The following is a 72,089-nucleotide window of genomic DNA, read 5'->3' as shown; positions in this document are numbered from 1 at the left end:
AGGACACCCCGCGTAAAAACCGATTTCGGATCCAATATCGGATCTGTTGTGGTGACCCGGAGAATAAATGCAGTAACCAAGAGATTTTACTTTAATTTTTAACTGTGGGCGTTCTTGTCCGATTCGAAATCCGATCACTTTGGGGAAGCAGCTGTGCTCTGAGGAAAGAAAATCCAAAATTGTGGAAATAGACAAAGACAACATTACGAATATATCTTAAATTTCCAGAGTGACAGTGAAACATTTAAGACTGACAATAACAAATTACACATCCCTAATGTGAACCACAAAGGAAATGAATAATAGATTAAAAATAAAATAACTTTATTTACATAGCAAATTCAAGATAGATTTGAAAGTGCTTTTCAAACCAATTTGACCAAATAAAAAAAAACCCACAACTGCCTAAAAAATATTGCAAGTTCTTATTTATTAATTTAACCTTTTTATTTATTGCTTACTGCGTTATTCTCAGCAATTACTGTTTTATGTAAATTAGAAACTTAAAAAAAAATTACGGAAAGAGAAATGTCTAAAAGAGAAATATTAAAAACTTAAAGTCTATGTAGGTGTTGGTGTTGCTTTTTTTTTTTTTTTTTTTTGTGACTTCCAAATTGTTCTGTGGACTCTGCTGGAACTTTCAAGGAGCTTAAGACCCATTTTTACGGGCTTGTTTTGGACTACATTTATGTTGTTGTTTTTAGTTTCTGTGTTTCTATTTCTGTGGTTCTCAAATTACTGTAAAGCACTTTGTGATTTTGTCTTGAAAAGTGCTATACAAATAAACTTTACTTATTTTACTCACTTTTTATTCATGCTAAAGGTTACGTATTTTAATTCGACTTAAATTTACTGATTTCCTGCTCACGCCTTAAATTAATCGGATTTGACAGATTTTTTTTATTTTTTTTTATTTAATTTTTGCTGCATTCCAGTATCTCATTTTTTGAATCAATCTTTTGCTAATTCAGGCAGTCAATTATACCGCTGGGGTGGGGGGAGGGGGGACTGCACAACGCAACAAACTACGTAAATTCCGTGCGTAAAACCTCTCCAAAATAAAACAGACAGTTATAAACAAACAACACCTGGGTGTGCTGAAGAAATTCACTTTTTCACATCTCAACATATTCAACTATCTCCGCGCGCAAGATGTGCCGTGGGTGTCGCGCACTCGTATATGGCACCATGGCGCACGTTCGACTCCCCTCCCATCACGGGTGCTTTCCTCTATTGGCTGCCTCCTTTCCACGCTGACATCCAAATCTTATAAACCTGGGGGCCTCACACCTTCACCGGGGTCAAATTTCTCCAGCAGCCTCCACGGGAAAACAGAGGAAACACGAGTGGAGTTCTGCGCATCGCTGGAATTACAGCGTGTTTCGCGGCCTTTACTCCCGCGGCTCCCGTCGCCTTCACAACGACGATGTAACAGTTTTGGCTGCGCTTGGCTGCCGGACTTCAGGGGACGCAGATCCAGCGGTGAATGAGTCGTTTTGGCTGCACAGAGCGTTTAGCGGCTCCAGAGACGCGCGGAGGTCGCCTGCGTTTGTTCTCCCGCTGAACATGAACATCATCGGGAGTTACCAGCATCACCACCACCTGATGCACGAGAGCTTCCCGTTCGTGCAGCGGTGTCACCAGGACGCGCCGTACTTCCAGAGCTGGGTAGTGAACCACGGAGAGGTGCCCGCGGACTTCCAGATCCAGGCGCCCTACCCGGCCGCGGAGCTCGGCGCGCCCGGAGCGGCGCACGACGCGCGGCTGGAGGGACTCCACGGGGGAATGGGGAAGAGGAGAGCGTCCGGGCCGAAGAAGGAGCGCCGGAGGACGGAGAGCATCAACACCGCTTTCGCCGAGCTCAGGGAGTGCATCCCCAACGTCCCGGCGGACACGAAACTGTCCAAAATTAAAACGTTACGCCTGGCGACCAGTTACATCGCGTATCTGATGGACGTGCTGGCCAAAGACTCCGGGGAGGCGGAGGGCTTCAAGGCCGAAATTAAAAAATATGAAAACCGGGACTTGAAGAGGAAACGGGAGCTGGTAAGTTTTGGTTGGAGGAACCGCAAATATTTATTTCATAATTAATTCATCATTATTTATTTTTGTTTAAAGACAAAAAAAATGGGCGGATATGTGGGGCTTTATGGTCTTCATCATACAATTTTTTGAAGAGTTTGGATGGACGGGATTGAATTATATTAAAGTGTTTAGTGGAATATTCATGACTGATTGTAATAAGGAACTAAATGACTATTTGTGTTCAGAACATATACAACATGTTTTCCATATATATGAAAATCATATATTAATATTCACTTTTTTAAGTGATAAGTAATGTGATGTTTTCTCTGGTCTTTGATTGGAAGGTTTTACTTGAAGAATAAGATTTTTTTTTTACTACTACTTAAGGAATAATAGCAACACTTTACTGTATATATATATATATATATATATATATATATATATATATATATATATATATATATATATATATATATATATATATATATATAAAAAATTGCGTATTTCCCATTTAAACAACTGTTTTGTAGGACATGAAAATTCACTAAGGTATATCTTATATATTATATTCCAATTCTAAGGTGGAACTATGCTAGTATACTAAGGTATGTTTAAATATCTAAAAAGGAAGAGTAAAATAGAAGAGTAGATTGACTGTAGACATGATTACGTAAATATAGCACTTCATTTCTTAGTGTATATATATATATATATATATATATATATATATATATATATATATATATATATAGCCAATTTGCTTCGTTTTATGTGGAGTGCTATTTTGCATTCGTTTTATTCTATTACTCTACACTCTAGATGAAATAAAGGGAAATACGCATGTACACATCGAGTTCACACTCGGTCACATTTGTAATGAATCTAAAATTTTATACTTAAAGTCATGAATGCTCACAAATCACCTTAATTAACCTAAACTTAAATGAAATATGAAAACAATGTGAAGTTAACCAAAAACAGTGATCTCATTTATTTTACGCAATTGTTAATTTATTGCGTAATTTGTACTTTTCTCGTTCATCTCGTGCCATTTTCTTGGTATTTGTTGATTCCTTTGTTTGTCCGTCCATAAAAACACAGCTGATGGTTTTATGTCCCTCCCCCTCTCTGAGGTTATTTATTGGTGAGAGTCGCTGGAGTTTGCGCACGCAGGTGAAGTGACCTGGCGCGCACAGATGTGTACTGATCGTGTGGTTTGATGCTGATGTTCTGGTCCCTCCTCCCACAGACTGAGGGCCTGCACGAGTCTTTAGGAGCCGAGAAGAAAGTGAAGGGACGGACCGGGTGGCCGCAGCAGGTCTGGGCTCTGGAGCTCAACCAATAACCTTCATCCAAAACAAACAAACAAACTGTCCCGCGCGTAAAAAACACTGACTGACCGAACTCAGCACTGTGCGCGCGCAAAAAGACAAATGTACACGGCGGAGGACAACTCGTGCTCTTATTTTGGCCTCTGGAAACTTGACTATCAGTGTATGAGGGATTTTTTTTTCTTCTCCTCCTCCATCCTCTGTTCCTGCTGACCAGATGCTCCCAAGGCGCCAAGAAACATTGTCCCCCCCCCCTTTTTTGGAAGCTTTTATCTGGCGCACGTTTCCAACTTGGAATTTACAGAACCAGTTCCAGCAAAGACGTGCAGAGAAGGTCTGAGATCAAACGGAAAATAATTCGCAGAAATGCCATTTTGTATTATTTAGATGTGAATACTTTGTTTTTATTTCACCAAAGTCAGTTTGTACAGCAGCTGTTTATAATTTGGTGTTGGTGGTATTGATTGGTGAGGTGATTGTCCAATCAGCGTGCGTCATCATGATCAAGTCTTAACTGTCATGAACTTGAAAAAAACTTGTTTTTCGTCTTGTGTGTGCCCCGGTGTGACGTCATTTGTTGCGTAAAGCCTTATTTTGAAAAAAAAGTTGTGTCCCGTGTCAACTTTTCTGTATTGAACAAAAAATAAATAAATAAATAAATAAACCACACGCGTGAATAAAAAATAAAAATTGTATTAATAAGTGATCAGTGAGATTAAATAACTGGGTATATAGATAACTGATAACTGGGTACCACCACAAACCAGATGTGTTTAGGTTTTTATAAAGTGATGATAAAATAAATAATAAATAGCCTTCATGATCAGTAATGGCGCGTATGAGGCAGTGCCACAAAATACAGTTTTATTATTTTAATGCATGTCTCAAATAGGCACAGACTGTTTAAATATTTAAGACATTTCATTATTATACTGTAATTTTATAGAAAATGACTGAATATACAGTTAAAACAATAGTTTGGGCTCACCTGGGTGATGAAATATATTTTAAATTTATATGACATCAAATCAAAATAAAATTCATGCGTCATTATTTAAAATATGATCTTCAACCTGTGAATAAGTCTCCACTGTCACTGAAGTTAAATTAAAAATATTTTGCAATTTGTTATTATTTTTTAAATAAATGTTCTTGTTCAATCCCTTAGAAATTTTAAAGAAATTGTTTAATCTCTTTAAAGGCAACCGGCTGTAAAAGTGATAACTGAGCTGTTACCTTCAGTGTACTTTTGCAATATTTTATTCCATTTTAAATTTACAACACATGAAAGACCTTTTTTTTTTTTTTTTTTTGATGCCTGAACTTTTGATGCCTGAATTTCCTGAATTCAGTTTTGATTTATTGTCAAAAATTAAAATATGTCACTTTTCCAAGTAAAGCCCAAACATTTGCAAATAACTGTCCTGAATCTACCTCAGATTTATGGTCACTGTCAGTCTGAGAAGAAGCATATTCAGACCAGAAATGTTCAGTTAATGCAAAGCTTAGCTTTCCGACATGTAACCAAAAAAATAAAAATAACTATTATTGTGCCAAATGTTGCTGGAAATGTACATTAGATGAAAAGTTATGTATAATTCCTTAAATAAATGAATTACTTTAACAATCCAACTGCAGTCAAATTGTTTGCTTTGCTCAAACATTTATTTATTGATCTCTTATTTAGTTTTTTTTTTTTATTACTTTGGGAGGTTAGTGTAATACGATGGTTCAGAGGTCAATTCTGAGATTTTTTTTAAATATATTTTTTAAAAATAAACTTTATTTTAACTAACAGTTTTAACCAAACCTCAAATATTTAAAGAGTTTGTCTCATACGCATGTTTTCGTTTCATCTGCTGATCACATACCTAAATACAAAGACGAGTCCTTTCAATCAAAACAAATATTCTACAGTGTCCTAAAAGATTTAGAACTTAGTTTATACAAATACAAATAACCTAAATAAGACAAATGTTATCTGATTTTGTAAAACTGAAGATGTTTTTCATACTGAACATGGGGTCACAAGCGGTCAAACAGATATTTAGTTAACAGAAGAAAACAATATTTATCATTTTAGTTTCACATCTGATATGAAATTAAAGGAATTGATCAAAGTAGTCATTTCTGACTTGGACAAAGGTTTTGCAGTCTGGATGCCTTTGGTTTCGACAGCAACTGGGCTGGCTTGCCCCCTGGTGGCCGTGTACATTTGGACTACTGATTACGCCTTTGAATCATTTTATTACAAAAAATGATTCATCTATTTTTCCAAAGAGGTTTCCTTTCAGCCAACATTCTCAATATCAATTAAATTTTATTAATTTCTATAGAACCTTCTCATGACAGAGTCGCCTCAAGGCACCTCACACAACACAAATTCACAACAGAACAAAAGGAATTAAAAAAGAGGCACAATCAAAAGTAAAAACATAAAATAATAAAAAGAAAATATAAGCCAGACATAAAAACAATATATTAAAGATAAGACAATCTAAAAAAAGTGTGTCTTTCATCTTGATTTAAAAGTCTCAAGAGAGTCCAGCTGCGAATCTTCGCTATATTTCGCAGATGGAAGAAAGCAGTCCCCATAATGTCTCTAATATGGCGGTCAAAGGACAATCTAGGATCAAAAATCACCCCAAGGTTCCTCACTTTGTCCGTATGATGTATAACACATGAACCTAAGCTCAGCGATAGCTGGTCAAATTGATGGCGATGTCTCACTGGACCAAGAACCATCATTTCAGTCTTATCAGAGTTGAAAAGTAGGAAGTTACTAGACAACCAGCTTCTCACTGATGCAAGGCAATCTTCTAAGGATTTTATGTGGTTAAGACTACCAGCAGTTATCGCTATGTACAATTGAGTATCATCAGCATAGCAATGAAAGGCAATCCCAAAATGCCTCGAAATATGCCCAAGGGGCACTATATAAAAGAGAGAAAATCAAGGGGCCTAGGACGGACCCCTGTGGGACCCCAAATTTCATGTCACCAAGGTTAGAGGTAGTGTTATTGTACACAACAATGAGAGTGACTGGTCAGGTATGACATCAACCAAGCAAGGGCACTTCCAGTAATTCCAAAATAGTTCTCACTAATTCTGATCACTAATTTTTATTTATTTATCAATTTCTTTCTTTTTGTTGGCGGGGGTTATCATATTGGCTTTAAATGTGAAACTGTAACAATTTTTTTCAGGGCTAGTAGGTACATAAGACTCCTACACACATGCTGAATTGGCTCCCTTTGCAACATGTTATTTTTAAAAATCACTCTTCAAATTTGATCTAAAATTACACCTAAAAACATTATCTAAAATTAACTACAAATTTAAAACTCAAAACACTAGTTTGTATAAATACACATTAATTATACTATAAACTCTGTCTTCCAGCAAACAGGCTTTAAACAGTTTAGAAGGTGGATACATGAAAAGTTTGAAGGCACTGAATATTTGATTTCAATAAATCCAGTTAAGAAATGGACACATTATAGAACATTTTTCTTTTATTAAAAAGCATAACATAGTATTTACTCCAAGAAATCATTTATTATTATTTGAAGGTTTTGTTTGACACCTGTGAATAACTGCAATGTGACAAGGAATCAAAAATAAACTAAATCAAAAGAAGAACACTTTTTAAAAAACGTAATTTACTTCTACAAATTTAGCTAGATTAGATTAGAAAGAACTTTAGCGATCCCTTGGGAAGACTCCCGCAGGGTTGTATAGCAGCACACAGGGTAAGAAGCACACAGAGTATCAAAAGTAAAAGTAAAAAAAAACCCCAAAAAGAAACAAACAAAACAAATGTTTGCAAATATAAATACCACGCATGATCAATACTGGTTTACTGGCTACTATTGTTCCTCTCCTTCCTGTCCTCTGTCTTCCTGTTACTCCTCCTGCCCCTGGGTGAGGAGTTGTACAGTCTGATGGCCTGAGGGACAAAGGAGTTTTTCAGTCTGTTGGTCCTGCACTTGGGAAGGAGCAGTCTGTGGCTGAAGAGGCTCCTCTGGTTGCTGATGATGGTGTGGAGAGGGTGACTGGCACCGTCCATAAGGTCCAGCAGTTTATCCGGTTGTGTTAGTTAATGGAGTAAACACTTTCAAAGAGGGGCTTAGTCCTTTTTACTTTCCTCAGACAACCCCAAAACACAACCAGGATGTTCCTTAAAATAATAATAATAAAAATAAAAAAAAGCCTCCAGATATATGTCAAGATGTCAACTTGCTGCCATTTTTTTTTATTAAAATGCATTCATCATATAAAGGGCTTAATTTTTAATGATATTCTGAGAAAATAAGTCACATTACATATATTTGTTCCCAGATTAAATTCATTCATGAGTTTTAAATTTAAAAAAGGCCACCAAGCAATTTTTCATCAAACTGTATCTTAGACAAACAATAAAATTATTATTAATAATAAAAACATATTTTGGTGGTCATTTTAGACACCATCCAGAATATCTATGTTGAAGCCAGTTTTTAATTATCCTGATTGTTTTTGGGGTGATGCGGCTGACAGGAGGGTTTATGGTGACATCTGGTGGTTACTGTTTGTAAGTGAACTGAACAGAACTGCATACCAACATGGACAAATCCTGTCAAATACCCCCCCGCCCCTCCCTCCACCATTTTATATTCAGTTGTATCAATCTTGTACTTTTTTGCACGTGAATTGTACAAAAAAGTATTGTAAAAGTGTCAAAACCATAAAGTTTTGTCAACAACAAACCAAAATGATGGAAAATATAAATAAATAAATCCTTCTTGAAGTGTTAAAAAAAAAATCTGACCTTCAGTCCATCGTAGCAGACCACCTTTATCTAAAAAAAGTATTTTACAAACTGATCTGATCAGTTTGTAAAATGTGTGCAATGACAGAAAAATCTGGCCATATTTAAGATTAACATTCAAAATTTGTTACCATGGAATTACCCATCTGGAGTAAAGTACACCTAAACACTCACCTTTGACCCTGATTGCTGACTTTTGATCCTAATCACCCACCTTTGTTTCAGTTACTTACCTTGAATTCTGATCCTGATTTTTGAGTGATCATCCTTTCATCCTGATTGTGATCTTTACTTGTGTTCACCGACCTTTGATCATTATCACAAAGCTTTAATTCTGATGCACTTCTCTTTTAATCATGATCTTTGAGCTTGATTGCAGATTGCTTTGATTCCTTAATGGATGTGATCTATTCTTGAAATCTGTCTGTCTTTCTTGCTTTGATCCAGTTATCAGAATCAAAAGAATTAAGATCAAGGAGCAGATCCTGACTTTTGATCCCGTAAGCAGCACCAGGATTTAGGATTTCACAAATGAATCTGGATCATAGATCAAAGGAGCAAGAATCAATGACAACATCCATTCCTTGATTAGAATCTGCAGAACAATAACTTCTTTGACCCACAGCTGGAGTCTCTGCCATAGTTCATTCAAATCTGTCCATGGCTTTTCCAGATATACTGCTCACAATAAAGACACAAATAGCAACAAAAATATCACCTCCTTAATAAAAGGAAAATTATATTATATATGCAGATCTTGTTTATCTGCACTGGCCAATACGTTTTGGGTTCCCTGATGAAGGCTTGAAGCAAAAATGCAGAGGCTGCATTAAGGTCTTGTATGGTGCATCCGTAAAGTATTCACAGTGCTTCACTTTTTTTCACATTTTGTTATGTTACAGCCTTATTACAAAATGGAGTAAATTCAATCTTTCTCCCAAAATTCTGCTCACAACACCCCATAATGACAACATGAGAAAAGTTTTTTTTGCAAATTGCTTAAAAATAAAAAACTAAGAAATTACATGTATACATACGTATATTCACACCCTTTTCTCAATACTTCGGTGCACCTTTTGCAGCAATTACAGCCTCAAGTCTTCTTGAATATGATGCCACAAACTTGGCACACCTATGTTTTGGTGGTATTGCCCATTCCTCTTTGCAGCACCTCTCAAGCTCTGTCAGGTTGGATGGGGAGCATCGGTGCACAGCCATTTTCAGATCTCTCCAGAGATGTTCAACCCGATTTAGGTCTGGGTCACTCAAGGACATTCACAGAGTTGTTCTGAAGCCACTCCTTTGATATCTTGGCTGTGTGTTTAGCTTCATTGTATTGATGAAAGATGAACCGTCGCCCCAGTCTGAGGTCAAGAGCGCTCTGGATCAGGTTTTCATCAGGATGTCTCTGTACATAACAAAATTTGGAAAAAGTGAAGCACTGTGAGTACTCTCCGGATGCACCGCATGACAATGCTGAGGCTTTTTTTGTTGGTTTGTTTGCTTTCGTCTTGTCGCGGTTAGTCAAGGTTGCCACAGCAGATTCAGGAAAGATCCGCATTTTTTTTTTTTTGCCAGATGGCCTTTTTGACAATTCCAGTTCTACATGCAGAAACACACATGGATCTCCTGATGTTCCTAAGTGTTCTACCAGCCAGGCATTCAGGAGGACCTAATCTACTTCACTTCAAAGATCTGAGTGGATCAGGTGAACGCAGAGTAGAATGGCCGTGACATCAAAAGTGTTTTAAAAGAGAGTACTTTGGGGATTTTTGTGAGCACCTGCACCACTTTCCATTAAGCACCTAAAACAAACCTAATCTGAGTCTAGCAAATGCTCCAGTCCCAAAACTTTTTTTTTTTTTTTTGACATTTTGGGCTGCATTTGAAAGTCCTCCTTTGTTCCCTCCTTCACTACTTTGTTAGCCCAAATGTGCACTTTACGGCATGTAATTGAGGATTGTGAGAAAAATGTAACGTGCCTGATACGTACAGTATACAAATAATGAATGACTGAGTTCAATGGTACAAATATTTCATGAGGTGAAAGGTGGAAAATTCCATTGAAAAACATTATTTGTTTTATCATTGCTAAAATAGATCCTTGTCATTTGATATTTTCTTAATTTATAAAGAACAGAAAAGGGACTTACATTTGGTGTCAATGGTGCTTTGACGTTACCAGTCCAACAGAAACATTAAGTTGGAGTCCAAAATTGTTCCCAGTCAACTTGCAAAAAGAGTCAGATATTTCAAAAATAATTCTGATGATGTAGTTTCCATTGACGTGCACTGACTGGGTACTTACTCAGTCCAGTGAAAAATTGCATCAGAAATTTGTCCAGGTTTTCATCCTAACAGCTCTTCATGCCTCCAGACGGCAAACGGTGTAGTGGATTTTTCCTTTCTTTTTTTTGCGTTAGAAGAAATAACAGTCAATTAGCTCATTCAAATCCTCATCCTTCAGCAAAACAAACACCGCCATGTTTACTTAACGGCATCCCCACTAGTGTATACGTGCGCGGTGGTCGCAGCACGCAAAAGGTATGGAACCAAATTTGCATGGTAAATGCAACATAACACAAATTGGATGAATAATCTATGTCACATGACATACAAAGCACCAATCAAATGACAAGGATCTACTCAGCCGCTATATAATACAGGCATGTGAGCTCCATTGCACTCATACCTACCAACATTTGAAGTTATCAGTGTGGGGCAGCCACAGCATGGAGCATAACTCGGGGGGAGTCTGGGCGTGTGCAGGACACGGAGGTAAATCCTGATGAATGGAGAATGGTTGGCAGCTCTGTGCATTTTGGAAATTCTTAAGGTCACTACAACATAGGATACTCGGGCATGACTAAAATAACTCTGTGTCAAAGTTACTTAGGGAGAGTCCTGTATTAAAGATCCCAGCTTTCATTGACGTCCTGGACTGAGCTGAGTGTCTGCATATATTAAAAATGTCAAACTTGGGGAAGGTTTTACTAATCTAATGCCTCTTGGATCTCGGTGTCTGAGGTCAAGAGATGCCTTGGAAAGAGCCTATGGAGTCTGGACAGAGGTGTTTGGCAGTACCAGTACCTTTACAAAAGTACAAAGGTTCATGTCATTTGGACCCTGTTGCTTCCAGTCTTACAGTATGGTGGTGAGAGCTAGACACTAACCAGTGGCCTAAGGTAACAACTGGATATCTTTGGTACCAATTTTCACCAGAGGATTCCTGGGCACTGCTGGAATGTACAGAAGTCTCATAAGGAGGTGTAACGTGTCATGAGGGAATGACAGCATCAACAATGTGACTAACATGATTTTCTGTGTGTGATCCAGCATGCTGAAGACCACACCTCCTGGAAAAGGTCATAGGTACACCCACACATCATCTAGCTGTGGAAAATAGAAAGCTAAATTTGGGAGGTAGGGATGGATTGATTTTCCAGTGGTGTTCCATGGGTGTTCGCCAAGCAGGATCTAGAGTTTCTCCATAGTGTGTTGGGTGCAGCCACGTGCCTGGTCTGCTTCTTATGTGGTCTATCTAGCAAAATGTTCACAGTCGTGATGACCAAATGAAGCTTCATGAATTATTTGCTGTTTCGTCTGAATCCAAGTCATGTGTGAGAGCACACACTGGTGCTCTCACACATGCTGTGCTTTGTCACATCCGTGGCACCATTAAAATGCTTTGGGTCCTGGTCCATCTCCACATCTCCAAAATAATCATTATCGGACACAGCCAGGTGAAGCATGGGAATCTCCTTGGCCTTGACCAGGAATTGGGGTCCTCAACATTCAGACTCCTATGTGCGTGATCACACATAAGGAAATGCGCCACATGGCCAAAATGTTGAAACTGACGCTCCCGCACTTTGCAAGTGATGCTCTTCTTTAGTCTCCCCAAGTAACTTTTCGTTTGATATGAAGTCATTCCAACACTACACAAGGATCCATTGAAGAGACCTCGTTACTAGTCAGCATCCTAGTACTGTAACCTTACAGTAAGACAGGAAGCACCAGGACCCTAAAGACTTGGACAATTATTCTCTTGCTAAGGCATCAGAATGACTAAACAGCTCCGTTCAGAGACCTCATGACTCCATAAGCTCTTCCAAGGCGTCTTTTGATCTCAAACTTCAAGGACCTGGACAAGAGTTAAGTGAACAGCTCTACAATTCAATACTTTCACTGCACACAGGTACTCTGACATCTGAGTCCAGGAAGTAACTGACAAGCTGATTCAGGATGTTTCACCTGGATGCAGCAGACAAATGATTACTTTTGAGAAATGGGGATGGACCTGTTATGTGCCTGGGTGGTTACCCTGTGAAATGTTCAATCTTTCAGAATTGTTTTAAAAACATCACGCCGTTGAAAATAAACCTGAATGAATAAGGATGTCTGTTTTTCTGTCTGTACAATAAGTTTATTAAGAGCAATAGGCAGTCATAATTAAATATGTATTTTTCTATTACATGAGGAGGAGAATGTGGCATGGCCTACGTGTTAATATAGTCAGGTTGCATCAACGTGATACTAACCCAACCTACAAGCAAAATGATATTAAACACAGAAGGGGTGGGGGGGGGGGGACCCTGTCAGATACTCAGTGTTGTGGACAAAAGGAACATACAAGTAAAAAAAAAAAAAAAAAAAAAAGGGGGGGGGGGGGGGGAAACATGGTACAATTCATGTATTCACAAACTGGTGTTTAAAAAAAAGTATGTTGATTGGCTGGGTATTTCAGCAGTGCACTTAGAACTTAAAAAAAACAAAACACAAAAAACAACACCTGTAGGCTTGCAGGGTCCAAGAGCCCTGAAAGACCAAATCCAGTGTTGAAGTCAGTAACGGTTTGAAAACTGTCCGTATCTTTGTCAACTTCTCTGGTTTATAACATGAACTGAAAACTTATTTTTACTGGATTAAATGACATGTATTCACACCCTGGACTAGACTAGCAGTCTGTCCAGGGTGTACCACTCCTCTCACTCAATGACTGCTGGGATAGGCTCCTTAATTGTAATAAGCGGCTATAGAGAATGAATGCAAGTATTCACTTTGAGCAGTGAAAACTGCTTTTTTTTTTAAAACATTTAATCAATTAAACAAACTGGAGTAACTCTGATTAAATAAATTATTAGTTGTGACCTCCAATTCAAAAGATGGACTTCATTTCAACTTTCATGTTGCATACAAATCTTTTCAATAGTCCAGATTGTATTTACCTAATTAATTAAGTGAAGTTACATACCAACCAATCAAGATCACCTTATGCGGCTAAACATGGGGCTCAGATTGAAGTTTCTGTCACATACAAGAAAATAACAATATAAATAAGAAAATAGCAACTGTGTTCTTCATTTAATATTTAAAACATTCCCATTTGTTATCTCTTCTGCCACCAGCAGGTCCGATTGGTTTCAAACTGTCAACACGTAAGAGTCCAAACGGCAACAGGCGTGACTGTGGCTCAAAGCACTGTTTCTCTGCATGTGGTGCAAAGTGTTCCTTACAAAGAACGCATAAATCAGGTCAGATGAGATGAGTTCTTTGAGGTGGTGTTGTAATCTTTTTATGGGAGTAGAGTGCAGGGAGCTTTGTCTTCCTGTGTGTGATCAGGCAAAAACAAAGTTTCACATGAGCAACAACTCTTTACTGGCAGCAACAGTGACTGCAATAACCAGCGGTGCTGCTCGTCACAGTGAGGAGGGTCATGAATCACACTACCGCTTTAATCACAGTTTCTGATACATCAATGCAAAAACTAACCATGTTAGGTTGACAAAGTAAAAAAAAACAAAAAAAACTGAGAACATGAAGTACAGGTGCAGCTGTGGGAAGCCCTATGTGGAAATGGTGGTATTACATATTTATGGCTCTCGAGGAGGTTGTGGTCTAAAGTGCATAGAGCAAGTGCATCTGGGATGTGCCCAGCTCCACTTTGTGCTTCAACTCCACACCGCATAACTGACAAAAAGGGTTGTATTTAGTTCATTAGTAAAGGCCATGTTTTGGACCAAACAAAATAAACCAGGCAGCCAATCAAAATGTCATCTCACAACCCCTTTAAGTCACAAGTGTGCCATGTGCCGGCCAACTGCTATTTAGATGAGAAACTCAAATCTTTCATTTACAGAAGCAGCATCATCCAGCACAGCTTCCTAACAGGAAGCAAGTGAATGTCGCTCCCCATAATAACTCCTCCACGAGCCACCTGGTCTCCATATCCCACCATGTGCAGACACACCGGCACCAGTGGGTTAGTTTTGTTTCAGTTTTTTCATAGTAGTACAATGGGCAAAACAAATTCCCACTTGTGTACAAGTGGAGTGTACGCTTGTTGTAAACACACCTCTATAAGGCATACTGCACCACGTAAATAGCAGAAAAACTGCACTCAACTTTAGACCAGGTTTTCTGGTCTGTGTAAATTAGTAGGAAGCAGAAAGCAGTAGGACCAAACACTGCACCTGACCACACCTCATTTTAAGATCAACACACTCCTGAGCTCACAAGCGACTGCAACCATACTTCCTACATACATGTGATTGTTGGGCAAGAAAATGACAAGTTTGTCAGTTTTATATAGTGAACAACACTTACGCTGTGACATGCTTTGTCCCAGATGGATGACAAGGCCTATTATTATTATATGGTACGGGATTTTGCCAACTTCTGATTGGCCAATTCGCCACTTTCTGAGCTGTACCACATGCTGAGTAGACCATGCGTGCGAAATGAGTACACCTCACGTGCAGTGTAGCGCTAGCTAATCAAGCGACGCCTTCTATCGATAACAACCAATCAGATAACACGATATGCCTACTATGGCTGTCAGTTTGTTGACAAGATGGCAAAAGACAGGTTTGCATCTGTTAGCGACGCTGATTTAAAACGAATTTTACACGAAATGATGCGAAGAACACCCACAGAAATACATAGTCAGCAGCCAACCTGTTTCACAAGTACGTCACTGAAAAGGGACACACGCCCAACTTTGAAACTTATGACAGACGGATGCTTGACGAAGCACTCAGTTGATTTTACGAGGAAGCTTGACAGGCGAATGGTGAACTTTATAAGAAAACAAGCCTGATGACTCTGTCACAGATTTAACAGCCATCTCCAGTCGATCGATGGGATGTCAGTTGGTGCAGTATGACAGTAATAATGAAGAGTTGAAACTTGAGATTGATTTTTCAGTTTTAGTATGTTTGACAAACTCCTAATTTTCTTGTTTACCATATAATAAAGCAGTTATAGACTTTTGATGAGGTGTACCCGTGATTATGCGGGGTTCACCGAGGCCTTGGCCTCGTCACCTCATCAAAAGTCTACAATTGTATATAGCAGCAAAGCAGATAAGACAACTGTAACTACAATCAAGAAAAAATATGAATAACAAATCCCGCTGAGGACATTACAAAGGAGGAAAACAAAATGCCAATGTTTTGGACCAATCAAACCTCTCAGAAAGCTCACCAAGACAAACACAGCTGGATGAATTCAACTTATCGCTATCACAGTAGCGAACTGGCTGACCCAAGGGTTGTAAGCCCCCTTTGACAAACGCACTACAAACACTACCAAACAGTTAAATGATGAAAGTTACTCTCATCCAAACAACTTGAGTTTTTTGAGGAGAGGGAATGAAAGACTATTTTTGAGTTAAAGCTGAACTAACACTACAAAGAACTGAAGGACACCAGCTTGAAGAAAATCAAATAAAGTGGCAAAATATCTGCGAAACACAGAAAATAAAGACTGTATCTATATGTACATAATGACAATAATAAGGCCCACCTTTGAGGGAAAGAAAAAAAAATCTGAATTTTCCAGAATAAATCAGCATTTTGAGAAAGTCACCTTGCAAGAAAAGCATAAAACATCTCTAGTGTTTGGAGGACAGGTGCAGCAGAGACTGGATTTAGGAGAAGAGAGTTGGCACTCCAACTCTGGAAGCACCCTGGAAGATCACAGACCAGGGGCCTCACGTACAAAGCATATGTCCGTCTCCACACTACCATGCAGATGTATCAAATGCAAAATGACCGTGGGAATGTATGGTGCGCACACAAAAATCCTGGATGGTGTACACACATTTCTGCACCTACTGTTCCTCTACTGACACAGAGGTGATGCTGGAAACCGTTAATAGTGTGAAAACAAGAAGTCAGTATGATGTGCACATCAGCGACACACTTATAAACAACACACCCACGTTTTTGCAATTATATGGGTGGACATACATGCATGAGCAAAGTGATACGTAAAATGGTATTAACAATTGGTGCATTAGCGTTGTTACAGGACCTTGCAAATAGTGCAATCCGACACGAGCGTGTATTCAGGGAATGTGAGGATTTATTTGCAAGTGACAATAATTGGCTCATAAGCCGATTTTGATTACCAAGGCCAGTGGAGTTGTGCACGAAACTGCAGCCGGTCCACAGTGCAATACGGTGAGGAGCCAGGTGGGTGTCCAGACCATACTGGGCTTCCTGGCAACAGGGGCATTCCAGCGCGAGGTGACCGATTGGTCAGGAGTGTGCCTGTCAACCTTGAGCCAAGCCAGCTGTGTGGAACGCAATCATCCGAATGTCATCCAGGTACACATTCCAACATTAAAGTGCAATTAGCACACATATTGCTGTAAAGGCACTATCACATGATGAATTTGTTTTGGTTAATAGGAAACTTTCATTTCATCAATGTTCAAATCATATGTGATGCACAAATACATTGGGTTGGGAACAGGCTAGAGGCTGGCACAGTGCACAATGGATGGCTGCGTGAGTTCAGTTTAACTAGGTTAGTCCCATTGAGATCGAAAAACAGGTGCAAAAGAGGTCTCGATGAATTAATGCATTTGGCACACAGTCCAACAGTAACAAAAAACAAGCTTTTGTTATGAGAGTTTGTTATTGTTGAACTGTGTGCTGAATACATTCATTCATCGAGACCTCTTTTGCAAGAGAGACCTACACAATTATAAAGTTTACAATTCACCTAACCTGCATGTCTGTGGGAGGAAACCAACACAAACAGGGAGAACATGCAAACTCCACACAGAAAGGCCACAGGTGGGGCTCGAACCCATGACCTTCTTGCTGTGAGGAAACAGTGCTAATGACTAATCCACTGTTCCGCCCAAACAAAGTGAGTAAATAATTTATTTTTGTAATTGTTCCTAATAAAAACTAGCGCGGGTACATTTGGGCATGGGCACATTCAGATATGTTTTTTTTTTAATCAGTGTTTTCTTTTTCTTGATAGTGATACTGGAGCTGCAGATTCTTAACAAGCCCCGATTGTCTCCCTGTGCTCAGTATTTGTCAATAAAAGCGTGTGTAAACTCGTGAATGTCATGCACTGTCAGCCGGCACCCCTAATTTCTTTTAACCTGTGTGTGCTGCTCTAACCTCACATACATGCTCCCACAAACATTTTTCCCCATTTCATGTTTATTTTGCTTGCAAGTGTACCAAATAAACTATCGTATCTCCACATCATGTCCAGCCATCTGAGCTCTCACACGGTAAAAAATATTTTCTGTGTTCATGTTGACTGATCTGACGGAGCTCCTGGGGCCTATTTACATGAATTTGTATATTTACTGTAAATAGGGGCATGTAAAGGGAGCAGCTTGGTGTCTGTGCATGTGCGCTCAATTCCATGTTGATTGGGATGTGCTTGGATCCATGCGCATGCAATATATATATATATATATATATATATATATATATATATATATATATATATATATATATATATATATATATATATATATATATATATATATATATATATATATATATATATATATATATATATATATATACACACACACACATACATTTTTTTGTGCTTATGCCAGTTTCTGGGTTTTGGCGTGCGCCATGTTTCAGTAGGAAGTCCACAAGTTTTTGTACATGAGGCCACTGATTTTTAAATATCACAAATTTCATTCATTCCCCACCACATTGTGAATTTTTCCATATTTACCAGATTTAAATAACAAGACTCTCTCAAACATTCAAGAATTTGATTCTGAACCCCCCCCTCCAATCAACCACAACAGAGCTGTTCCCACCAAATGCTACATCTTTCACCACCATCACTCCACACAATCAAAATGTTCATTTGGGGAATAGGAGTGGCTGAAAGATTAGACAACAGCTCTGGGATCAGCTTGGCTTTTATTCCATTTAATGTATCAGTTTTCTCCCCCTTAAATAAAGACGTCTGAATATTCTGCCACTTAAAAGTAGTAAAAGGAGTGATCATGAGTTGCACTATTAGATACGAATTTTCAAAAGAAAAATCACAGCTCAACCAAATATCCAACGCAAAAACTCAAATAAGAAAACACTGAACTCTGCGTCATTCATTTCCAACACGATTCTTAGTTTGGCACAAGCATTCCTCAAGGTGAACATTTTAATTCAGCTCAGAAAAGAAAAATACTCAAATTATTCCAAAACAGGTTTTGTTTTGACACTTAAGGCAGTTGTATTATACGTTGCATTCAACGGAGTTACTTGAGATTGGACGCATTGCCCCCCCCTTTGTTTTGTAGTTATAGACCGATTACAGCATGGTGATTGGAAACCTTGCAGACTGAGTCCTGGTCCTGAGCAATCTGTAGGACCTGTCTATGCAGAGAGGATGTGGAAATGTCTTGCAGGAGGATAAACTGTGATGTGGACTTGGGTGTGTGTTGCTTTGGTTGCTGCTTTTAGTGGTGTTGAGCATTTTTGTGAGTCGTTGCTTTCGATGACACGGTTGTGGTCGCCTACAGGCTGCTGCTGATGGTGAGAGTGACTGCAGCCTGCTGATTGGATGTTCAGTCCAGTGGCTTGGTACCATCTGCTTTCTGGTCCAGACGGCTCTTGCTGCTCTTCACCATGTAAATGAAATAGGTCAGAGTCTCCTTCTCGTTCACGGGAATATTCCTGAAGTGACGACTCACCGTCTGCACAGATGAAGGGAGAGAAAGAAAAGTCAAAATTCTGAAAGGAAGTGCTTTTTAATTTCATTTTATTAAGCCCACATGCAGCAACAGTGCATACAGTGGTACAGTTTTCCTGTCTACATGTAAATGAGGGTTTTGACCCAATTTGGAACCAAACTCAGTGCAATGATATACATGACATCTTTCCACTGCTCACATGACCTTTGAACTTGAAAGGTAAAATTCTGTAAACATACATGTACAGGTTCCTGTAATTCTAAATAAGTCATACATTGCCTTTCTTTGCCCGTTGACCTAGGGTAACCCTGAAAGGCCAAGGTTAAAGGTCATAAGTGTTTAGGTTCAACAGTTTGAACCCGATGAGAATCAAACATCATGGAAAGGTTGTGTGTTCACTGTTCACTTTTGGAGGAGAGACTTGATCAAATGTTAAGGCCATCCAGAAACTGTAATGTGATGTCACTGAATAAGACATTAGTTGTATGAAAAATGTCATAAAAAGTGGACCTTTAATCAAGGGGTATTGTGGAGGACATGTTCTCCCCACAACAGCTTCTTTCCATCTGGATGTGTCACTGGTTTGCAGTCTGAGCAGAACAGGAACAAGAATTTTTGTATTTATGTGGAAAGCGTGACCCGTTTGAGATGTAAAGGGCCTTTCACACAGAGTGTGTCAATGCACTGCACATCGCTCTAAAACCCATTACTTTCAATGAGAAGCGTCGCACTGCTGAACACGGTAAATTTTATACCTTGCGTCCAGCCTAGATTTTTCGTCAGAACAGCATCAGTGCGAAACCTGCCCTTTGGCAGCTCAATTGACAGAAATCCATCATACTGACAACAAACTTTAATCCCTGGAATTAAAATGGTAAACCTCTGTACATTAAGTTCACTTATCTCTCCTCAAAGAAGTCAGACTAGAATTATTTCCCTTCCAAAACAGCATCTGGCTGTCACCGTGTGACGTTTCATTGAAATTCACCATACAGTATGATTCTTTCATACCACTCCTTTTCACAGTTTTCATGTGTGTGTCCGTGCGTGTTTGGGGGGGGGGGGGGGGGGGGGCACACAGCTCTGAATAATTTGCATGACTTTGTCAAACATGTAAGGTGCACTGTTTGAGTGCCCACTGTACTTCACATGAGGATACAGTGTTTCATTTAAACTGGTCACTTGTGGTTTCACTGAAGACCAGCCCTTGGACAGGAGGAGTTCATCAGGGGAAAGAAAGGGGAGATCCTTCACCCTCATATCCCTCCATGAGACAATGTGTCCCACTCTCCTGTACTGCAGTCTGCTGTGTCCCATGTGAGCCATCATGCTGCAGATTGCAATTGGACCCACCAACCAACTTTAGGATACTCCATGGGTCAACAAGACAGATCACCGGGTCAACAAGACAGTCCTCTGGGAGACACTGCACAGTGCACACTAATAAGCAGATTGCCTTGTCTGGCACAGCTGCAGCTGTGAATTCTACAAGCTAATCACTGCTTGTCTGTCAGAAGAAAGTTCACTGTCAATGCTGCTCATCAATCAGCCACAGTGAGATGCAAAGCTCGTTTATAATTAGGAGAAATTAGCTGCAATGCTGTGGTGGTGGTGGTGGGGCTAGCGAGCAGCGACATGTGAGGGTGTGTTTGTACAGAGCTCCCGACCTGGGCAAACGTTTTTAAAAATAACACTGGTGGTGGCCAAGTGGTTAATGTGCTTGGTTTCAGTTCAGAAGGCTCCGGGTTCAAATCCCATCCCTGCCACATTTCTCCATGTAATGTGGAGTTGCGTCAGAAAGGGCATCCGGCGTAAAACCTGTGCCAATTCAACATGCAGATCCACCTTGGATTTGCTATGGCGACCCCGAGTGCAAACAAGGGAGCAGCCGAAGGGACATACTTTACATAAAACAACTTTAGAGGGACAATATTTGTCTCTGACAGTGGAATAATACCAGTGTGTCATATTCACAGCTCCCCCCCCGCCCCCCCAACAACCAAAGGACAAAATGCCTAAAGGAAAACGCTACAAGAAAGAGGCCTTTGAAGGAGTGGGGAGGCTCATTTAGGGACACCTTGGCTTGTTTTCTGTTGTTGGTTGTATGTATGCAAACAATTTTTATTCTATGTTCATTCCAATTTATATATATATATTACAGTTCGCCCTGGTCGGGGCCTGTCAGGAGAACAGGTTAGATGATTAGCAGCACAATGCTAGGAGGAGGATGTGCAATCTCAACAAGTTCAGTAGATCAGCATAGGGATTTAAGGCTCAGTTTTAGTTTTGTGGTTGGACAGGGACTTGTTCTAGTTCTCTTTTTTGTCTACCTCAGAAATACAATGTCTGACATGCAGAAGTCAGCCTATACTCGTTTTCTGAGTTGGAATATAAAGGGGATCCATTAACACCATGAAGCATACTAGGGTGCTTGCACATTTAAAAACATTAAGAAGTGACACTATGTTTTTGCAGGAGACTCATTTGCGAACAAACGAATGTACAAAGCTAAAGAAAGCTTGGACAGGACAATTATTCTGCTCAAAAAATGATGAAAGATCACGTGGTACAGCGATTCTGGTTAGAAAGGGTATTACATTCATTCCATCACAGACTGTGACTCCAGGGGTAGATATGTTATAGTGACTGGCAAGCTATATGGTACCCAAGTAACACTGGCTAACATATATGGACCCAATTGGGATGACCCCATTTTTTCTTTTTAAACTACATTTATAGCAGCACTACCAGTTCTCAACAACAATCAACTGATAGTGGGGGGTGATTTTAACTGTGTTTTACATCCAAAACTGGATAGATCGAATCCTAAAACTAGCAGTAAGATTTCAAACTCTGGTACAGTTATCCAATCATTTATAGACACATATGCACTTTTTGACCCCTGGCAGGGAGACAACCCAACCACGAGACAATACTTTTTCTCCAGTCCACCACTCTTTTTCCCAGGATTGATTTTTTTCCTTGTAGACAGTAGGACTCTTCCTATGGTCAAGGATTGCCAGTACAATAGCACAGTCATCTCTGACCATGGCCCAGTGCAGCTGGACATACGATTCCCAGAGTGCATTAGACCACGCCATACATGTCGACTTGATCCTCTGTTATTCAGGGATTCTTTCAAGAAATTTATTTCCCAACAAACTGATAGTTTTTTGGAATTTAATCGTACACCGGGTATGCCATTAACCACAGTGTGGGAGGCCCTTACGGCCTATCTCAGGGGCCAGATAATATCATACAGCCTATGAGAGAAAGAAACGCAAACAGCATTTAAGTGACTTGTCTGATAATATAGCAGAGGTGGGCCGTAAATATGCTGATGCCCCAACTCTACAGAGAAAAAAAACTGAATTTGATAACCTTTCCATTAAGCAAACAGACCAGTTATTTTTTAAATCAAAGCAAAGATTTTATGAACACGGGGAGAAGGCTGGAAAGCTTCTAGCTCACCAAATTAGACAGTCCACAGCGGTAAACACTATTTCTGAAATTCAGACAGAGCTAGGGGAGATAACTACTAATCCTAACACAATAAACCAAGAGTTTAAGCAATTCTATACAAATCGGAGCCACCAGATGACCCGTTGGATATTACTACATTTTTGGAAAGACTGACAATTCCAATGATCACCCCAGAAGTTAGTTTACAGGTAGACAGACGTATCACAACAGAAGTAGTAGTGCAGGCAATTAAATCAATGCAAAGTGGTAAGGCCGGAGGGCCTGATGGGTTTCCAATTGAGATATATAAGGAATTGTCTAATAAATTAGCACCAATTCTTCGCCGGCTGTACCAGGACATTTTTGAACAACAGAAATTACCCCAAACTATGACCCAGGCTATGATTTCAGTACTCCTTAAAAAAGATAAAGACCCTTTATCATGTAGCTCATATCGTCCAATAAGCCTTTTTAACTGCGACTGTAAAATTCTCACAAAAATATTAGCCACCCGCATAGACAGTGTAATTCCAACAGTCATTGATCCAGATCAAACAGGTTTCATCCCAGAAAGAAAATCATTTTATAATATGTGTATATTTAACATCCTGTATACTCCATGCTCTGCATCTGAGGAGACCTGAGGTGGTGGTCTCCCTGGATGCCGAATAAGCATTTGATCGGATGGAATGGCAGTATCTGTTTACCGTCTTAGAAAAATATGGTTTTGGACCATCATTTTAACATGCATTAAAATATATGCTGCACCCACTGCGGCTGTACAGACCAATAACAATATTTCTGATTATTTCCTGCTTCACAGGTCCTGCAGACAAGGTTGCGGCCTCTCCCCATATCTGTTTGATTTTGTGATCTAACCTCTTGCTATAGCCCTTAGAGCAGAAGAGGGTATCACTGGTATCGCCCACGGCGCCACTATACGCAGATGATTTGCTTTTGTACATATCCAATCCGACAGTACTGATTCCAAAGTTATTGTTGATACTAGAAAAGTTCAGACACCTCTCTGCCTACCAATTGAACTAATCAAAGAGCATGCTTTTTCCAACTGGCTGCACAGATGGGGATTACTCCAAGTTTCCATTCAAAATAGAACAATATATTCGCATATCTGGGAATTAAAGTTACTCGTAACATGGAGAACGTGGAAAAGCACAACTTCAACGCACTACTGGAGCAAACAAAACAAGACTTTGGGAAATGGTCAACTATACCACTTTCGTTGGCAGGTCGTATTAATATAGTCAAAATGACAGTCTTACCTACATTTCTTTACGTGTTTCAGATGATCCCTGTATTTATTCCAATGAAAACATTTAAACAGCTAGATGGATTAATTTCTTCATTTATATGGAACAATTCTAACCCTAAGATGAAAAGGTTGTACCTGGAAGTTCCGAAAGATGCGGGTGGGTCGGGATTACCCAATTTTCTTTGGTATTATTGGGCCGTTAACATAGTAAAATTAATTTATTGGACTCATACATATGAAAATAAAGTGGATCCAGACTGGGTTCAAATGGAACTGTCATCCAACCCGTTACCAACACTTACATCGTCAGTACCACACAATTGTAGTCCATCGTTTATAAACCTGGTTGTCAAAGCCGCACTTCAAATATGGTTACAGTTTAGTAGACATTTGGGTTTACTTCCCAATAGCAGATAATCATCTCTTTCTTCCATCCCGGTCAACAACGCATTCCAACATTGGCATAGAAATAGATTAATATTCTTTTGTGACTTGTACCCTGATAATGTGTTTATCTCATTTGAAACACTTGAAAAGGATCACAATATACCCAGATTGCATTATTTTAGATTTCTTCAGATATGCAGCTTTACCATTGAAAAGTTTCCCTCATTTCCTCGTCCACCATCTAAGAATCATTTAGATACGCTTCTTTTCATAGGGGGCCAGTCCCAGAATCGCGTATCTGTGATTTATGGTATGATACGGGAACTGAAACCAAGGTCATGGGATAAAATTAAAATGGCATGGGAAAAAGATTTGGGAGTTGAGCTCTCTGAAGATTTGTGGCAACACAGTTTGAAACGAATTCATACCTCTTCATTGTGTATACGCCACCGTCTAATTTATTTTGAAGTACTCCATCGCCTGCACTAGGGATAAATTGTCCAAACTCTTTCCCACTACAGATCCTAGTTGTCCAAGATGCAGTTATATACCCACTACAACAGGATGCATGTTCTGGTCATGTGCCTCCCTCAACGACTACTGGAGACAGATATTTGATGTATTTTCTAAAATTTGTGGCCAGACTATAACACCTGACTATCATACAGCCATCTTTGGCATACCGCCCCCAGGCCACAAAGTTTTTAATCTTCAAGCAAACGCCTTGGCATTTGCCTCTTTTACTCGCACGCAGACTTATACTTTAATTGGAAATCAAACTCAGCCCCGTCATTTCTGCAGTGGTTGAAGGATGTACCATGTTTTCTACATCTGGAAAAACAGATACAAGATATGTAAAGCCCACAGAAACTTCACTCTGACCTGGAGTCCCTTTATAGAGTTTGTAGAAAGTTTTCCCTTCCACTGATATACAGTGAGGAAAATAAGTATTTGAACAACCTGCGATTTTGCAAGTTCTCCCACTTAGAAATCATGGAAGGGTCTGAAATTTTCATCTTAGGTGCATGTCCACTGTGAGAGACAATCTAAAAAAAAATAAAAAAAAAAATCCGGAAATCACATTGTATGATTTTTTTTAAATAATTTATTTGTATGTTACTGTTGCAAATAAGTATTTGAACACCTACCAATCAGCAAGAATTCTGGCTCACACAGACCTGTTAATTTTTTTTTAAGAAGCCCCCTTATTCTGCACTCTTTACCTGTATTAATTGCACCTGTTTGAACTTGTTACCGGTATAAAGACACCTGTTCACACACTCAATCACACTCCAGCCTGTATACCATAGCAAGACCAAAGAGCTGTCTAAGGACACCAGGGACAAAACTGTAGACCTGCAGAAGGCTGGGATGGACTACAGGACAACAGGCAAGCAGCTTGGTAGAAGACAACAACTGTTATGATTATTTACTAGAAAGTGGAAGAAACACAGGATGACTGTCAATCTCCCTCGGTCTGGGATTCCATGAAAGATCTCACTTTGTGGGGTAAGAATGATTCTGAGAAAGCTCAGAACTACACAGGAGGACCTGGTCAATGACCTGAAGAGAGCAGGGACCACAGTCACAAAGATTACATTTGTAACACATGATGCTGTCATGGTTTAAAATCCTGCAGGGCAGCAAGGTCCCCCTACTCAAGCCAGCACATGTCCAGGCCCGTTTGAAGTTCACCAGTGAACATCTGGATGATCCAGAGGAGGCATGGAAGAAGGTCATGTGGTCAGATGAGACCAGAATAGAGATTTTTGGAATCAACTCCACTTACCATGTTTAGAGGATGAGAACAACCCCCAGAAAACCATCCCAACCGTGAAGCATGGGGGTGGAAACATCATACTCTGGGGGTGCTCTTCTGCAAAGGGGACAGGACGACTGCATCGTATTGAAGGGAGGATGGATGGGGTCATGTACTGCGGAATTATGGCAAACAACCTCCTTCCCTCAGTAAGAGGATTGAAGATTGGTCATGGCTGGGTCTTCCAGCATGACAATGACCCCAAACACACAGCCAGGGCAACTAAGAAGGGGCTCCATAAGAAGCATTTCAAGGTCCTGGAGTGGCCTGGCCAGTCTCCAGCCCTGAACTCAATAGAAAATCTTTGGAGGGAGCTGAAACTCCAAACCTGAAAGATTTGGAGAAGATCTGTATGGAGGAGTGGACCAAAATCCCTGCTGCAGTGTGTGCAAACCTGGTGAAAAACTACAGGAGACGTTTGACCTCTGTAACTGCAAACAAAGGCTACTGTACCAAATATTTACATTGATTTTCACAGGTGCTCAAATACTTATTTGCAACAGTAACATACAAATAAATTATTTAAAAAAAAAAAAAAAAAAAATCATACATTAGGATTTCCGTTTTTTTTTTGTGATTATGTCTCTCACAGTGGACATACACCTAAGATGAAAATTTCAGACCCCTCCATGATTTCTAAGTGGGAGAACTTGCAAAATCGCAGGGCGTTCAAATACTTATTTTCTTCACTGTACTTTAACATCAGCTGCGCTGGATAGCTGAAAATATTTTAACATAGTTATAACACCAATTCCTTTAATATACTGGGAGAGGTTCCTGGCTGGTTATTTTTGTATCTGATCTTGTTTATTTAATTTCATTTTTGATCATGAGCCTTGGGGGTGGGTTTTATTTTATGTTTAAGTATAATATATATATATATATATATATATATATATATATATATATATATATATATATATATATATATATATATATATATATATTCCGTTGTGTCCGTGTGTTCATGTTTGATGTTTGTTAATCAAAAACTGTAAAATAAAGTTTAGAAAAAAAACAGCATTCTTGTTTTTTCAGTATGAAATGATTCATCCAGCCAACACTGAAGTCTGACTTGTGTTTGGATTTATAATGCCTGGAGGAGGCAGCGTGACCCAGTCGCCCCTGATTTTCCTGATCACGGTTGAGCACTGGGACATCTGTAGGTAGTTGTGAACTGTTGACTGCTGCTTTTATTAATGATGTGAAAGGTTCATTAATAAGAGGGTCCAACCCTCTTGAAAAGTCTGGGGAAACATTTAACTTACAACCCTCCTCCCACAGCTAAATTCAGGAGGTATTTGCAAATACGATGGTAGAGCTAGAAGCAAGGCAATATGAAGTCCACCTGTCGATGCAGTAAATTAGCCTTACAATCTCTCAAACCAATTACTGTGGCATTGGGCCCCATCACACTGCATACATCACAGAATCAACAGAAAAATGGATGTAAGGCCTGAGACGAGAAATGTTGCACTGTTAATGAGGGCTGCTCAAAGAAGGACCCGTAACAGTGGTGTTGTCGTCTCTTTAGTAACAATCAGGCTCGCAAACCTTTGACTCTGCCAATCACATCTCAAAGAAATGCATGAGATGTACACCATTTTAAACATCCGAAGGCCTCAGTTAGGATCACAATTCTGTTGACCACATCTGGATGACTTATTTGATCAAATCTGCGGTGATACAACTACACTGAACAAAAATATAAATGAAACACTTTTGTTTTTGTTTCCATTTTTCATGAGTGAACTCAAACATTGAAAACATTTTCTATATAGAGACCCATTTCTCTCAAATATTGTTCACAAATCTGTGTTAGTTAGCACTGCTCAGGTGTCACAGGTTTTGAGGGAGCGTACAATTGGCATGCTGACTGCAGTACATCCAACCAGCCTCACAACCGCAGACCACGTGTAACCATACTAGCCTGTTCACCTCCAAGATCATCTAGACCAGCCACCTGGACAGGTGCTGCAACAACTGGTTTGCAGAACCAAAGAAGTTCTGCACAATCTGTCAGAAACCGTCTCAGGGAAGTTTATGTGCATGCTCCTCATCCTCACTGGGTTCTCGGCCTGACTGCCGTTTCTTGCTGTAACCAACTTGAGTGAACAAAACATTCGATAGCATCTGACTGACAAGCAACACTATGTGAAGGAGATGTGCTGCACTGTGTGAGGCAAATGGCGGTCACATCAGATACTGACTAGTTTTCTGACCCCCCCAATAAAGCACGACTGCACATTTCAGAGTGGGATTTTATTGTGGCCAGCCTAAGGCACACCTGTGCAATAATCATGCTGTGTAATCAGCATGATTATGGTTTGTGATGTCACACCTGTGAGGTGGGATGGATTATCTCAGCAAAGGAGAACTGCTAACAGATTTAGACAGTTTTGTGAAAATTTGACAAATAGGTTTTTGTGTATACAAAAAATGTTTCAGATCTTTGAGTTCAGCTCATGAAAAATGGGAGCAAAAACAAAATGTTTTGCGTTTATATTTTTGTTCAGTGTAACATAGAAATAACACTTCCTTACTATTACCGAAAATACAAAACTTGCAGAAAATCAAAATGTCCACATTCAGGTACGTACTTTCAGCGACATTTGATATTACAGAGAAGGTCGCTGTTGTAGGAAAAAGCAAATCAATGACTGTTTTAGCTTGCAGTTTCCACAATGCTTTTCTGGTTCCCACGCATTTGAGGAAAGGTTCAACTCACAAGGATGGCCCCACTGCACCCCCAATCCAAAAGTTTTTTTCTCAACAGATTCACACTGACCTCAGAAATGGCCCAGAAATCCTGAAGAAGTCGAGAAAGACTTTTTTTTTCGGGGGGAGGGGGGGTAATTGGCATTTTTATACCAACTTCTCTTAACACACATCAGATTTTCCAAAGCATTCGCGTTCAGAGCATTGTCGTCATCCTCCACCATTTCATAAAAAACAGGAAAAGTCAAACAGTGTGCTACTGGTTGCTGTGGCCCACAACATGTGAGTGTGCACTCAAGCCAATACCTTAAAAGTATATATTAGTCAGTGCTCACTTTGATCTCCGAAAGGGCTGCAAAATTCTGGGCATTTAAAAAAAAAAAGACTAAAACAAGCAGATATCATGCAAGTACAGTTGGATATCTATGCTATCACATGTACACATGGGAAACTATTGCTGGACTATTGAGACCACGCCCCCTACACGCACTGTGCATACTTCCATCACATGCAGAGCTCTCAAGTCTCACGCAGAGTGTGTGAGACTCAATATGTTGTCACGCTCTCATGCTAATGCATGACGTTCCACCACTATAACCTCCAAGACAAGATTTGACAGAAAATAACTCCTTGAGCGTTCTGCAGAGTGCACACAAATGTCAAGCAAACTATTGACAAAGCAGACTGTTTTTCACTCATCTCTGATGGATGGTCAAATATTCAGGGACATTATTAACTACATCATCACCACTCCTAAACTTATATTCAAGAGTGTACAGACAGACACATAGGCATCTACATTGCTGATCAGCTGAAAGTGGTCATCAATGACCTTGGACCAGAGAAGGTTTTTGCACTTGTGATTGAGAATGCAGCAAATATGAAGGTTGCCTGGGAACACGTGGAGGAGTCCCTCCTTCATATAACCACCACAGGCTGTGCTGCCCATGCTATCAATCTTCTCCTTAACCCTCTGGAATCATGAGTATTAGAGCTTTTTGACTACTTTTGGTTTTACCTTCATAATTTATCTTAAAAACTGTTTACCTTGCCTTGTTTGGTGCCATTTTTGTCAGCACAAACTCACCTGTGTGACTTTACAGTTTCTCTTTCATTCTGACATGCATTAAAACAGTGACCCTAAAATCACCCCAAAAACTAAAATTTGAATCAGAAAAAGTTATTTTTTTTACTGTGAAAACCAGAAATCTGTTTAAACTAACCATTTTTATAACTTAGAATGCAAATATAAAATGTAAATTTCAAAAATACGAGGTCTATTAGGTAATAAACCAACCCTTTTATTTTTTTTTTTAACTATATGGATTTGAATCACGTGTGATTACACCAATCATGCTTGAAACCTCGTGCGCATGCGTGAGTTTTTTCACGCGTATCGGTGACGTCATTTCCCTGTGGGCAGGCCTTGAGTGAGATGTGGTCCCGCCCTCTCGGCTGAATTCCTTTGTTTCACACGCTGCTCGAGACGGCACTCGTTGCTTTATCAAAATTTTTTCTGTACCTGTGAGGAATATCCGAGTGGACACAATTCGAGAAATTAAGCTGGTTTTCGGTGTAAAGTTTAACGGCTGATGAGAGATTATGGGGTGTTTCTGTCGCTGTTAAGACTTCCCACGGACCGGGACGTCGTGCAGCGCTTCCAGGCGCCGTCGTCGGCCTGTTTCGACCTGAAAACATCCTAATTTAAGGCTTAATTCACCCAGGACGTCGTGAGAGAACAGAGAAGATTCAGAAGAGGCCGGCATGAGGACTTTATGCGGACATTCCACTGTTTAAGGACATTTTGTAATGAAAGACGTGCGCGCAAATTCGCAGAGTCGTTTCCGTGACGACTTGGTGAATCTGTGTGCGCCGCACCAGGAAAAACACCTCCGTGTTGAAAACCATTTGTAAAATTCAGGCGGCTTTTGAAACTGTTTAACAGCTTGGGCATGTTCCAACTTGCCCGTTAAGGTTTCCAACGGAGGTGTTTTTCCTGTCACGACTCCCCGCGGTCGGGTCCGGCCCGACATGAGACTCTGCCCGCACGTTCTTTCATTACAAAATGTCCGTTAACAATGGAATGTCCGAATAAACTCCTCATGCCGACTTCTTCTGAAAGTTCTCTGTTCTCTGACGACTTACTGGGTCAACAGAGCCTGAAATGTGGAAGTTTTCAACTTGAAACGGCGAGACGCTGCCGCCTCGAAGCGCATATTGCCGTCGGGCGCCGTGGGCCATCCTTATGGCGACACTACCAGACCAAAATCTCTCATCAGCCGTTAAAAGTTTTACCGAAAACCAGTTGAATTTATCGAATGGTGTCCACTCAGTTGTGCCTTACAGTTTTGAAAATATTTTGATCAAACAAAGCAGCAGTCTCTGAGCCATTCCTAAACAATGAAAAAACGACGAGAGGGTGGGCCACTCCTCACTCAAAGACTGCCCACAGGCGAATGACGTAACCGACAGGCGTGAAAAAACTCTCGCATGCCCACGAGGGTTCAAGCATGTCTGATGTAATCACACCTGATTCAAATCCATATGGTTTTTGAAAAAAAATAATAAGGTCGGATACTTTTCTAATAGACCTTGTATATGTAAAAATGGAGCATAAAAAAGTTAATTCACATTAAAATGCAGGAAATGCTTCAGGCATTTTTTGTGGTTATCTGCATGCAATAAAATTCCACAAATATTTGTGCCACTCAAAAAAAAAAAGAATTCCTTTCCAATGCACACCAGAAGCCCCCAAAATGTGTACAGATATTCCACCTCAATATCCATGTGTATGTTTCCTCGTTTTTGCAGCATCTGTATTGGTGTTGGTACAGACTGTCCTGACTGTGTTAGTGGCCAAAAAAACAAAAAACAAAAAAAAAAACAATAGAAAAACCTGTTTTGGATTGGGGGGTCTCTACCTGAACCCCTGTGTTCTCCACCCCTGGAGCCTGCTTACTGCTGGAGCAGTGTGTGTCTGCATTCTTCTCTGCATTCCAGGAGCTCTGTAGCGTGCGAGTCTAGGAGAAGCGCGCATGAGCCGATCCACTGTGGAGATATGTGCACATGTTGGTGGATCCACCTGCTCTGGTTGCTCGTGCAGAACAAAATAGGGATCATCTCCATCATCAGAATCCTCACTGTCTGGTTCAGACTCAGATGACACACTGCACCCTCCGCCTTGCTCCAATTAAAAAAATATATATACACAACTGAAGCACTTGCTCAACATTCATAAGACGCCCCATTTTTACAAAACAAAACCCACCACCAGACTAAGCACACACGCTAAATACTCCCCCAAAATAATACACACTCCAAACATGCCAAATATTTCTCAAATCTCTCAAAATATCAAAACTGACTGCTGTCTGTGTTTCTCTCTCCTCGACAAATCACCCTCAATATCTCTTCCCACAACAACCAAATTACCTGGCTTGGGGATCGTTGTTATTGGGTAAATATAGTTTATTTTCCACCAGTGATAAAGACAAATTCATGTTTTGTTTTTTACTTGTGTAGCTGCGGGCAGAGGGGGGACAAGTAAGAAAATAAACCGTTCATACGCAATGAGCGAGAGAGAGAGAGAGAAGTTTGTCGTCCAGGGTTTCATCTTTAAAAGAGCAAATTTACGTCTTACAGAAGTTTTTTTTTTCTTTTTATTATTGGTGTTTATGCACCAGTGACACCAGATCAAATTACTTGTATGTGAGAACTTACTTTGCAATAAATTCTGGACTGGTTTGACAATCAAATCATTCCAGGTTTAGCTCTTGTTCAAACAAGACAATTTGGGGTTATATTGTTTTAAAAAAGTATGCAATCCCACTCAAAAATCTTAAAAAGAAAATAACTAAACTGTCAACATGACACAAAAATTATGCCTGTCTTACTGGATTAAAGGTACAGTGTGTCATGTTTGAAGAGGAGAGCAAATGTTATGTCCATCAAACATTGTGTTTTTAAACTTTTCAATGTTACTCATTGTATTAACTTAGACAGAAACATGTAAAAAAGAACTTTAATATTACAACACAAGTGTCATTTTTTTGTCTATTATTCTTGCTTGCACCACTATACTAAAAATTTCTGGGGAGAACCCTGGATATGTGAAGGGCAAACAAGTAACTTCAGCAACTTATCTGTCAAAGCAAAAGGGGAAAACAACAACAACAACAAAACTAAAGCACCACACTGAAGCTTCCCAGCATCACACGATGGGGTGGCACTGTCATCATGTATGACAGTCTGCTAAATGGAAAGGAGTCCCTGCAAGAGATAGCCATATCCCAGACTGCAGGCATCGAAAGTGACGTAAAGAAAGTCATCTAAGATTATGTGTTCTGGGAGAGATCGTCTAGCAGTCTGGGAATCCTCAAACCAATTTCAGCAACAGCCAAGATAGAAGGTAACTGTGCCATCTTATCAGATGTCCAGTGTCTTTTTGCAGAGCTCAAACAAGATATCCAGACAGTCCTCCCCACTTCTCTATTTCTTAAAGCAGAGGAAACTGCTGTTGTGAAGTTGCTAGAAAAGTGCCAGGAGTTTTGCATGAAGCCGTTTTATGCAGCAGCATACGCGCTGGACCCAAAATATGATGGAGATTTACTTTTTGGGAAGAGATAAACGGTGCTTAAATGGTTATTACAACCATGTCAGACCACCTGGGCCTTGATAAAGGCAAAGTACTTGGCAGTTTGCCATAGTACAGAACAAAGCAGGGCTTTTGGGAAGGGGATGGAATCTGGCAGTCATGCCAGCATATATCTGCAGCCACCTGGTGGAAGGGACTTTGTGGATGTGAGGCCCTTGCACTTATAGCCTCCATCATACTCCAGATACCACCATCATCATCAAAACTAGTCCCTGTTCGCGGACACACACACACACACACACACACACACACACACACACACACACACACACACACACACACACACACACACACACACACACACACACACACAGTTACGCAACAGGCTCACAAATGTGAGTGGAGAAATTGGTTAGTATTCGGGCTAACCTAAGGCTCTTTGAGCCTGACACAGAGCCATCCTCAACAAGCCTGGTACTGAAGAGGAATCAGACTCTGATGTTGAGGAAGTGGAGGAGGAGATAGTGGGGGATGATTAAGAGCTCACTGCCTGAAAGAAAGTTGTTAAAGAGAAGATGCTTGTTTATGTGCATGTTGACTGGGACTTTTTTTGGAGAGAGAGGTTCTTTCATGTTCTAACATTTTGAATGGGACTTTGGAGATTTTAGTTTTGTTGAGCATTTTTGAGTAATATTTAACTCAACTTTATGTTCTTCGATAAAAGGATTGATTGTTCAACTTTACGTAATTTACAAATAAATGTTTAATCATTATTTTGGATGAATGTGTGCTTATTACAAAATAATTTTTACTTTGATATGGTACCTTTCCATTAAACTCCCCTTAATGGGCAATTTTCAAGTTGTGCCAGCATCTTGAAACAGAGACTTCCAGTTAGGGAGCCTCTTGTTCGCGTGTTTGGCGTCATTAGAAACAACAGCTCAGCTGTCAGATTTCCAGAGACAGAAATGGCCACTGGAGGCGAATTCCACGCCGTATCGGTAAGTAATTTTGTTGTCATTAACCCACAAGGAATGCAAATGAGTGCTGCAGTGGTGTAAATATCAATGTAAAGCCCCGGTCACATGGCAAAGGACACCGAAGCCAAAGTGAAATAAGAAACCTGGACTTACACTGACTTTGAGACATCGTTTAACCATCGCCCAGTTTCGTTCCTGCAGCTGGCTCTTCGTCAGAATTTTCAAACTGTTGAAAAATGTGAACTAATCCAGATGACAAATTCATTTTGTCCGTAATCCCTTCTGCGTTCTGTCTTGATGGTTCCTCATAGTCTGCGTAGTTCCTGTACCGTCAGCGTTCCGTTTGACTGTCGTCCAACTTCGTTCTACCTCCCAAGTCTGATGTCTTGCACGAACGTTGACGATAGGGATGGGTATCGAGAACCGGTTCCTTTCGGGTATCGTTAAGAAATGATTCGATCCACCGACATCAATAAGCTTTTGTGCTTAACGATTCTGTTATCGGTCCTTCAGAGTGGCCGTTGTTTTGGCGGGTGTTTGTCAGGAAAATGATAATTTCTCTACATTGATTACAGACCCTGCAGCGGGTCCTTAATCAACTTTTCTGCAGCGCGGCTTTGCTTTGAACCTTGAACCAATCAAAGCGTGGTTCGCAGATTGAAGCAATGCTTCGGTGGATTGCTTCATTTATTTCTTTCTTTCGCTTAATTTTCCCCCGCTAAAACCCTAAAGAGCATACGTCTGTGAGTATTATTTACCTTTTCTATGTTAAACTGACCTGTTATGGTCTTCTGAAACAGTTGATAGATGTATTTTATAACTTAAAAACGGGAGCGATGCTAACGTGTTAGCATGTCTATGGCATTTTCAATGTTAAAAGTTAGCATTTAGCAATTGCAGCCGTCATCACGTTCGGGTGCATTTGTTTTCAAATTGTAATATTCCTTAAATTTATTTTTGCTTATATATTAATAATCTAATGATTATTATATACAATTTTAGAGAAAGAGACAAAAAGAACCTGAATAGAAACACAACAGAAAATATATAATAGCAACTAACATAAATAAATAAATACATACAGAAATAAATAAGTGTTTCCTGTGAACACCGAGTGACTCTTACACCTCCATTTCGTCCCTGTCTTATTTAAGTTTAATGACAGTTTGTTTCGGTCAAACCATATTTTCAGTTTGATAATTTCTTCAGTGATTTCCTCCAGAACTATGTGCCAAACTAGAAAACTGCTGCATCCTAGTAAGAAGAGAATACTACTGGAATGAATGTGAATAAGGAAAGTTGTATTTTTTTTCTCACCTAAATGGATTCAGCACTCACTCCAGTTTATTGTCTGGAATAGTCCCAGATTGCATTTCAGAGCTTCTAGAATTCAAACATTTTCGTGCGGGTGGTGTTGGGGGGTAATTTTGGGTTTCAGCTTTTTTTGTTTTTCACCACTTTCATCCCCGAATATGAGTTGTGATTCACTTTTGTGCGGATTAAAGTTACTAACTGGAACTCCTGTCTTGTTGCGAGAAAGAAATGAGAATCGTCCTCCGTTCTGTTCACACAGCTCCAAACGTTGCGCGGCTCTCTGACAAGTCAAGATAGAACGATAGAATTCAGTCTGAATTAACAAAGCGAAACACAGTTTTGTTTATTTTTTATTTATGTCCAGAGATCAAGGATACAGTGACTAATTTCATATTTATTTACTTTAAGAACCAAGGAAATACGAGGTCTATTAGTAAAGTATCCGACCTTATTATTTTTTTCAAAAACCATATGGATTTGAATCACGTGTGATTACATCAGACATGCTTGAACCCTCGTGGGCATGCGAGAGTTTTTTCACGCCTGTCGGTTACGTCATTCGCCTGTGGGCAGTCTTTGAGTGAGGAGTCGTCCACCCGCTCGTCGATTTTTTTCATTGTTTAGGAATGGCTCAGAGACTGTTGCTTTGTTTGATAAAAATTTTTTCAAAACTGTAAGGCACAACTGAGTGGACACCATTCAATAAATTCAGCTGGTTTTCGGTAAAAATTTTAACAGCTGATGAGAGATTTTGGTCTGGTAGTGTCGCTTTAAGGACGGTCCACGGCGCCTGACGGCGATCTGCGCTTTGAGGCGGCAGCGTCTCGCCGTTTCAAGTTGAAAACTTCCACATTTCAGGCTCTGTTGACGCAGTAAGTCGTCAGAGAACAGAGAACTTTCAGAAGAAGTCAGCATGAGGAGTTTATTCGGACATTCCATTGTTAACGGTCATTTTGTAATGAAAGAACGTGCGGGCAGAGTCGCATGTCGGGCTGGACCCGACCGCGGGGGGTCGCGGCAGGAAAAACACCTCCGTTGGAAATCTTAACGGGCAAGTTGGAACATGCCCAAGCTGTTAAACAATTTCTCAGCTATTCACTTGTTGAAAGCCATTAAAAGCTGCCTGAATTCTACAAATGGTTTTCAACACGGAGGTGTTTTTCCTGTCGCGGCGCACACAGATTTGCCGAGTCGTCACGGAAACGACTCGGCGAATTTGCGCGTACGTCTTTCATTAAAAAAATGTCCTTAAACAGTGGAATGTCCGCATAAATTCCTCATGCCGGCCTCTTCTGAATCTTCTCTGTTCTCTCACGATGTCCTGGGTGAATTAAGCCTTAAATTAGGATGTTTTCAGCTCGAAACAGGCCGACGACAGTGCCTGGAAGCGCTGCAGGACGTCCCGCTCCGTGGGAAGTCCTTACACCGACAGAAACACCCCATAATCTCTCATCAGCCGTTAAACTTTTCACAGAAAACCAGCTTAATTTCTCGAATAGTGTCCACTCGGATATTCCTCACAGGTCCAGAAAAAATTTTGATAAAGCAACACGCGCCGTCTCGAGCAGCGTGTGAAACAAAGGAATTCAGCCGAGAGGGCGGGACCACATCTCACTCAAGGCCTGCCCACAGGGAAATGACGTCACTGACACGCGTGAAAAAACTCACGCATGCGCACGAGGGTTCAAGCATGATTGGTGTAATCGCATGTCATTCAAATCCATATAGTTAAAAAAAAATAAAAGGGTCGGTTTATTATCTAAGAGACCTCGTACATAGAAAACCTGTAAAGCCTACTTTTAGTACAAAATTCACGAGATATCGATAAGGGAATCGATAAGGAATCGGATCGATAATGGCATCGATATCGACAAAACCTTATCAATAACCATCCCTAGTTGACGATATCTGAACGGATCAATAACTAAAGATCTGATGAGCTGAACGTGACTCGTCCATGTGTGGACAAAAAGCAATATTGTCATACAGAAACAATAGCGGCAAACCGTGTCTCCCTAACTGGAAAGAGTTGTGACATCACCCATGCATGTAGGCGCTGCTTTAGCGGCAACTTGAAAATCATCCATTCCCATTTATTCCCATGCAAACTTTCCAATCTGAAATATTTCCAATATTCCCCGGCTTAACTTCCCATGGAAATTTAGTGGAAACTTTCTAGAAATTTTCCACCCCTTTCAACCCTAATCTCCGGGAAACTTTCAAGTGCAACAAATTATACATTTATGTTCTAAAGAATCAATGGAATGTGTGTGTATGGAAGGCTGTGGTGGGGTAGGGGGGCGGGGCACAATGGTGGCTCCACAGCATGACACTGGTCAAGCCATTGGCAATGGAATTGTGTTAACTGCTCAACCTGGGTTTCTTAATCGCTGAAGTACCAAACTACTGTTGAATTTTGTTTGCAGGCTTACCATTCTACAGTAATTGGAATTTACAATCACTTCAGAACAATGTACTGATCTCCTTTCTTTGACAAAATCTCAAGACATTTGTATTTCTCAACACTAAGGCATCTGCTTGATCGATCATGCCCAAGGGAATGTACCACATGGCCAAAATGTCATGGCAGTATGTAGTCTGAAGGCAAACAGACCAGCTGAATTGTGGCACTAATGGAACACTCCTTGATTCAACTTAACCCTTTCTCCCAGACCAAGAGGTATTTCACAGCCAATTTCCTAGCCGCATACCTCCCCGAGATATACAGGAAAGATATATACTTCAAAGAAAGTGACAAACTGTGATAAATGTTTGGAGATGGGAGCAAGACACATGCATCTGTGGAAGACAGGCTGTCACTTGTGGCTAAACAGTGTATTATAAACTCTCCCCTGTATGGGACCAAAAACATGACTGAGGGAGATTAATTTTCTTATTTTAGAATTCTCTTAGCTGGCTAAAAAGAGAAATGATCAGTGTGAAAAAGTAATTCCTGAAAGTTTAATGGGATATTTTTGTTCAACCATTTGAACTATAGCCAACGCAAGACTAAATCAACACTACAAGCAGATTATATCCATAGATTATATATATATATATTTTTTTTTGTATATAGAAGTTGCTTCAGAATATAAATCACAGGACCTCTGAAACTGATAAAATGCAAACTGTAGTCTGAAAAATACAGTACTCTTACCGTTCTGACAATCTCAAAGTACTAAAGATTAGAACTCAGGTTTTTACAAAGATGCAACACAAATAGTTAAAGTTAGCACTTGTGTGGTGGTTGGCAGTCACATTTCTAGGGATCTCCTTCCCTAAAACTTAGTATAGACAGGGGCAGATAAGCACAGGAGATTTGTGACATCTTGTAACTTCTTGTTCTGAGTAAATTATGTTACAGACATTTAGATTAGTCACAGAACATAAGTACATTTATTTATTTAGAATCAAACAAGTTCTGTGACACGATTACTGTGCATGGGACCTTTGTGATGACAATACACATGCAGTTGCAGTTTTCAGTGTGCTGTTACCTCTGCCAGCTGGGCCTTGTTGAGGCCGGGCCGAGTTTGCAGCTTGTAGTGTCGCTTGTAACGTCTCAACGTGTTGACCTGCAGCTGGAAAAGGTCGACCTGCAAACACAGCGGACAATCAGTAGAACAATTAAATGACCTTAGGGTCTTCACACAGAAGCTGAAGACAACTTTAACTCTCTAGGGTCCATGGATTTACCACCATGTCCAGATATAGTTTGCCATTAATAGAACAGCAGAACATCAGAGACCTCCTTCAACCACTTCCTGAAACTATAAAATTCCCATCTGTAATATTTTACAGATGGGGAATCTCCTCAAGATGATTTTTGACTTACATCCAATCCTTAAAGTCTGCTGCGAGCAGCTCCACTTGGCTCCAATGACTGTTAGTGGGAAATCCTCACTCAAACACACCAGTAAAGGCTCATAAACCCTTAAAAGAATGGCCCTGTCAACCTACAAACATTTCTAGTTAGCTTTCCAGAGCAATTATTTTCTTCAGGAATGGTGCAGTATGTTTTTTCAAGGCAGATATGTACATATTAACATAAGTTGTCATCTTAAAAGTATTTTATTCATCCAAGAGGAGCAGATATACATACTACAAGTAAGTCCCTTCAGCTGCTCCCTTCTCTGTGAGGTCCTCAGCCACATCTTCAACAAGAGCCTTAGCCTGGGGGTGGTCCCTACCCTGTGGAAGACCTGTGTGGTCCCGGTTCCCAAAACACCGCACGCCAAGAAACCAGCCCACTACAGACCAGTTGCCCTGACCTCCCACCTCATGAAGACCACAGAGTGGCTTGTCCTGTCTCACCTCTGCACCGTGGTGAGCAACATCCTGGACCCACTGCAGTTCGCCTACAGCCCCAACATCAACTTTGGTTTTTGAACATGAATGACTGCATGAATAAAAACGTATATTCTCTAAAGATTTGATGAATTTCTAACATTTCATACTTTTAGCCAAAATATTTTTCACAATGTAACAGACAATTATGTAGTTGAGAAAACCGAGATTGCTGAGAAAAAAGTCCTTAAAAAGGGGGAATTATTGAAATTCTAGTAAAATGGAGAAAATGCCCTCAGATGGTTAATATTTTGAGCATTAGGATTGGGGGGGGGGATCTTCAGATGGAAGATTCAGACTACTGAAAATCCACAGGCTGTTTTTTGCGCCACAAGAAACAGGGCTGAGGTTGAGCACTTTCCGTCCGAATGCGGTTCACACCTAATATAATGAATGCTACACAGAATAAGATAAATGACCTTTGTTAAACACAGACAGCAGAGAGGAAAAAAAGGAAGAAAAAATTAAAGTACTGTTGACATTCCTTTTTCAACAACTGCAAAAAATAGTAAATCGCCACAAACCATCTTCAGTTGCAGTCATCAGCATGGAGAAAATCCCAAATTACATTTACAACTGACGATGTTTAGAACTGACTGAGCATCATATTTAGAAGGCTGAATACAGTAATTACCGAGCATCACTGTAAGACCGATACATCATATAAAGTCTCAATTACATTAATGAATAATTATTAAATTATTCAACAATTTTGGTCATTGTTGAGGGGTTTTTTTTCATAAAAAAAAACAAATCCAAATTCTTTGAGTACACCATCTTACATGCAAGTATTTTCTGGTTTATTTATTCTTCTGGCAGTAACCTGAATATCTGCGTTATGAACAAAACGAAACATCTGAGGACATCATTTTGGGCTATGAGAAACAAAAGCATCATTTTCTGATATTTTATGGACCAAGCAACTAATGGGTTAATTCAGAAAATAATCAAACAGATCAACTGATAATGAAAATAAACTAGTGGCAACAACTGAAGTGCTGTAATGCTTCACCACACGCGCCTGCACTCACTGCCAATACCGTGACTGTCCTCTGCATATGTGTGGCGTTCAATAGTGTTTTATAGTTTTCTTCCATTTGATCAAACTAGTGCAGTGCCCATAGTAAATTTGTATTCCTATAAGAAACTGGGAACTTAAGTAGTATGAAGTAAATTGTATGAGGCTGTGTTTGAGGGTGGGATGTAAAAGAGGTGTACTTACACTCGTCTAGTTTTAAACAAAGTGTACGTTTGTTAAGACATGGTTGACACTGAGATGCAGAGACACGCAAATAGTTACTTTAAGGAAAAGACTGACATTCATCCAACATGGTCAGACATATATACACGCGAATATAGGAAGGAATAAAAACAATTAGCATACATGAAGGAGCACAACCATATGGATGTGATTACAGTAGTTACTGATAATGAGTCAGGGACATTAAGGTTTGTTGTGAAATGTGTGGATTGATATGTGAGATGACGACTTAGATCAATCAATCAATCAATTTTTTTATATTAACATTAACACTAACATTTGAGGTAGAGATAATATAAATCTTGATCCAATACAAATATTCAAAAGCTACTTGGCACAAATTAAAACATATTTGATTGACATGTGGAGTTGATAACAGACACTGTCATTTGGGTCTACACTTTGATATGTTACATTATTTGAATATAGTATTTCACATTTTCAAAAATCAGTGTTATTACTATTTATATGAAAATAAAAGGATTCCTATTAAACAGGTTATTGGAAGAGACTCACAGAATCTTTAAAAACAGCAAATCCTCAGTATCCCCAACCTCCTGAACACACAATTTAAACTTGAACTCACAGCAAATGTAAGATTTTATTCAGCTTATGAAATCCATAGTTTTTGAAAAAAATAAAAAAAAAATAAAAAGGACCGTTACTTTATTGACAGACCTCGTACGTTCTTCATGAAACTTTCTAGAAAACTGCAATTTTTAGCAAAAAAAAAAATAAAAAATAAAAAAATAGCTAATGTCTCCTGTGTTGTCAGATTAAACTCAGCCGCAAGTAACACTGACAACATGCCTTTGACAGTAAAAAAAAAAAAAAAAAAAAAATATATATATATATATATATATTTCATGTGATTTATTGTGAAATGGTGCGAGCAACATGAACTGTCTGTTGTTTAGGATTACTATCAGTAACATCAGCGTGCCATACTTGATATTATTTGCAAACAAACATGAACAGAACACATTTAACTGACTACTGTTCTCAAGTCATTCTTCAGCAGTGTTTGTTTTCTCACTTTACCCTGACATTGAAGTTGCAGCTCTTGGTCAGAGTTGGCAGTACTAATGTTACGATGTAAAAATAAAGGTTTTGAAAAGTACTCCCCAAAAATTTCCCCGAATAAGGAAGCACATCATCGTGCCATTTGCAAACCATTTCTGAAAGCCACGGTCGAGCTGAAATAGAGATACGTGAGCCACATACCAACATACAGACGGTTCTTGCTCTCAAATATTTGGAGTTTTTAAACAGCCTGATGCTTTCTAGCCTAGCCTGTCTAGACAGGCTAGCATGCCTAGCCTGCTTTCTTTCTAGCCTGTCAGACAGATGGTGTGTGTGTGTGTGTGTGTGTGTGTGTGTGTGTGTGTGTGTGTGTGTGTGTGTGTGTGTGTGTATATATATATATATGAGTATGAGTGAGTGAGTTAGAGAGAGAGTGAGAGGAAAAAAAAAGGAAATTAGTGGCACGTAAAAGGAGAAAATATGAAGAGTGGAGAAGAGTGGCGAGGGTTTGAACATGTTCCAAACAGTCGCCACACTCTGGTAAGTAACCGGCAACAAATACCAGCAACTGTGAGGCATTAAGTGGTGCGTTTGTGGTGCATCATGCTGAGTGCTAGTAGGGGTGACACTGTATTGCAGAGCTACCCATAGCAGCATTTCACACCTTAATTTTCATTTGCTCAAGCATTCCTTTATGAATAACTTTCAGCTAAAGCTCGATAACTTGCATGTCCTTTGAAAAGTAATTTCATTTCTTTTACAATGTTCTCTGGCTTGTGAAAGTGTCTTCTCTCTGTTAGAACAATAATTGTGGTTTTTTTGTTGTTTTTGAAGTCAATGCTGACTTTATCCTGTGAAACTAAAATAATGCCCTGCGATTTACAATTAATTTGGATCCTCCAGCCATTTGCTAGGTCTTCCTACATGAGAAAACATTAAATTTGAAGTCTTCCTCAAGATATTCTTCAAAAATATTTAACATTTTTAACATATTTAAATTAAACATTTAATTTTAATTCCTTCAAAAAAAAAAAAAAAAAAAAAGGGGGGGGGGTGCACAACCAAGTAATGAATGCACAAATGAGCATACTTTTCAGAAGTTCAGAGACTTCTTCAGACGTGATGTAAAACCTATCAAATGTTGCTGTGTGTGGGGGGGGAAATGGAAGGTGACTATGTGGAAAACTAATGATACTACCTGATGGAGAACATTCCAAGCTTTAAGCAGATATGTGATTCATTCATCTCACCAGCTACTGAAACAAATCAGGTAAGAGGCAGAACTTGGCAGATGACCCTCAGATTTGTTTTATTTTATAACACTTTATAGGCCAGTTAGAAAACAAATGTTTTAACACTTTATGGGCCAGTTATAAGTGTTTTAATCATTTATTTTCACTTTCTGAAATAACAGAATACAGTGGGAAAAAAAAACCATCAGTATTTTTTTTAGATGCACCTGCATACAAGTGGTGTCAAACCCTGCACCTGCATCACATCTGTCTTGCATATCTTCTAACTAGGGCGGAAACGATTAGTCGAGTAATTTGAATAATTCGATTACAAAAAAAAGTTCGAGGTAAATTCTGTGCCTCAAAGCTTCGTTTAACATTGTAGTACATATGCCAGGCCTGTGCGTGGCGCTGTAATGTCCCCAGAAAAACAAACAGAAGAAGAAATAGAGCAAGCGATAATCAAATTAGCACAAAAGCTACAGCTTTCCAACGCGACAAACAGAGGGAAATAAAGCGGAAAAGATAACCAAGCAGTACACCTTCAGAGACCCGCCTGAGCCTAGCATGAAGCTGCCCCTGACTTTGCGCCACCTTGCCTCTGAGAACAAGTATGCTTTATGAAGTATGGATGGACTATGGACAACATTCTGTCCATAGTGGTTGGAGAAGTCTGTCAAGCCATTATTGATAAATATGTGAGTGAGGTCATACTTTGCCGAAGTACTCCTAGTGGTTGGTACAGCATAGCTGACAAGTTCTTCCAAAGATGGAACTTTCCACATACTTGTGGGGCACTTGAAGGGAGGCACGTGACATGCCACTGTCCTCCAAAGAGTGGGTCCCAATACAGTGGTCCCTCGCTGTAACGCGGTTCACTTTTCGCAGCTTCGCAGTTTCACAGATTTTTTTTAGTCCAATTTTGCATGCTTTTTTTTTTTTTTTTTACAGCGCATTGTGTTCTGCATCCTCATCAAGCAGGCTGGTCGAGGCACTGCGAAGGCAGAGCATGCGCATTGTGTTCTGTGTGTCTTTTTAGAAGAATCTTCTCACCCAGAAGAAAAAAAAAAAAAAGAGCGCCAACAACTACCCATAACTGTGTTCATCACTCGGAAAAAGACACCTGCACCGAGGTGTCACTCAGTGGAAAAAGACGCTACAGCGCAGCGGAGCCAGGATGAAGAGGCACGATCAGAGGAACTGTGAAATACTGGTCAGTCACTATTAATAATTTCTTATGTGTCCAACCTCGTAGTTTGATTGTTAAAATTAAATTCGTTAGTTCTAAAAACCATCATAATTATTTATAGGAAAACGTTCTATTTTTTCTCAAACAAATGTTTGGGCCTGAAAACAGGTTGGTCTTATTTTTCTACTAAGGTTTGAACTTTGAGAGTGTTTACACATGACAGAAAAGTGAGAAAATGTTAATGCCTGTTTGAGAAAAGTGTATAAAGTGTGTAGTGAGGGGTTTTACAGCCTTAAATGGGCAGATATACAGTCACATTGAGCTGAAGGAATCCGTTGAAAATTGTACCCTAGGTTTCCCTGACCCCGAGCCTCTTCCTAACAACAACCAGGATGTACCATATTTTGTCATATGGGACAATGTGTCTGCCCGACAGCCAACCATGATGAAGCCATACAGCCTCCAGGATCTGACAAATCAACGCATCTTCAACTACAGCAAGGAGGGTAGTAGAAAATGCAACTGGCATCCTGGCTAACAGATTCCAAGTTATATTAAATACCATGTAGCATCACCTCTCCTCTGTCAAGCTCATTGTGAAAGCATGCTTGATCCTGTACAACCTAATGAGGATCAGGTAATTCATGGGCTACAACGTGATCGCCAGGTACTCATCAGTGATACGGTGCTGCATGCTTCACACAAGTGGAACTATTGTTGGGCGCAAGTTGGGTACGCTGGCAACAATACGCAGTCTGTGTAAATTCATTGAAACACTATATACAAGTTAAGAATATGACATGTATACATCCAAATTGTTATGAATACGCTATGTATGTGTCCAACAGTGATAAAAGGGGAGGGGAAAAAACAAAACAAAAAAAATCAGTGTATGCAGGACTTTTTAATACGGTTGGCATACACTGGCTAAATCATTAAGGTGTGACAGGGCCCTAACTCCACTCACAGCTAATAAACTCAGTCAGGTGAGCTTGGCCAATCAAAAGCTAAAAGACACCAGAGTAGTTAGCTAAATGTAAGCAGAGCAGGTAGACAAAATGTTGGACAGGTGCTGTCCAGTAGTAGGGCAGAATACCTTTGTCATGTAACAGAGGGAGAGGGTAGAAGCAGAGATAATGGGTTCACTGCACCCGTTCACCAGCATTACCTCAGGCACCTCCACGTCATGATCTGGAGACTCCCCGCCATCATCACTGGTCTTCCTCTTCCTTTTATTGCGGACACTCTGAATAAAGTTCTTGTGGAAGTCGCAGATGTAGAGGTGTCGTACCTGTAATGAGAGTGGGGGAATGACAGGAGTACATAACATTAGTTTAGTTTAGGAGATTATCAGGCTCTCTAAAGTTTAAATACATTTGTAAGAGGGCAGAGACACTTGAGTTTGCTTTCACTGCAAGTGCTCCAACAGCTGAAGGTCTAAAATCCTGTAACAGGAAGGTACTAGATATGAAGCTGCACCTTGTTTAAATGCCAAATGTTGTCTTAACCATGACTGTCAAGTCAACTGCTTCACCATGTGTGTCATACAGACTTCTCTCATTTACCACAGCAGATCTACTGGATAAATAATTGTTGCACAACTAACTCGTTTCTTTTAACTGCTTTCTTACATAGGTGCTTTCCTGTTCAAAGCATGTAATGGCTGTGCAGAGTGTTGTGATAGTTGCCTGCTTTGGACCATAAAGGTATTTCAACTTTTAGTTCAGCAAATGTCAGAGGATTCATGTCAGGAATCTGGTCCACCTGGTTTTATGAATAACGATCAGATCTGCAAAAACAAGAGGATAGAGAGTTTTTGTCCACTCAATAGATTGTATTATTTTGGTGTGTTGGTGTCCTGTTTCACATTTATGCTGGGGAGATCAGCACAGTCTGACTCAATAAAATGTAAGCTGTAATGTATCTCGAACCAGAAGGACCATGACCTCCCTGTGCTTCGACAAAACATACTTCATCTGATTGTTCTATGTGCCAAGCTGTGAACGGGTACCGGTGTCTCAGACCGAACGGTTTGCCCCTTTAAAAAAAAAAAAAACGGTCCGCCTTTTGCATCTGCGCATGCGGCATTTTAGACCACAGCAACTCGTCTGATACAGAGGCTGAATCTCAATTCTACCCCTTGGTCCTTCCCCTTACCCCTTCCCCTCCGTTTTGCGCAGGCACGAGAGACAGAGGGGGTGTCTCAATTCTCTTTTTGGAGCGAGGCAGAGGGGTAGGTGAAGGGCTTCAAACCCCTCCGAACGGAGTGAATCTGGATGCACACTCCATTTGGAGGGGTAGGAGGAGCTTACCGCTGTCTCAGAAAAAACAAACATAGCGCCAAAAGAGCCGCACAAATGAAACGGCTTTCATTACAAATTACGCTGTTTAGAAAGTTATAACTTGCCAAAAAAACTTTACAGGCAGTTGTCTATGACAACAACATGTATGCTGCTGGATGCATGTTGCGTATATTGTTGTTCTGAAGAATATCGTAACTTCGCTCGTGCGCTGAGGCGTTATAATGCATATACACACACGAACGCTACAATAAGACACTTATTTCTCACAATGGAGAAAATCATGATAAAGGATAAGTACCTTAATTTGTATGTTCATAAATCTTTGGATGATAGCGATTCCTGCTGTTGGATTTCAAGGTCTGTAAGACGTGTGTATGTTGTAAACAAACAGGGAGCCCTGAACATACTCGTCTCCTAATAAGCTTTCGGGCAGAAAATGAGAAGTTTCATCAACGGGAATAAGTTGGAAAATATATACACACACACACACGTATATGTGTAACACATAACCTAACATCCTAATAGACTGCTATTATTTGTCAAAGAAATTTCTAAAGGAAATAGGGCTGGATGCAAAAAATGGGAGAATTTGAAAAAGAAATATAAGGTTAACAGAACTAGATGCAGCCCATAACATACATACAGGTGTTGATCATATAATTAGAACATCATGAAAAAGTTGATTTATTTCAGTAATTCCATTCAAAAGCTGAAACTGGTATAATGAATACATTCATTCCACACAGACTGATATATTGCAAGTGTTTAGTTATTTTAATTACTAAATCAATTAATGATTAAACAATATTAATTATTACTATTATTGATTAATTATTATTAGTATTATTAACATTAATTATTAATACTATGTATTATTATTATAAATTACAAATTAATTAAATTAATTAACATGACATGATTGCGATGCGTCAATGAAATCTGCGACTTCTATTTCTTTGCATTTACGCAGAAAGGCGAGAAAATAAAAAGAGCAAACAGGCTACTGCAACAAGTTGCATTTCGGTTGCCATGTTAACAAACAACGAAGACGGCAGTTTGACACAGGCAGTTTATTTTTTTTCCCCTCCTAAGGCGGAGGGGTGTCTCAATTCATAAGGCTAGAGGCATACCCCTTCGCCTTACCCCTTGTTTTAAAAGGGGTAGGCGTAGGGGTAGGGCCAAGGGGAAGAGAAACAATAGAGAATTGAGATTGGGGGAGTCTATTCACCCACAGCAATCAAATGGATTAATGGGATTATTAACCATCAGATGATAAAGGTAAAACCTTTTAAAATCAGTGGTGTCCAAACTATTCCAGAAAGGGCCGAGAGAGTGCAGGTTTTCTTTGCAGCCACTGACTCCAGCAGGTGATTTCACTTATGAATTCATCCCACCTGCTCAAAGTGATGTTAATCAGTGAAATCACCTGAAGTCAGTGGCTGCAAAGAAAACCTGCACCCTCTTGGCCCTTTCTGGAATAGTTTGGACACAGATGATTTAAAAGGTTTTACCTTTATCATCTGATGGTTAATAATCCCATTAATCCATTTGATTGCTTTGGGTGAAGAGACTCTAAAGACAGTTTTAAGCAGAAATAAGGTGAAATTCTGTGATGCTTTGAAATGTCCGACATGCAGTGAACGCCTGAGCTAGCAGCTTGTTTAACCGCGGCGTTCTGATTACTACCGCCGCCTTTTATGATAAAATAATGCTGAATTTATGCGGAAATGACCGTTGTACTAAAGCTTCAGATATCTGTTGCTGAGACAGATGAGTGGTGTGCAGTTTGAAACAGAAACGAGGTGTTAATCCCTGAACCGCGTCAATTTTAGGGGGACTGTTCGGTCGGCGACACCAGCCTAATCTGGGGAAGTAACAGTACAGTTTGCATTTTGTCATGATTTATGTCAATCACGTCCAAGATACAGTCAATGACTTGGAAATGTCCATATTAGTATTAATAATCAATTATATATAGTTCACCTAATTAGGCTGTTTTAAAATTTATACATATGATCCCTGAGAACGGAGGGTTGTCACGACACTAGAACACACTAAAAACACTACAAATTTGCAGGAAAATACTTATACCATTTTCAATACCACAGGGAGAAATTTGACAGCATTATTTTAAAGTTGTTTGATGTAGTGCAAAACAAAAATACAGTAACAACTGTAAGGTATGAAAGATTGTGATATATTTATATGCAGTTGTGGTCAGAATTACCAGCACCCTTATTTTTAAAAGGACACATTTTAAAATAAATGCAAAGTAACTGAACAGAAATTAACCAAACACTTTGAAATACATTAAAAATACAATGTATGCTGGGCACAGTTATTGGCATCCACTATCTATATGCTTTGTTTCTGTCCAGTAACTTTGGTATTAATAAAATGGATAAATAAAATTCCTTGTACAAAATTGGTTTGTTTTCTGTTATTTCCAAGCATATTTTAAAATGTGCACTTAAAGGTGTAGTCAATGACTGATTGAGGAAACTGATTAGTAATAATAATAATAATAATAATAATCATCAGACTCCATTGGTCTTTGGTGGATTTGAGGCTGTGATGAGATGGGTTGCGTATCGAGAACCGGTTCTTTTCAGGTATCGTTAAGAATTGATTCCATCCACCGACATCAATAGCCTTTTTGCTTAACGATTCCCTTATCGGTCCTTCAGAGTGGCTGTTTTTGAGGGTGTTTGGCGGGAAATGATAATTTTTCTACATTGATTACAGACCCTGCAGTGGCTCTGCAATCAACCGTGTCTGCAGAGCAACTCCACTTTGAAGCGTGAACCAATGAAGCAGTGCTTTGATCCACTGACTTGGTGGTTCTTTGATTAGCTGACATCTGACATCTTTTTGCCCATTTTGTTAATTAAAAAAAAAAAAATTATGTTTTAAATATGGATCACCAACATGCGTCAATAACCATTTTGTTATTGCATCTCTGAATCATAACTGAACCAAAAGGTGCCAAGCGATTCCCACCCCTACCACATATTAACCATTATATAAACAGCTGAATGGATCCTTGACATTTGATTGGTGCTTTGTATGTCACATGATATGGATTATTCGTTCCATTTGCATTTAGAGTGCAGTTTGGTTCCATTTAGAGTGCAAATTTGGTTCCATACGTTTGGTACCATTTCATTCTGCGTGTGCCCACACATACACAATGCGCTGACGCTGCTAATTCTCCTAACACACACACACACAAAATCCACTCCGCTGTAAGCCATCTGGATGCATGAAGAGCTGTTCAGATGAAAAGCTGATGTGATTTTTGGAACTACACAATGTCTTTTTTTAAATGGAAGTCTTAAGTCAGTGCACAGCATCAATGGACTACACATCACAATTTGGACTTTAGCAGCAGTGGAACACCAAAATTTAAGTCCCTTTACTGTTTTTTATAAATTAATAAAATATCAAATGACAAAGATCTATTTTATCCGTTATAGAAAACAATGTTTTTACATTCTTTCAATAGAATATTTTATTTGTTATATTCTAAATATTCGTACCATTAAACTCAAACATTCATTATCTGTATAATATTCAAAGATGATTAAAGACCGACAGTAACAGACTGTTTTAGTCTAGACTGCAGAGACACTTTTGTATGAGTTGCAATGATGAATCATTGACCAATCAACAACTATTTTCCTAAATCAAATAACAGTTTCTAGTCTTTTTAACCCAAATTCATTTAGACAGATGATTTTATTCACAGGGCAAGTGTTTAGTTATTTTAATTACTAAATCAATTAATGATTAAACAATATTAATTATTACTATTATTGATTAATTATTATTAGTATTATTAACATTAATTATTAATACTATGTATTATTATTATAAATTACAAATTAATTAAATTAATTAACATGACATGATTGCGATGCGTCAATGAATCTGCGACTTCTATTTCTTTGCATTTACGCAGAAAGGCGAGAAATAAAAAGAGCAAACAGGCTACTGCAACAAGTTGCATTTCGGTTGCCATGTTAACAAACAACGAAGACGGCAGTTTGACACAGGCAGTTTATTTTTTTTCCCCTCCTAAGGCGGAGGGGTGTCTCAATTCATAAGGCTAGAGGCATACCCCTTCGCCTTACCCCTTGTTTTAAAAGGGGTAGGCGTAGGGGTAGGGCCAAGGGGAAGAGAAACAATAGAGAATTGAGATTGGGGGAGTCTATTCACCCACAGCAATCAAATGGATTAATGGGATTATTAACCATCAGATGATAAAGGTAAAACCTTTTAAAATCAGTGGTGTCCAAACTATTCCAGAAAGGGCCGAGAGAGTGCAGGTTTTCTTTGCAGCCACTGACTCCAGCAGGTGATTTCACTTATGAATTCATCCCACCTGCTCAAAGTGATGTTAATCAGTGAAATCACCTGAAGTCAGTGGCTGCAAAGAAAACCTGCACCCTCTTGGCCCTTTCTGGAATAGTTTGGACACAGATGATTTAAAAGGTTTTACCTTTATCATCTGATGGTTAATAATCCCATTATCCTTTGATTGCTGTGGGTGAAGAGACTCTAAAGACAGTTTTAAGCAGAAATAAGGTGAAATTCTGTGATGCTTTGAAATGTCCGACATGCAGTGAACGCCTGAGCTAGCAGCTTGTTTAACCGCGGCGTTCTGATTACTACCGCCGCCTTTTATGATAAAATAATGCTGAATTTATGCGGAAATGACCGTTGTACTAAAGCTTCAGATATCTGTTGCTGAGACAGATGAGTGGTGTGCAGTTTGAAACAGAAACGAGGTGTTAATCCCTGAACCGCGTCAATTTTAGGGGGACTGTTCGGTCGGCGACACCAGCCTAATCTGGGGAAGTAACAGTACAGTTTGCATTTTGTCATGATTTATGTCAATCACGTCCAAGATACAGTCAATGACTTGGAAATGTCCATATTAGTATTAATAATCAATTATATATAGTTCACCTAATTAGGCTGTTTTAAAATTTATACATATGATCCCTGAGAACGGAGGGTTGTCACGACACTAGAACACACTAAAAACACTACAAATTTGCAGGAAAATACTTATACCATTTTCAATACCACAGGGAGAAATTTGACAGCATTATTTTAAAGTTGTTTGATGTAGTGCAAAACAAAAATACAGTAACAACTGTAAGGTATGAAAGATTGTGATATATTTATATGCAGTTGTGGTCAGAATTACCAGCACCCTTATTTTTAAAAGGACACATTTTAAAATAAATGCAAAGTAACTGAACAGAAATTAACCAAACACTTTGAAATACATTAAAAATACAATGTATGCTGGGCACAGTTATTGGCATCCACTATCTATATGCTATATCTATATGCAGAGACACTTTTGTATGAGTTGCAATGATGAATCATTGACCAATCAACAACTATTTTCCTAAATCAAATAACAGTTTCTAGTCTTTTTAACCCAAATTCATTTAGACAGATGATTTTATTCACAGGGCCGCCCTGTGCCTAATATTCACTGCTATTCACAGGCACATGGAAGAGCTCTCAGAGCATGACAAATCTGAGTCATACACTCAGTTCTTAACCAAGCTTGTTTAACATGGAAAGCAACTGTGTGCAGTGTTTATTAAAAAAAAACAGCAGCAAACAGGAAAGTGTCAGATGCTGCACTACAGTATGAAGAAAGTTTGCATATAGTTATTTATGGTTCAGATATAAGTGTGGAGGGGACAGGAGTGAGCAGTTCAAATCAAAGCTTTCATATAACAAGTTTATTAATATCAGACTATTTTTGAGGGTACGGTGCATCCAGAAAGTATTCACAGCACTTCACTTTTTCCACATTTTGTTATATTACAGCCTTATTCCAAAATGGATGATGTTCAAACCTACATATAAAAGGTCCCACAGTTGACAGTGCATATCAGAACACAAACCAAGCATGACGTCAAAGGAATTATCTGTGGAGCTCAGAGACAGGATTGTCTTGAGGCACAAAGCTGGAGAAGGGTACAGAAACACTTCTGCTGTTTTAAAGGTCCCAAATGAGCACAGTGGCCTCCATCATCCGTAAATGGAAGAGGTATGGATCCACAAAGACTCTTCCTAGAGCTGGTCGCCCATCTAACCTGAGCCATTTGTGGAGAAGGGCTTTAGTCAGGGAGGTGACCATGAACCTGACTGTCACTGTCAAGAGCTCCAGCATTCCTCGGTGGAGAGAATAGAGCCTTCCAGAAGGACAATCATATCTACAGCAATCCACCAATCAGGCCTGTATGGTTTACTAGTCAGACACCTTAGTAAAAGGCACATGGCAGCCCACCTGGAGTTTGCCAAAAGGCACCTGAAGGCCTCAGACCATGAGAAACAAGACTCTCTGGTCTAATGAGACAAAGATTGAACTCTTCATTGTGAATGCCAGGCATATTTGGAGGACACCAGGCACCATACCTACACTGAAGCATGGTAGTGGCAGCATCATTCTGTGGGGATGTTTTTCAGCAGCAGCAACTGGGAGACTAGTCAGGATTGAGGGACAGTTGAATGCAAATCTGGTATAGGGGTCATCTCAATACGACACCTGCGAATTTCAGCTTGTTAAATGTGAATATTTTGTGGTAAATTTTATTGGCTGCTTTAATCCGATCTGGCAGTAAACTAAATTGCTTTGGGCTGTGGACAAAATGAGACATTTGTAATAATCATCTATTGATGGGCTTCATCTCAATTTTATAATGTTTTGTGGGCCGAACTACACAAATTACATCATGAAAATAATTCTTAGTTGCAGCTCTATAGATCAACAGAAATAACCTGCACGACAGACAGCAGAACAGAGTGAAACAAAATGAAAGGGGTTTAGAACTTTTTAAAACAACAGTGGAATTTAAAATATATGGCTGGGTATAATGCAAATTCCAAACTGCCTCCTTCATAACACCAAAAATTGTGTACTTGGATGATATATATATATATACATACATATATATATAAAGATTAAGATGTCATATTTCAGCCTTGGAAACTTTTGGTCTAACACGGTCTAATCGTTCTGAACGATTAATCGCAGTAGGAAAGAACAGTTAACAGCCCCAGAATGTGCTCGTTTATCCACATCAGCTCAACTCAAACAGCTAGCGTGCTAGCATTAGCCAACAGCTGATCTCTGAGCAAACTTTTAACCATCATGTAGCTCTCACAGTCAATGAATGGGGGACTGATGCAAGCTACAGCCGACATTAAGGAGACTACAAAAACCGCACTTACGCTCTTGTCGATGTCTAGTTTGAGCTTCTTCTGCGATATGCTCTTCTGGATTCTCTTGCTGAAGGAGGCGTTCCCGGCGGAGCGGCCGCAGCGCTCCCCGTCCTCGATCAGACAGCAGCTCTGTCCGTAAAACGGCGGAGCCGGGGGCCCGTCGTGGCTGTCCTCCTCTGTGCTGAACCCATTCATTCTGCACTCTCAGCAGGCTCCGCACAACAGATCCAGCGGCCCAAAGTCAGCACACGCAGCCAGCGTTTGGTGCAGCGCTCCTCTTAACGCGGTGCCCTTTTGTGACAGACAACCCGGTAGCTAACTCGGGCTAAGTGGCAACTTCGTCAGGTAACAGTCGCTGTGGATTTTTTTTCCTTTTTAATCCGTGTTTTATCGTATTCTAACCAAGCGAAGTGACCTCCCGTCAGAGTGACATTTCTGCGCACCTTAGTCAAACTCACGACACTAAATTAGCATCCGCTAACGTTAGCAGGAGCCAGTGCTAGCAGGACTGCAAAGTGACTCCCGCTAACGAAAAAAACAGACCACTAACAGCCCGTCAGTACCTCCGACGACTGCAGTCTCATCTAAATCCGAGGCAAAACGCCACAACCGGCTTCAATGAATCAAACGGCTTCGCAGAAATGAAAGCTTTTTTCCCGACTGCGCCTCCACAATCGCGGTACTCTTTCCGAACAGTTCGTACAATGAACATGCTCAGTCTCTGCAGCGGAAGTGTCGATCCTGAAACGTGATTGGCTAATTTTGTTCAACGGCGGTCCCAAAGTGCTCATACTGAATTTCTATTGGCTTTGACAAACGTCAATCATGTACCACTACGGCTTCTTCCTGGATTAGTCAGCGTCGTTTTATGCCGTGAGCAGGAGTGAAACGAGGTTTCGCTGAGTTTAAAGCTTTTTTTTTTAAACACCTGCAATCCTGTTTGTATTAGATTTGATAATCATCGGATTTCAGATTTTTTTTTTTTTTTTTGCCGTGCTCACACAAATGAAGCTCTCGAGAAAGTTGTTCGCTCTACATGTCTCAACTTGGACGTTTATAATTTATTGTGACCAACCCCTTCGCAGTAATCTGAAAGGCAGAGGTGGGCGATACCGGGAATTTTGGTATTGATCCGATACCAAGTAAATACAGGCCTAGTATCGCCGATATCGATACTGATACTTTTTCATATTTAAGCTATATAGATCCAAAAGATCCAAAAGACCTAGGATAGAATTTCGCAGAACAATGTACGTGGCAACAATATACTTTATTTTCACAATCAACATTTACAAAATATATATATATATAAATAATCACTCAACACAGCTTAAAAAAATCTGAGGTAGAGGGCTGACAAACCACCATTAACAATGTTGGTGTAGTCCACTGATGGCCACAGGCGCACATCGTCCTCAAAATTGATTAGATTGCTGTACGGATCGATCTCCCCACAGTCCGCGATCTTTTCACGATATCTAGCCTTATCATTGCTACTTAATTCGCAATAAATCTTAGAAAAATTACACGCGTCCGCCATTGAGCCGTGTCGCAATGCAATTGTATACATCAAAGATGGCGGACACAAGCGGATCGCGGAGGATCATGGGAAATGTGACATCAGTTGCAATTGAGCTATACAAGGGTGCGCTGCTCCGTGTAGTGTGACACAGCGCAGCACTGCTCTTACAGAGAGTAGACTTTGATGAATCTGCGTGCGCAGCAGTCAGTGTGTGCAGGAGAGAAAAAAGCTTGAATATCGATCTTTTTACACAAGGATCATTCAATATCAATATCAGCGTTGGTATCGATATTAGGATCGATATGCCCACCTCTACTGAAAGGCCCTTTACACTCAGCATTATTTTGCAATTTTAATGAGGACTATATAGTCTTAGAAATAAAAGCTCAAATTTCTATGCCTTTTTGATGATATTTTTTCTCACAGGGACCACCCTGGAATATGTTTTATGCTTTCTTGTATTATCCTCTGCATTTTTTCCCCTCAGACAGGTTTTCGAACACAGTTATTGTGGTATTTTCATATACCCCAAGCAGAGTTTGGGTGGCTGGTGAGACTCCATTGACCGGTGTAACAGTATACCCCCCAGATATCTTACCCCCCACCCAGGATATCTTCCCATCCCCTGCATAGCAAGTCTGCTGCAGTATTATCACACATGGACAGATGTTCTGTCATATTTCAGGCTGTCAATCAGATCCATATATTTGTAGAGTATATTTGGAAGGGGGATTTAAAGATCCTTCAGGATTGGAAACATTACTATTGTAGATAACTATAGATACATACAGAAAGAATGCCAATATTGTTCACTGTCAATCAAACTGTGCTTTATCTGGAACCATAAAACAAACATGAAATTTAGAGTTTAAAGGTTGCTCTATCCTGATTGGACCTTATCAAGGTTTGGGTAAGCTTTAATTAGCATTGCCCTGTAGGAATGTTGCCTTTCAGGGGGTGGGGTGGGGGGAGATATGCTGTAACACCGGAGTTGCCCCCCACAAAGTCATTATTGTGATTACATAATCACGTCTAATGTGCATATGGCGGGAAGCTGAATGGCATCTGTTCTGTTGAAGGTTCAGTTATTTTGTCAATTTTAGATTAGACAGAACTTTTTTTAATTCTTTGGGAAGACTCCCTCAGGGAAATTGAGGTTCCAGTAGCATTGTACAAGCACAAAGGGTAAGAAGCACACAAAGTATCAAAAGTAAAACAATTTGCAAATATAGATACCAGAAATACTGTTCGCCAGGTTTACTGGCTGCTACTGTTCCTCTCCTTCCCATCCTCTGTCTTCCTGTTACTTCCTCCCACCCCCCTCCGAGTGAAGAGTTGTACGGTCTGATGGCCTGAAGATCAAAGGAGTTTTTCAGTCTGTTGGTCCTGCACTTGGGAAGGAGCAGTCTGTGGCTGAAGAAGCTCCTCTGGTTGCTGATGATGGTGTACAGAGGGTGACTGGCATCGTCCATAATGTCCAGCAGTTGGTCCAGTGTTCTTTTCTCTGCCACCATCACCAGAGAGTCCAGCTTCATGTCAACCACAAAGCCAGCCCGCCTGGTGAGTTTGTCCAGGGTGGATGTGTCCTTCTTGGATGTGCTGCCCACCACCCCCAGCATACCACGGAGTAAAAGAGGGCGCTGTTCTACCACACGCTGGTAGAATATCACAGTAGTTTTCTGAAGATGTTAAACGACCACAGCGTGCCTGTCCCTTCCTGCACAGGTGGTCGGTTTGGGTTGTCTAGTCCAATTTCCTGTCCAGCCACAGCCCAAAGTACCTGTAGGAATGCACAGCCTGTGCTGCACAGGTGGAGACAAGCATAGCGGTGTCTTCTCTACACAGCAGTGAATACCTCCATAAAAAGAGAAAAACAAAGATTAACCACATCAACTGTACATTGACAGAAACAACCAAACAAAGAAAGAAAAAAGGACGAAGGTATGTATGTACGTATGACAAAATACTGTATATACTGGCCAGGGGCTATTCCTCTGAAAGTATTAATGAGGCCTACACTACTGCACTCTCTACATCACACTCTAAAGAAGAGTGTTTTCAGTTTCATTTATTACGACTTATGCTCCTAAGGTCTGTAAATGGACTGCATTTATATAGCGCTTTTCCATCTGCATCAGATGCTCAAAGTGTTTTACAGTAATGTCTCACATTCACCCCGATGTGAGGGTGCTGCCATACAAGGTACTCACTACATACCGGGAGCAACTAGGGGATTAAGGACCTTGTCCAAGGGCCCTTAGTGATTTTCCAGTCAGGCTGGGATTTGAACCAAGGATCCTCTGGTCTCAAGCCTAAGGCTTTAACCACTAGACCAGGGGTAGGCAACCTGTTCCAGAAAGAGCCATGAGGGTGCAGGTTTTCTTTGCAGCCACTGACTCCACCAGGTGATTTCACTGATTAACTGATTCCATCTGCTCAAAGTGATATCAATCAGTAAAATCACCTGGTGGAGTCAGTGGCTGCAAAGAAAACCTGCACCCTCATAGCTCTTTCTGGAACAGGTTGCCTACCCCTGCACTAGACCATCACTATTTGTCTGTGAGGACTAAAAGCCTTTTTTGAAAATGTGAGGGACAGATTCATTTTGATGAAAAGAACCTTCTCTGCATTATGAGCTCTTTTTTTTATCTGCAATGTCAGACAGAGCTAAACAGTTTTTCATGCTCCACACTATTTAACTTTTAATTAAATACAAACCGGTAACATACACAAATACAAATCATAAATATCCCCCCCCCCCAAAAAAAAAAAAAACATGGAACATGAAAATTCAGTAAGGTATATCTTATAATATTATATTCCAATTCTAAGGTTGAACTATGCTAGTACATAAAGGTATATCTATTTGTCTAAAAAGGAAGAGTAAAATAGAAGAGTAGAAAAGACTAGAGTCAGTAGAAAAGACTAGAGTAGAGTCACTTAGGTGGCTGGTCTTGAGAACCACCGAGTGTGTGTGCGCGCGCACGCACACACACACACACACACACACACACACACACGCGCGCACTGTTGTGTGGCATCTCTGTGACGGAATAATTTCCCTCGCATTCAGACAGAATGCGAGGGGAGGTGGTGGCGTAACAGCCTGCATGTTGGACTAGGACGCCAGCAACTTGGGTTTGCTTCCCGATCGCAGCCACGCTCCTGACTGGCACTCTTAACATCAGTGCTGGGGAGGAGTGAGAGACACGTGCCGTGGGCCCTTCTGGAAATAAGTCCTTCATTGAGACTTTCGTTGGTTATCCACATTAAATAAGAACCTAAACCTCAATCACCTGTTCCCTGTGGTAAATGAGACATTAATGAGGCGCAGTGACTCTTAACTTCTGGCCCAAATTGCGGCTTGTGGAGGCGAGCGGAGGTTCTCTACAGTGCTCCACGGACATTCCACAAGCAGATTACACACCTGTTGCAGGCGCCATTGGCTTGAACAGCCACACCAACCAAGGGCTGAAACTCACTAACCTGATGGACAATCTCCGCCACTGAAACCCTTATCTGAGTTCTGACAGACAAACTGGCGCAAAGTGCCAAAGTCACGGAGGAACTTTTTTCAGCCACACGAGGAATTAAAGTATTTTCAGATGTTTTCCAAACTCAGGAGACTTTGTGTGGATTATTTTTCTTAAACTCCTATGATGATGAATTCCACTGAAGCAAACAGGTAAGACTTTATTTACTGTATGTGTGAATTTACTCCGCAGTATGGACAGCAGGTTTGAGCCAATTAATTGACAGCACTGACAGACATATTTGACTTATGAGTCAATTAGATGAAAGCCTGTAATAATCCATAAATTAGCCGCATCATTGTTAAAGCCGCAGTGTTCAAAACGTATGAAAAAAGTAGCTATTTATAGTCCGAAATTTCGGAGCGTGTGTGAAAATCCCACATTGAGAGGTGACATCATGCTGCTGTTGTAAAGGCATATTGGGTCGGAGTATCGGAGACATTTTATGATTACGAGTAAATGAATACGGGATCGGGCCGATACTGGTATCGGCATCGGTGCATCCCTAGTCCTAATCTCTCTAATAGGGTGGGTAGGGCAAGTATTCAAATGGCTCCAAGTCAGACCCTCTTGGCACCTCTGAGAAATGGCAATTATGCTCAATGGAATAATACTCAAATCTTGTGATTTTAAACATTCTAGATATGGTAAAAAAAAAAAGTTATCCGGTGAGAGGTTTTATTACATGTAACACTAAAAATATGATCTACATACTAAAATGTCCTTATGATATGGTGTATGTAGGTAAAGCCACAGAGCAGAGGATCATTGAACATAAAAGTTCCATCAGACTTGCTGATCCTAATTATCCAGTTGCCAGTCATTTTAATAACTCATCATCATCATCCAAAATCTTCACTCCGTTTTCAGGGAATAGAGCATGTACAGTTGTCAAGGGGTGGAGATATTAAAAGATTGTCAAAAAGAGCTCTTTTAGATACATACATTAGACTCTCTACACCCTAAGGGGTTAAATGTTGATTTTGACACGAGCGTTACTGTTGTATGGCTGGGGGGGCCTGGCTGCCTTTTTGTTTCTGTCTTTTGGTTTTCCTCCCAGGTGGCTTGCATTTGGGACTGAGTGGCTGTGTTGCTGAGGTTATCAGGACCTCACCCTGATCACCTGTGGCTCGTCAGGACTCACAGCTGAGGTGCATCTATATGGATTGGAACATGGTGGCATTTAAGACTGGAGTATACAGTGTGTATTTGCCAGAGACTCGACCTTGTGACCAGACGGGTGAGATCGTCGTCTCGGGAGCCATCTCATCATCAGTGGATGCAGAGAACGTCCAGGGTTTGATGCACGGTCTGTGAAAGAGGAGGGGGTGAGGTCTCACGCTCGTCAGCACACTTCCTGAGGTACGTTAGATTTTGTGACTAACATTTATACAGTCAGTAAATGTGGTGTCCCTCACACCTTATTATATTGAGCTGTACGTTAGTCATGTATCGGCTTCCACTGCAGTGGAGTTTTGTGAACAGGGTGTTCTATGCCTGCAGGGTGGGAAGCTGATTTGCAATTAAGCCAGGAAGTGTTTGCTGTTTATGTACACCTTTGAGTGTTCTCTCTGTGTGTAGAGTGTGGACTCACATAATGGTTCCTTCTTTCACAGACTCGGTTTGTTGCGGCCACCTGGGGGGTGTCGGCGGGGTCCTTGGATCCGAACGGCTTCTGGCTCCGGACCGTTAGCGCTGCTGGGAGCGCACCGTATCACCACCATGCCAGACCGCACACTCTTTTGTTGTTTTGTATCACTGTTATGTATTAAATTCAGTTAGCCTTTGTACCGTGCTCTGCTTATTTCATACTGGGTCCTTCAAACGCTGGTCGGTTCTCCGAGCTGCGTCCGACACATAACAGTTACATTATAATATAGATTTTTACATATTTTTTGAGGTCTTAATTTGATTATAGTTGGATATATTGTATTATATGATGGTTGTCCTGATGTCTCTGCAATTTCTTTACTCGTTTAATATATGCAGTATTTTGTCTTATACATACATGTATGTATAGCGTTTCTTCTTTTTTTCCTTTCTTTGTCTTTTTGCTTGCCTCTACTGGTGGTTGGCTCTCACTGCGGTATTGTATCACTTCCTGTTCCGGAGCACAGCGGTGTTTTGTTGTATCTGTTAGCTGTTTAATCTGCACAGTTAGATTGATCTAGTTATCTAGATAACGATTTGTTTCCCAGTGTAATCTTCACGTGCCTTAACTAAAGCACTCCTTCTGCTGAATCACCTCTAAATTATTTACACATTATTCACTTTGCGTGTTTTTAGGAATCCGCTAGCTTAGCGCAGCTACTAGCTCTTAGCCGATTTAGCATGGCGGCTTCTCCTGTCTCTCCCACACTTTTCTGCTCTGGGTGTGAAATGTTTAGTTATTCCTCGGCCTCCTTTAGCAGTAACGGTACTTGTAATAAGTGTAGCTTATTCGTAGCTTTGGAGGCCAGGCTGGGCGAATTGGAGACTCGGCTCCGCACCGTGGAAAATTCTACAGCTAGCCAGGCCCCTGTAGTCGGTGCGGACCAACGTAGCTTAGCCGCCGTTAGTTACCCTCTGGCAGATCCCGAGCAGCCGGGAAAGCAGGCCGGCTGGGTGACTGTGAGGAGGAAGCGTAGCCCTAAACAGAAGCCCCGTGTACACCGCCAACCCGTTCGCATTTCTAACCGTTTTTCCCCACTCGACGACACACCCGCCAAGGATCAAACTCTGGTTATTGGCGACTCTGTTTTGAGAAATGTGAAGTTAGTGACACCAGCAACCATAGTCAATTGTCTTCCGGGGGCCAGAGCAGGTGACACTAAAGGAAATTTGAAACTGCTGGCTAAGGCTAAGCGTAAATTTGGTAAGATTGTAATTCATGTCGGCAGTAATGACACCCGGTTACGCCAAACGGAGGTCACTAAAATTAACATTGAGTCGGTGTGTAACTTTGCAAAAACAATGTCGGACTCTGTAGTTTTCTCTGGGCCCCTCCCCAATCGGACCGGGAGTGACATGTTTAGCCGCATGTTCTCCTTGAATTGCTGGCTGTCTGAGTGGTGTCCAAAAAATGAGGTGGGCTTCATAGATAATTGGCAAAGCTTCTGGGGAAAACCTGGTCTTGTTAGGAGAGACGGCATCCATCCCACTTTGGATGGAGCAGCTCTCATTTCTAGAAATCTGGCCAATTTTCTTAAATCCTCCAAACCGTGACTATCCAGGGTTGGGACCAGGAAGCAGAGTTGTAGTCTTACACACCTCTCTGCAGCTTCTCTCCCCCTGCCATCCCCTCATTACCCCATCCCCGTAGAGACTGTGTCTGCTCCCAGACCACCAATAACCAGCAAAAATCTATTTAAGCATAAAAATTCAAAAAGAAAAAATAATATGGCACCTTCAACTGCACCACAGACTAAAACAGTTAAATGTGGTCTATTAAACATTAGGTCTCTCTCTTCTAAGTCCCTGTTGGTAAATGATATAATAATTGATCAACATATTGATTTATTCTGCCTTACAGAAACCTGGTTACAGCAGGATGAATATGTTAGTTTAAATGAGTCAACACCCCCGAGTCACACTAACTGTCAGAATGCTCGTAGCACGGGCCGAGGCGGAGGATTAGCAGCAATCTTCCATTCCATCTTATTAATTAATCAAAAACTCAGACAGAGCTTTAATTCATTTGAAAGCTTGACTCTTAGTCTTGTCCATCCAAATTGGAAGTCCCAAAAACCAGTTTTATTTGTTATTATCTATCGTCCACCTGGTCGTTACTGTGAGTTTCTCTGTGAATTTTCAGACCTTTTGTCTGACTTAGTGCTTAGCTCAGATAAGATAATTATAGTGGGCGATTTTAACATCCACACAGATGCTGAGAATGACAGCCTCAACACTGCATTTAATCTATTATTAGACTCTATTGGCTTTGCTCAAAATGTAAATGAGTCCACCCACCACTTTAATCATATCTTAGATCTTGTTCTGACTTATGGTATGGAAATAGAAGACTTAACAGTATTCCCTGAAAACTCCCTTCTGTCTGATCATTTCTTAATAACATTTACATTTACTCTGATGGACTACCCAGCAGTGGGGAATAAGTTTCATTACACTAGAAGTCTTTCAGAAAGCGCTGTAACTAGGTTTAAGGATATGATTCCTTCTTTATATTCTCTAATGCCATATACCAACACAGTGCAGAGTAGCTACCTAAACTCTGTAAGTGAGATAGAGTATCTCGTCAATAGTTTTACATCCTCATTGAAGACAACTTTGGATGCTGTAGCTCCTCTGAAAAAGAGAGCTTTAAATCAGAAGTGCCTGACTCCGTGGTATAACTCACAAACTCGTAGCTTAAAGCAGATAACCCGTAAGTTGGAGAGGAAATGGCGTCTCACTAATTTAGAAGATCTTCACTTAGCCTGGAAAAAGAGTCTGTTGCTCTATAAAAAAGCCCTCCGTAAAGCTAGGACATCTTTCTACTCATCACTAATTTAAGAAAATAAGAACAACCCCAGGTTTCTTTTCAGCACTGTAGCCAGGCTGACAAAGAGTCAGAGCTCTATTGAGCTGAGTATTCCATTAACTTTAACTAGTAATGACTTCATGACTTTCTTTGCTAACAAAATTTTAACTATTAGTGAAAAAATTACTCATAACCATCCCAAAGACGTATCGTTATCTTTGGCTGCTTTCAGTGATGCCGGTATTTGATTAGACTCTTTCTCTCCGATTGTTCTGAGTTATTTTCATTAGTTACTTCATCCAAACCATCAACATGTCTATTAGACCCCATTCCTACCAGGCTGCTCAAGGAAGCCCTACCATTATTTAATGCTTCGATCTTAAATATGATCAATCTATCTTTGTTAGTTGGCTATGTACCACAGGCTTTTAAGGTGGCAGTAATTAAACCATTACTTAAAAAGCCATCACTTGACCCAGCTATCTTAGCTAATTATAGGCCAATCTCCAACCTTCCTTTTCTCTCAAAAATTCTTGAAAGGGTAGTTGTAAAACAGCTAACTGATCATCTGCAGAGGAATGGTCTATTTGAAGAGTTTCAGTCAGGTTTTAGAATTCATCATAGTACAGAAACAGCATTAGTGAAGGTTACAAATGATCTTCTTATGGCCTCGGACAGTGGACTCATCTCTGTGCTTGTTCTGTTAGACCTCAGTGCTGCTTTTGATACTGTTGACCATAAAATTTTATTACAGAGATTAGAGCATGCCATAAGTATTAAAGGCACTGCGCTGCGGTGGTTTGAATCATATTTGTCTAATAGATTACAATTTGTTCATGTAAATGGGGAATCTTCTTCACAGACTAAAGTTAATTATGGAGTTCCACAAGGTTCTGTGCTAGGACCAATTTTATTCACTTTATACATGCTTCCCTTAGGCAGTATTATTAGACGGTATTGCTTAAATTTTCATTGTTACGCAGATGATACCCAGCTTTATCTATCCATGAAGCCAGAGGACACACACCAATTAGCTAAACTGCAGGATTGTCTTACAGACATAAAGACATGGATGACCTCTAATTTCCTGCTTTTAAACTCAGATAAAACTGAAGTTATTGTACTTGGCCCCACAAATCTTAGAAACATGGTGTCTAACCAGATCCTTACTCTGGATGGCATTACCCTGACCTCTAGTAATACTGTGAGAAATCTTGGAGTCATTTTTGATCAGGATATGTCATTCAAAGTGCATATTAAACAAATATGTAGGACTGCTTTTTTGCATTTATGCAATATCTCTAAAATTAGAAAGGTCTTGTCTCAGAGTGATGCTGAAAAACTAATTCATGCATTTATTTCCTCTAGGCTGGACTATTGTAATTCATTATTATCAGGTTGTCCTAAAAGTTCCCTAAAAAGCCTTCGGTTAATTCAAAATGCTGCAGCTAGAGTACTAACAGGGACTAGAAGGAGAGAGCATATCTCACCCATATTGGCCTCTCTTCATTGGCTTCAAGTTAATTCTAGAATAGAATTTAAAATTCTCCTTCTTACTTATAAGGTTTTGAATAATCAGGTCCCATCTTATCTTAGGGACCTCGTAGTACCATATGACCCCAATAGAGCGCTTCGCTCTCAGACTGCAGGCTTACTTGTAGTTCCTAGGGTTTGTAAGAGTAGAATGGGAGGCAGAGCCTTCAGCTTTCAGGCTCCTCTCCTGTGGAACCAGCTCCCAATTCAGATCAGGGAGACAGACACCCTCTCTACTTTTAAGATTAGGCTTAAAACTTTCCTTTTTGCTAAAGCTTATAGTTAGGGCTGGATCAGGTGACCCTGAACCATCCCTTAGTTATGCTGCTATAGACGTAGACTGCTGTGGGGTTCCCATGATGCACTGTTTTTCTCTTTTTGCTCTGTATGCACCACTCTGCATTTAATCATTAGTGATCGATCTCTGCTCCCCTCCACAGCATGTCTTTTTCCTGGTTCTCTCCCTCAGCCCCAACCAGTCCCAGCAGAAGACTGCCCCTCCCTGAGCCTGGTTCTGCTGGAGGTTTCTTCCTGTTAAAAGGGAGTTTTTCCTTCCCACTGTAGCCAAGTGCTTGCTCACAGGGGGTCGTTTTGACTGTTGGGGTTTTACATAATTATTGTATGGCCTTGCCTTACAATATAAAGCGCCTTGGGGCAACTGTTTGTTGTGATTTGGCGCTATATATATAAAAAAAAAATTGAATTGAATTGTTTAGTTGTTTCTGTCACTGTATGGTTGATGTGGTTAATCTTTTTTCTTATGTTACAGCCTTATTCCAAAATGGAGTAAATTCATTTTCTCCCTCAAAATTCTTCTCACAACAGCCACTAATAACATGATTTTTCTTTTTTTTTGTAATTCTGCAAATTACACACACACACACACACACACACACACACAAAAAAAACAACAAAAACAAAAAAGCCCCAGAAGAAATAAATTTTATTAGTAAAGAGAGCAGGTTGCAGCCTCAACTTTATCTAAAGTCTGGGGCCCGTATCCACAAAGCAACTCAAAGCCCTTTCAAAGAGCTCCTAACTTAGCCTAAAATGTCCTGGCAAGGAATCTTAGCCTAACAGAGATTCAACAGGTGTCAGAGCAACTCTAAGCAAGGAGGGGACAGAAACTCTTATCTTTGTGAGGAGGTGGGGTTGACCCCATTGCTGTGTATGATGCAGTCCTCTAAGAGCTGTGATTCGTTGTCACAGAAAGGGGAGGAGAAATAAAAAACATGAATGGACAGTGAAGTCAACAGATCATATAACCTGAACTGCATTAAGACGTGGAATCGTGAAAATAATTTAATTCAGGTTCAGGTGACTTTATTTGTACCCGTAGGTAGATTTGACTTGCAGATAACAGAAAAGGGTGTCCATGATTCAGGCACAATAATAACAATGAAAACACTAACGAAGAACAAAAACAAAATACAAGCATAACACAGACACAATCGGTGGTGGGCACAGCTAACCAAAGCTTCGATAACCATTAGTCAGACAACTGAAAAGTTATTTTATGACGATAAACCGATAAACTGATAAAAAAAAAAAAAAAAACTTTATTACAGATAACGATAACTATTACTATTGATTTGGACACGGCCACATCAGATTACACTGTTGGGTTCTGATAAACCAGTTTCATTTTAAGCGCGGCTGGGGCTGCTGGGTAAATTCAAGGATCACAAATACAAAGAACACACGAAAAATGAATAAATAATAAAAAAAAACAACAAAACACTGTAATCTTTCAAAAACAGTAAAACAGTATTAGAAGTCACAGTTCATCTCTGTATTAGATACACCATCATTTACGAGCTAAAAGTTGCCGCTTTTTCTCCGCCCACACGCTTTGAACCCTGCGGCTTAAAGTAGACCTGCATTGAAATAAATGTGGTCAGACTTCAGAAAGAAATAGCTGATATGTATTTATAAGACCCTTGTGAATGCAGTAAAGTAAATCTGTAAGCCCAAATTTGTAATTCAGCGGAGAAATCTTTGTTTAAAAATGACAAATTTGCAGCTAAAATTTAGCCCTCTGTGAAAACAGTTTGTACAGCTGTATCATTTCCATGACGTCAGGGACAAGACGACGCGCTCCCGCCTTTCAGTCCGATCCGCATTGAAATTGATTTTATTTGTTAGTAATGTTACTTATACACGTCCTGGTTTCAACATCCAAAAGTAAGCTGCAATGAATGTGAGATACAGATCTGTGTGCTCAGATCAGCAACGACATCGACAGCGGGCGCCGTTCTTCCTCTCCCGCTCTCTGTCTCCGCTGCGCTTATTAAGTCTGTGGGCTCGTTAACGAGCTCGTTAACCGGCGATGCGGGCCACTCACACCGCCCGTGTCTGCTTTGCAGCCAGTGTTGTGTCAGATTCAGCGCACAACACCGGCATCACCTCTCTGTCTACTGAATGGAGCTGCAGCACACTTGGCACAAGTCCTGAGATTACGCTCGCTGTTTTAATGCGAAGCAGCCGGTACACCTGTTGCTGCAAGGACAGACTTCTTGCGACAAAATCCACAGCACCGCACGTCTCGGCAATCGGAGCCCCAGAGCTCCATGGACGCTGAGAGAGGTTTATATATTTTTAATGACTGGGATTCTTTGCGGGTCTCACCTCCATATCCCGCGATGGTACCGGAGGCGAAAGACAGTAGATTTTCATTGCGACACCACTCAATCAAACGGGCGTATGAAAAAGTCCCCCAAAATTATTTTCAAGCACAAATAAAAGAAATGTGTACTCACCAAACGTGCCGCAAGACAATATGAAGTTTTTACAAAAGTAGATCCTTCCGTATAAGACAAGAAAAAGGTGCAGATGCAAACTGACGTAAATCCACAAATTACAATTGGCGCAATGCATGCTGGGAGAGAGGGTCTTGTCCGTGACGTCTTGGCAGCGTCCATGATGAGAGGGACAATTTGCGGAGGGCTAAATGTTAGCTGTAAATTTGTCATTTTCAAATGAAGATTTCTCTGTTGAATGACAGATCTGGGCTTGCATATTTACTTTACTACATTCAGAAGGATCTCGTGTAAATGTAAGTCATTTTTTGTTCAAAAAATCTGACTGCATTTTTTTCTCCTTTAAACAATCGAAATACATCCATTAATGCATTGACTGGTAGAATAAAATACACATAGTAAATATAAATTCTTACCTGTTAGTTTCAGTGGGATTCATCTGAATAAATAATCCACATAAAGAATCTTAAAAAAAACAAAAAAAACAAACGGTGTCTAAACAATAAGAAAAGTCCCTCCCTCTGTACACACAGCTGCGCCATGAAAGCTCCTCTCCCCCACCGAGTCTTGGTAATTAAATTACAGCCACAAAGAAATAAAATAATGTTAAAATTAGTCTTGTTTTGTTTGTGTCGAGTGGACGAATCACTGCAATGTCCAAAGTGGACCTGAGCTACACTACCCACAATGCTCCCTGCATCGACTTGCCAATCACGTTTTGCACTTAATGATGACATCAGCAAGCGACAGTCGGCCACACACTCTCACGAGTGCCACTAGCTTAGCTTATAGCAAGCTAAAAGTGGACTAGAGGGAGGTGGTAGCGTAATGGTTTATACATCAGACTGGGACGCCAGCGATGTGGGTTTGCTTCCCGATTGCAGCCGCGCTCCCAACAACAGTGCTGGGGAGGAGTGAGAGACATGTGTCGTGGGCCCTTCTGGAAACAAGTTTCGTACTTTCGTTGGTTACCCACGTTAAATATAATCCTCTTCTTCGACACTCTCGTTTTGACCGAACAACTTTCCACAGTTTCTGGGGATTCTGTGATAGTACGCGCCCTGCGGCCGACGTGCTTGATGAATTCCTGCGCAGAAAGTAGTTCCCAGATAATTGTGATATAATGAGTATATCTCATCTAAATCAATTCTAAAACTTACTAGTAATAAAATCATAAAGATAATAGTTGTAATAAATATTTAAGAAACCTAAAGTTTATGAGCACCTTCACCTGTTATTGCTCAAGCACATTGTAAACATCGACACGATGGAGTTTGATGCAGAAGAGTTCAGAACAATATGATCAGAATGGTTTGATTACCATTTAGTTGCCGATGAGAGACTTGGGTGTTAACTTTGTGTTAAAGTCAGAACAAGAAGCTGCACTGAAAGAGATCTATCTGGGAAGAGACACATTCTGTGTGTTGTTGCTCCAATGAGAGTGGCACGCTGAGCAGCTTGGTGAAAATAGTCCGGCGAACTCAAATCTGTGGGCGAGGTATCCCACAATTCCATAATAGCAGAGCTGTCGGACCAATGAGAGCGGCACTCTGAGCAGGGTGAGGCAGCCAGTCTGCTACAAACACACAACAAACGGAATAAGATGTTTGATTTAGGTTTTACAAACGTTTTTGACCGTTAAACTTCACCAGCAAAAAAAAAAATGTTATCTTAACTTAATTTATCGGAAGATAACTGGTCCGTTGATTATTTTAAAGTAGACATGCATTGAAATAAATGCAGTCAGATCTTTGGACCAAAAAATGACTTATATTTACACATAAGATCCTTCTGAATGTAGTAAAGTAAATCTGCAAGCCCAGATCTGTCATTCAACAGAGAAGTCTTCATTTGAAAATGACAACTTTACAGATAACATTTAGCCCTCCGCAAATTGTCCCTCTCATCATGGACGCTGCCGAGACGTCAGGGACAAGACCCTCTCCCAGCATGCATTGCGCACGCCAACTGTAATTTGTGGATTTACGTCAGTTTGCGTCTGCACCTTTTTCTTGTCTTATATGGAAGGATCTACTTTTTAAAACTTCATATTGTCTTGCAGTACACTTGGTGAGTACACATTTCTTATAGTTGTGCTTGAAAATTCTTTTTGTGGACTTTTTCATACGCCCGTTTGATTGAGTGGTGTCGCATTGAAAATCTACTGTCTTTCATCTCCGGTGTACCATCGCGAGCTACGGAGGCGAGACCCACAAAGAATTCAAGTCATTAAAAATATATAAATCTCTCAGCAGCCACGAAGCTCTGCGGCTCCGATTACCGAAACGTGCGGCGCTGCGGATTTTGCAGCAAGAAGTCTGTCCTTACGAGCAACAGGTGTCACCGCGCGCACTACATTAAAACGGCAAGCGTAGTCTCTGGACCTGTGCCAAGTTGGCTGCAACTCCATTCAGTAGACAGAGAGGTGGTGCTGGCTGCACAGCAGACACGGGGGTGTGAGTGCCGTGGCGGAATTTAACGTTTGCATGCACTCGGTAAGCGTATTGGGGGCAGTGAGAGCGAGGCGTCGGGGAATAATGTCGCCCGCTGTCGATGCCGCCGCTGATGTGATCCCCGGATCTGAGCAAGCAGATCTGTATCTCACATTCATTGCAGCTTACTTTTGGATGTTGAAACCAGGATGTGTATAACAGTAACATTACTAAGAGATAAAATCAATTTCAATGCGGGATCGGACTGAAGGCGGCGTCGTCTTGTCACCGATGTCATGGAAATGATCCGGAAGTACAAACTGTTTTCACAGAGGGCTAAATGTTAGCTGCAAATTTGTCATTTTTAAACAGATATTTCTCCGCTGAATTACAAATTTGGGCTTACAGATTTACTTTACTGCATTCACAAGGGTCTTATAAATACATATCAGCTATTTCTTTTCTGAAATCTGACCACATTTATTTCAGTGCAGGTCTCCTTTAAAACTTATCTGAAAAGCTAATCCGATAGCAAAGACATTAGCTTCGGTAATTATCTGCGGTCGGATTAGGTGAACTGTGCCCACCACTGGTCACAAGCTTACTAAACAACTAAGAACAAGCGTTAGGAGAAACCTAAAAGACAGCCAGCATAAAAATTGATGTGCAAAAGGCAAATAAATAAATATATAAATATGTGCAAACCCTGCTAAGATTTGTTCAAATGCACAATTGCCGCTGGAACAAAACTACTTCTGTAGCCTTTTGTCCTCCACCTTGGGACTTTGAATCTACAGGAGCTGAAATTAGTTAGCCAGAGGGTGAGAGTCATCAACTGTGATGCAGCTGGCTATCCGCTGTAATTGTTTGGTGTATAGGGACTCTAAACTCAGCTGCAACTCACCAATCAGCCAACTGGATCATTTAATAATCTGACCCAGTCTGTTCCTGTCCTTCAGTGTCAGGCTGCCAAACCATACCGCCAAATAAAAAGATAAAAGAGATTCAATAAAAGTATGATAAAATAGTGTTAACATGGTTCGGCTGATGTGGAAGTAGGACAGTTTCCTGAGGCAGAACAAGCGCTGGTGACCCTTCCTGCACACCGCCTTACAATTTGCCTCAAACTTCAGCGAATCATCGATGACTGTCCCAAGGTATTTATAAGATTGCATAATTTCAACTGGTTGACCATATCTTTGGTTTTCTAATGTATTAAGCTGAGGATATGAGTCCTCACACCATTTGACAAAATGGTCAACTACAGGACCGTGGCTGCTCTCATTGTCCCGCAGCAGACTGACAATCACTGTGTCATATGCGTATTTTAAAATGAACCTGTTTTTAAAAGTGCTCTGACACATACTGATGTAAAGAATAAATAAAGGTGAGAGCACACACCCTTGTGGTGAGCCAGTAGAACACACTTTGATAAAAGCCTATTCACTCTGACTTTGTGTTCTGTTTGTTAAAAAGTCTAAAATCCAGCCCACAAGATTATTGCTTAGTTTAAAATGTTCTAAAATACAAGGTTAAATTGTGTTAAAAGCT

General features: G+C 40.3%; 2 protein-coding genes across 2 annotated transcripts; one reads left to right on the top strand and one right to left on the bottom strand.

Annotated features, from left to right (window-relative positions):
* The first annotated feature begins 1,317 nt into the window (after positions 1-1,317).
* On the top strand, positions 1,318-3,417 carry LOC117516977 (heart- and neural crest derivatives-expressed protein 1-like). The gene is made up of 2 exons (XM_034177873.1): positions 1,318-2,046; positions 3,278-3,417. Exons 1-2 carry the CDS (start codon positions 1,567-1,569, stop codon positions 3,371-3,373), a joined length of 576 nt encoding a protein of 191 aa, XP_034033764.1. The 5' UTR covers positions 1,318-1,566; the 3' UTR covers positions 3,374-3,417.
* A 15,141-nt stretch (positions 3,418-18,558) lies between these two features.
* Positions 18,559-55,163, bottom strand: LOC117516978 (histone deacetylase complex subunit SAP30L). The gene is made up of 4 exons (XM_034177874.1): positions 54,310-55,163; positions 45,912-46,034; positions 39,189-39,287; positions 18,559-19,147 (listed from the first exon to the last, which is right to left on the bottom strand). The coding sequence occupies exons 1-4, from the start codon at positions 54,493-54,495 to the stop codon at positions 19,019-19,021; spliced, it is 537 nt and encodes a 178-aa protein (XP_034033765.1). The 5' UTR covers positions 54,496-55,163; the 3' UTR covers positions 18,559-19,018.
* Between the last annotated feature and the right edge of the window lie 16,926 nt (positions 55,164-72,089).

This window comes from Thalassophryne amazonica, chromosome 9 (assembly GCF_902500255.1).
Source record: "Thalassophryne amazonica chromosome 9, fThaAma1.1, whole genome shotgun sequence".
NCBI classification, from domain to species: Eukaryota; Metazoa; Chordata; class Actinopteri; order Batrachoidiformes; family Batrachoididae; genus Thalassophryne; species Thalassophryne amazonica.
The sequence above is the reverse complement of the archived record's forward strand: the minus strand, read 5'-3'. Positions and strand labels throughout refer to the sequence as shown.

Coding starts and splice junctions, on each gene's coding strand:
- LOC117516977 (XM_034177873.1), top strand. CDS start 1,567: ATGAACATCATCGGGAGTTACCAGCATCACCACCACCTGATGCACGAG. Junction 2,047..3,277: donor TGAAGAGGAAACGGGAGCTG/GTAAGTTTTGGT, acceptor CTCCTCCCACAG/ACTGAGGGCCTGCACGAGTC.
- LOC117516978 (XM_034177874.1), bottom strand. CDS start 54,495: ATGAATGGGTTCAGCACAGAGGAGGACAGCCACGACGGGCCCCCGGCT. Junction 46,035..54,309: donor AACTAGACATCGACAAGAGC/GTAAGTGCGGTT, acceptor CTCTCATTACAG/GTACGACACCTCTACATCTG. Junction 19,148..39,188: donor ACAAGGCCCAGCTGGCAGAG/GTAACAGCACAC, acceptor TCATCTGTGCAG/ACGGTGAGTCGTCACTTCAG.